Source organism: Notamacropus eugenii, chromosome 5 (genome assembly GCF_028372415.1).
Source record: "Notamacropus eugenii isolate mMacEug1 chromosome 5, mMacEug1.pri_v2, whole genome shotgun sequence".
Taxonomy (NCBI): Eukaryota; Metazoa; Chordata; class Mammalia; order Diprotodontia; family Macropodidae; genus Notamacropus; species Notamacropus eugenii.
In genome coordinates, this window is record NC_092876.1 from 92,325,989 (window position 1) to 92,387,079 (window position 61,091).

A 61,091-nucleotide genomic window follows, 5' to 3' on the forward strand; every position below is an offset into this window, starting at 1 on the left:
GGTGACCATTCACTAAAGAAGAACCCTTCTGAGGCAAGTCAATTCTATTTTAAGACTGCTCTAATTGTTAGAATGATTTGTTTGACATAAAAGTTTAAATCTGCCTCATTTCAACTTCAACCCATTATTCCTAGTTCTGCCTCTTGAGAGATAAGTAAGAGAAAATCAAATCCTTTTGTATATCCATAAGTCTTTTGCATACAGATGTTAAGTAGTATGATCTGAGACATAGGGGCTACTACAAACACAAAACTATAATTAAGAATTTCATTATCTAGGGCTAATATCATGAAAATATTACATGTCCTTTCAAATCATTTATGGATGTGGAGAACTTGACTATGAACCTGTAGGGAGAGATATCCTGGGAACCTACCTGAGTAGAGGGAGAAAAATTTTGGGATATCCCCTCACCACCACCTTCCCCCATATGAGAGGAAACTCTGGGAACTTAGGCTCTCTGCTCAAGAGTCTCTTGATGGGGAAGAAATATGATCAGGGACAAGAGTTCAAAAAGATCACCTACTTTTCAATCCCCTGGTTGCCCCATCCTACTTATGCCTCTCAATGCATTCTTACATACACACACACACACACGCACATATGCACATGCACACAAACATACACTCTTCCTATCTCTGTTTATTCATACAGAGTACTACTGTAGGAATGCCTCTGCTATCTCAGTACTCTACTCTTTCCTCCTTTCTTCATCATGTCCACCAACATCATTTGCATAATAATATTATCCCCATCTACTTCATAATTATTAACACCAGGAATAGTATTATCATCACCATAACTAACTAGCTTCATTTTCTTCAACATAGCATAGGGTTAAAATGTTAGATGATGAATCAAGAAGAACTGAGTTCAAGTTATGCCACTGATACACATTAGTCATTTAATCGTGGGTAAATCACTTAACTCTCTGAGCCTCAGTTTCCCCATCAGTCAAATAGTAAAAATATCTTCCTCATAAAGTCATGGTAAAGACAAAATTATATAAAATACAATGCAAACATTAAAGTGCTATGTAAAGTTTAGTTATTACTCTTATCATGCTCCTTGTCAAGACTATGTGTATGTCAGATCCCTTACCATAGAGGATGAAATTCCAAGGCTATTCAAGAATTCTAGTCTCCCTTTGAAGTCTGTATTTCATAAGAAATAGCTTTCTCAAACAATCTAGAAACAATCAATGCCTGATGTGTCTTGTGACTCTACTAGGCCACATAACCCACATCATATAGAGACATGAATTTTTACCTGTTTCTACTATCTAAACACTTCCCATCTGATAAAGAAGCCCTTTCTCCTTAATGTGATCCTCTTAAATTCTGTATCTTCTTGATCCTTAAAATATATGTTTCATTCTTAATTTTCCCAACAAGGGCCCCTATCATATCCTTTGTGTTACTCTCCAAAACAATTCTTCATTCAGATGTTACTTGTCCCCATCAAAGCCTGCCTTATAGCCCTCTTCCTCCAACAAGCTTCCATGACTACTGTAAGACAATAGTCTATCCCAAAGCAAGGTGATTATGCTGGCACTGACACTTAAATGAAATTTAGCAAACACTGTTGTTCCTTGTATGCCCTCCATTGGTTTCATGTAGTTGGGTTTTCTCTTAACACTTGAACTGTGTGACCTCTTCAAAGGCAGGGACATGACTTCTTCTTTTGCCACTAGAAAAAAACTAGCAAGATCAAATTCATAAGAAGTTCTCAGGATATTTTGCTTAATGAATGACCAAACTTATCCTGTAGGAGAAGAAAATTTTGTATTTTTTTAAATTTTAAAATAATATTTCATGTGGAAATAAAGATGTCTAGGAAAGCAGACTTCTTTTCTCATTCCAGCTGTGTGCATGTGCACGTGTTTACAAGTGTGAGTGTCTAGATAAACGTGAGGAAAAAAAGATTCCCTCCATGACAAAATACTAGATATGACCTAGAAAGACAAGAAAAGGGCTCAGAATCAGTTGGACAAGGACTATTTTACCTGTCTTCCCTTCTGACTATCCCCTTCCTCAGTACTGATCAATCTCCAACAAAAATCTTGGACTCACTGCCAACATCAAGAGAATCCTTCAGTCTTCCTATTGTCCCTGCCCTCTCCTTGCTCTTCTCCATTCAATGCTCCCTGGCTTCAGTCTTAAGCTGCATTTCTTAAGGACTGACAAAACTCACCATGAAATTTGTGCTCCCTCTGATGAAGGGAGCTCAGTTGCAAAATCTCTCTCCAATTGCAAACTCTACTCCTTGGATTGAAAGATTCAGGGCTTAGAGTGCAGAAGCAGAAACAAAGTATTTATGGCCATGTAAAATGAATGTGACAGAAAGGCAACTGTGCTCCAACTACCCAAGGGAGCAATGGTTCTAGGACTTGCTCTTGAGAGTGAAGCATTCACCAGAGGGAAAATTAAAAACAAAACAAAACACCCAAACAAGACAATGCAAGCAGAGCTCGCTCCAGCATCCTTCTAAAACTTCTAACAGCTGTTGTCACCCACATTACCTCATGAATTTGCCATCATCAAGGAATAACAATGGAAACAAAAACAAGTCATGTTTATGTAGTATTTGGGGGTTAATCAAACATTATGGAAAGAGTTATTCCACATGAGTAAACATCTCTTTAATCACCTATCATTTTTATTTTAACAGTGTTGAATGGAAGTCTTCTTCAGTTAAGTTGATTATAGCTTGCCCTCTCACACAGAAGATACTGAATATCCTTTTTTTTCTTTAACTTGTTTTCTCTTGATGAACTAGAGCTCTCTTCATGAGCATTTGGCATTGATTTGTGATTTGGCTATGAGATTGGAGGGGTACAATGAGATCTGTTTTATTTCTTGTGTCTGCTTCTAATCCCAGTATACAAAGATAATCAAGGATAAGAGCAAGCAATCACAGAGATTATCTAGTTCAATGTAATCCTGATTAAGAATTTCTACTGCAAAAACATTAAAAAGTAGCTATTGAGTTAGTGATCAAAACACATAAAAATTGGAGAAAAGAACTATATGTGTGTACATATATATGTATATATGTGTATGTATATGTATACGTGCACATGCATATACACATGAATACATATGCACAGAGATATATGTACATGTATACACATATATAGTGTATGTATATGTATATATGTATATCTTGGCATTAGTGTTGGCACATTTTCTCATGTTACTTAATGTTTCCTTCCATTAATGTTCTTTCACTAGAGTATGTTATTCTCTATGATGTCTGACATATGTGTATATACATGTATATATTAAATCTCTGAAGAAATGAATTTAGAGTTAACATCACTTTTTATGTGATTCTCAATATGCTAAGGATATGCATCTGTATACATATATGCATGTATATGTGTATATATTTATACATTATCTACAGAAAGAAAGGCAGATTTGTGAAGTGAACAACTAGTTTAAAAAGTGGCATTTTAAAATCTGATTTTTATCTTGAGACCTCAACATAGAATGTATATGTATGTGTACATATACACACACACTCACATATTGCAAAAATGGAGTCCTATAGATATTAAATGTTAAAAATAATGTCAAATAGAGAAAATATATTTGTTAGTTTTGCTAAACTGTTTCTCCATGTGATCTGAACTGTACATCTTCTTCTTGGCCATGTTGGTATTCACTGACTTGTGCATGTTTTGGGGATACTGTGGAGGCTCAGTCAGGAGATCAACCTGGATGCCTGTATCTCTCAGACCTTCTTTATTCCCGGTCTATCAATCATGGAGCCCTCTGTGTTTCTCACCATGTCTTTTGACTACTTTGCTGCCAACTCCAAACCACTGAGGTATACAACTATCTTGACCAATTCTAGGATCATCAAAATTGGGCTGGTCATACTGGGAAGGAGTTTCCTGTTTATCACCCCTCCCATTATACACCTGAAGTTCTTTCATTACTGTTACCCCCATTTCCTCTCTCATTCCTTCTGTCTACACCAGGACCTGCTCTGACTAGCCTGCTCTGATGTCCATCGTACCAGTTTCTATGAACTAGCAGTAGTGATCTGTACTATGCTGTTGGACACTGTGATCATTCTCATCTTCTACATACTGATCCTTTGCACAGTCCTGGTCACTGCATCCTAAGAAGAGTGGTTCAAGTCCTTTCAGACCTGTGTATACCACATCTGTGCTGTCCTGGTCTTCTGCATTCCCATCATTGATCTAATAATGGTTCATCACTTTGATAAGCAATTTTCTTCCATGGTACGTGTACTTATGAACAATATCTACATCCTTTTCCCACCTCTGATGATCCCCATCATATACAATATCAAAACCTAACAAATAAGAAGAATCCAAAAGCTCTTATTCTTAAAAAGATTTGGAACTGTTGACAAGCAATGACTCTGAAGATCTTTACTCTTGCTTTTTAAAACAATGAAGGGTTGCAGAATCATAGAATTTTAGGTCTGTAAAAAATCTCAGATAGAGAATTAATTCAGGCGCTACATAAAATCAGGAGAGTAATAGTTGCACAATTTTCTAAACAGTCTTGACACCTAATAGTCCTCTCTGAATAACCTTGTAAAAGTTAATTAATCCTTTAAGAATTAGTTTCCTTATCTATAATATGAAAATACACTATGTGCACTGTGTCTCACAACCTCTTTGTGAGGAAAATGTTATGGGCTATGAGCTGCCACTGACCTATATCTCTACTGTGACCATTCAAAATATATACTGTGATAAGTCACAGATACACTACAAGCTCAGCTTCTTCTTGTCAAATCCAAAGTTTTTGAATTAGCATAGGTTGGAGAGTGACATACCTGGAGCCAAGAAGACCTGGTTTACAACTCACCTCCTGTCTTCTATGGAGCAAGTCACTTCAGGTTCCCATTAGGCATATATGCAATTGCTTTTCAATTTTCAAGTTTTCCATAAGTTTTTTTTTTTCCTGTGCCCATTCTATTGAAAGATATCTCCTTTCTCAGATTATCCATGGAGAAAAGAGGCACAAATGGTGACATAGTAGTGATAATATCGATAGCTAGCATTAACATAGGGCTTTAATCTTGCAAAGTACTTCATATACATCAGTCCACATTTGATATTTTGTTTTGAGTTTCTTTTTTCTTTCTTTCTTCCTTCCTTCCTTCCTTCCTTCCTTCCTTCCTTCCTTCCTTCCTTCCTTCCTTCCTTCCTTCCCTCCTTCCTTCCTTCCTTCCTTCCTTCCTTCCTTCCTTCCTTCCTTCCTTCCTTCCTTCTTTTTTTTCTCTTTCTCTCTTTCTTTCTCTATTTCTTTCTTTCTTTCTTAATTTTTTTCTTTCTTTCTTTTTCTTTTTGGGGGCAATTGATGTTGTGATTTACAGAGGCAACATAGCTAGTAAGTGTCTGAGGCCATATTTGGGCTCAGGTCCTCTTGACTTTAGGTATAGTGCTCTCTCCACTGCATGACCTAGCTGCCCAATCTTCGTTTGGTAGTAACAGCAACCTAAGGAAATAGGTGCTATGTTTATTCTGACAGTAAGTGACTGAAGAAGGATAAGAACTCAATTTTTCCTGATGCTAATTGTAACACTTTATCTACCTAGTAGCTACACCTTTCTGACCTCCCAGTCACAAGCTATAGGATTATCACAGAAAAAAATAGGAACATTTCCCATCTACAATACAGGAGAATAGCTTAGTGCAGCAGTTAACAAACATTTTCTGTAAAAACCCAGAGAATAAATGCTTTAGGTTTTGTTATATAGATACTTATACAACAAAAATAAAAACAATTTTCCACGACTTTTTTTGCTAAAGAAAATAAAAATATATAAAAAATTGAGTCATCCCCAATCCATGTAGCCCAAACCCAACACCATTCCCAATTCTGCTCCCACTCCCATGGGCCACACAGTTCCCAACCCTGCCTCCACCTTCTTGGGCTTCAGGAGAAAAGCAAATTAACAGTCGGATTCCTGCAGTACCAGCTGCATCAGATATCTCCAAGCTCTGCCCCTACCTCAGCACAATACCAGGCAAGCCACCAGGCCTCCACAATGCCTGATACTGAAAGGGTCCCACACTTGTCTCAGAGCAACACCAGGCATACAACCAGATGCCAGCATGAGGTTCCCCCATGGGCCTCAGTGCAACACCAGGTGAACCACCAGACACATCTGGCATGGTGCAACATGAACCACTCCCAAACCCCAGCTCCTTCACTTAGCAGGTGACCCATCAGACTCTTGCATAAAAATAAAAGTAAAAAAAAGTAAAAAAAAATGAGAAAAGATGCACAAAAATTTACTGAAGAAAACAATTCCCTGAAGTGTGGAGTTGGCCAAATGAAAAAGGAGGTTAAAAAAAGAAAACTAACTGAAGAAAATAACTCTTAAAATTGAAAGTAGACAAGTGGAAATCAGTGATTACATGAGACATAAAGAATCAAACAAAATCAAAAGAATATAAAAAGAAGAAATTTTAAAATATCTTATTGGAAAAACTACTGACCTGGAAAATAGATCAAGGAAAGATAATTTAAGAAGCATTGGGCTACCTGAAAGTCATATCAATGAAAAGAATAGGGAAATCATACTTCAAGAAGTTAGTAAAGAAAACTGCCCTGATATCCTGGAATCAGAGTTTAAAATAGACATTGAAAGAATCCACCAGTCACCTCCAGAAAGAGTTCCCAAAATACAAACTCCTAGGAATATTATAGTCAAGTTCTAGACTTTCCAGATCAAGGAGAAACTATTGCAAACAGCTAGAAACAATTGCTCTTAGGTCTAATAGCTTTAAAAATCAAATAAGAGAGATACAAGATTGGGAAAAGAAATGAGAGTGAAGCTGAATTCTAGAGCTCCCAGATAAAGGAGGAAAGTTTGCAAGTAGCCAGAAAGAAACAATTTATATATCCAAAAGTCACAGTAAGTATTACACAGGATTTAGCAGCTTCGATATTAAAAGATTTGAGGGCATGGAATATGATATTATAAAAGGCAAAGGAGCTAGGACTACAACCAAGAATTACCTACCTGGTGAAACAGAGCACAATCCTTCAGCGGATAATAATTCAGTGAAATAGAAGGTGTTTGAGTTTTCCTGAAGAAAAGAACAGAGCTGAACAAAAAAATTGCTTTTACTTTCAAGACTCAACATAAACATAAAAAGGTAAAATGGAAAGAGAAAACATAAATGACTCAATAAGATTAAGTTGTTTAAACCTCTACCTGGAATGACAATACTTATAATTCTTATGAATTGCATCACTATTGGTGCAGTTAGAAAGAATATACATAGTGAAGAGAGTGTGGATATAAGGCAACTTTGAAGAGATGATGTTAAAAAAAGGTATGAAAAAGAGCATTACATTGGGAGCCAAAGGAAGGGACAGGCAGAATAAGTAAAATGATGAGGCATGAAAGATAATACAATGGAGAAGAAGAGGGGTGGGTGGGCTGTGGGCATTGCATGAAACTTACTCTCATTAAAATTGGCTCAAAGGGGGATGATCTACAGAATCACTTGGGTATAGAAATATAATTTCCCTACAGGGAAGTAGGAGGAGAAGGAGGTGAATAAAGGGGGAGGATTGACAAATGGGAAGGAAAATTGGGTGAGATGGTGGTCAGAATCAAAACACTACTGAGAAGGGAAATGGTAAAAGAAGAAAGAGATAAATAGGAGAAAAAAATAGGATGGAAGGAAATACACAATTAGTGGTCATAACTGCGAATGGGATAAAAACTCCTATAAACAGAAGTGGATAACAGAGAGGATAAAAAACCAGGATACTACAATATAGTGCTTACTAGAAATACACTTGAAGCAAAGAGACACACACAGAGCAAAAATAAGGGACTGGAGAAGAATCAAGTATGCTTCAGCTGAAGTAAAAAGAAAAAAACAACAAAAAACCGCAGTAGCAATCATGATATTGGACAAAGCAAAAACAGATCTAATTAAAAGAGATAAGGAAGGAAACGAAATCTTCCTAAAGGGTGCCATAGATAATGAAGTAATATGGGTACTAAACATGTGCACCAAATGATAGAAAACTTTTTCTTTATTTTTCTTGGATTGTCTGCATTTTCTTTCACAGCATGACTTACATGGAAATGTTTTCTGCATGACTACAAGTGTTGTTTGCCTTCTTATTGTAGGATGGGGAATAGGGAAGGAGAAAGAAAGTTGGAATTCAAAATTTGAAAAAAAATACAAAAATTGTTTTTACATGTAATTTGGTAAGAATAAAATATTAAACTAAAATGGGGAAAAGGTTTACAGCAGAGAACAAAAGAAAACTGAGAAGAAAGCACAGAAAAGCAGGGTAGCTACAAAAAAATGATACTTATTATGCATTTTTTAAAATTTATTTATTGAAGTTTTCAACATTCATTTCCACAAAATTTTGGGTTCCAAATTTTCTCCCCATTTCTCCCCTCCCCCCACCCCAAAACACCGAGAATTCTAATTATCCTTATCACCAATCTGCCCTCTCTTCTAACAACCCTCCTTTCCCTTATCCTCATCTTCTCTTTTGTCCTCTAGGGCAAGATAACTTTCTATACCACACTACTTGTATTTCTTATTTCCTTGTTGCAAGAACAATACTCAAAAGTTGTTCCTAAAACTTAGAGTTTCAACTTCTCTTCTTCCCTCCCTCCCCACCTGTTCCCTTTGTGAAGTCAAGCAATTCAATATAGACCATATCTGTGTAGTTTTGCAAATGACTTCCAGAATAGTCGTGTTGTGTAAGACTAACTATATTTTCCTCCATCCTATCCTGCCCCCTATTTCTTCTGCTCTCTCTTTGGACCTTGTCCCTCCCCAAGAGTGTTGACTTATAATTGCTCCCTCCTCCCATTGCCCTTCTTTCCATCATCTCCCCCTGCTTATCCCCTTCTCCCTCACTCTCCTGTACTGTAAGATAGATTTTCATACCAAAATGAGTACTCATTTTATTCCTTCCTTTAGTCGAATGTGATGAGAGTAAGTTTCATGATTTTTCTTTCACTGCCCCACTTTTTCCTCCCCTGAAAAGTCATTTGCTTGCCTCTTTTATGAGAGATATTTTGCCCCATTCCATTTCTCCCTTTCTCTGCCCAATATATTTCTCTCTCACTGCTTGATTTCATTTTTTAAGATATGATCCCATCCTATTCAATTCACCCTGTGCTCTGTGTGTGTGTGTGTGTGTGTGTGTGTGTGTGTGTGTGTGTGTAATCCCACCAACTACCCAGATACTGAAAAAAGTTTTCAAGAGTTACAAATATTGTCTTTCCATACAGGAATGTAAATACTTCAATTTTAGTAAGTCCGTTATGACTTCTCTTTGCTGTTTACCTTTTCATGCCTCTCTTCATTCTTGTGTTTGAAAGTCAAATTTTCTTTTCAGCTCTGGTCTTTTTATCAAGAATGCTTGAAAGTCCTCTATTTCATTGAAAGACCATTTTTTTCCCCTGAAATATTATATTCAGTTTTGCTGGATAGGTGATTCTTGGTTTTAGTCCTAGTTCCATTGATTTCTGGAATATTATATTCCACAACCTTTGATCCTTTAATGTAGAAGCTGCTAGATCTTGTGTTATCCTGATTGTATTTCCACAATACTTGAATTGTTTCTTTCTAGCTGCTTGCAATATTTTCTCCTTGACCAGGGAACTCTGGAATTTGGCCACAATGTTCATAGGAGTTTCTCTTTTTGGATCTCTTTCAGGAGGTAATTGGTGGATTCTTTCAATATTTATTTTGCCCCCTGGTTTTAGAATATCAGGACAGTTTTCCTTGATAATTTCATGAAAGATGATGTCTAGGCTCTTTTTCTGATCATGGCTTTCAGGTAGTCCCACAATTTTTAAATTGTCTCTCCTGGATCTATTTTCTAGGTCAGTTGTTTTTCCAAGGAGATATTTCACATTGTCTTCCATTTTTTCATTCTTTTGGTTTTGTTTTGTGATTTCTTGGTTTCTCATAAAGTCATTAGCCTCCATCTGTTCCATTCTAATTTTGAAAGAACTATTTTCTTCAGTGAGCTTTTGGACCTCCTTTTCTATTTGGTTAATTCTGCTTTTTAAAGCATTCTTCTCCTCATTGGCTTTCTGAACCTCTTTTGCCAATTGAGTTAGCCTATTTTTCAAGGTGTTATTTTCTTCAGCATTTTTTTGGGTCTCCTTTAGCAGGGTGCTGACCTGCTTTTCATGCTTTTCTTGCATCTCTCTCATTTCTCTTCCCAGTTCCTCCACCTCTCTCACTTTGTTTTTCAAAATCCTTTTTGAGCTCTTCCAAGGCCTGAGCCCATTGAATATTTATTTGGGATGTTTGGGATATAGAAGCCTTGACTTCTATGTCTTTATCTGATGGTAAGCATTGTTCTTCCTCATCTGAAAGGATGGGAGGAGATATCTGTTCCTCAAGAAAGTAACCTTCTGTGGTCTTATTTTTTTTTCCCTTTTTTGGGCATTTTCCCAACCAGTTACTTGACTTTTGGGTCCTTTGTCAAGAGTAGGGTATACTCTGGGAATCTGTGAGATCTCAGTTCCTCCAAGGTGGCACAATCAAGTGTATACTGGTCTGGACTCAGAGAGGGATCTTTATGCCCAGAATTTTAGCAGTTACCTCTTCACAGCCACCTGGCCTTCAGTTCCCAAGTCAGCACTGGTGGCTGATTTTCAGATAAGCTGGATGGGCAGGGCCAGCATTCAGTGTCAGACAAAGATCAGCTCTCCCAGGGCCTCCACCCAGAGCTGAGGTAAGACTCAGCTCTTCAATGCCCCCAGGGGTTTTTATGCTCCAACAATGGAGCTTCTGTACAGGCTGCTGTGCATGCTCTGTGGCTGCTGCCTGCTGCTGGAGCTATGGGAAGGACCTTCTCCCTTCCTGACTTGCGGATAAAACTCTGTCACTGACCTTTGGTGCCTGTGGGCCAAGGGATCTGAGGACCCGCTACTGTGACTGGAGATTCCACTCCTGAAGTGTCCTCCCAGAGTCTCATCACGTTGTGCCACTCAGCCAAGGCTGGACTAGGCTCTGCGCTCGTCTCCTCATCCAATACAACCAACGTTTCCTTGGGCCTTTCAGGTCACCGTGGGCTGGAAATCTCCTCCACTCTGTTGTTCTCCACTTTTGCTGCTCCAAAATTTGTTGAGAGGCCCTCTCTGCAGGTATTTTATGGGCTGTGGGGAAGACTCTGCGTAAAAGTGTCTTTCTAATCTGCCATCTTGGCTCCACCCCCAGAGGTAAGTTCATGAAGTTTTGACTTCCGTGTGAATCCTTTCTCACACTCATCACATGACTAGGGTTTCTCTCCAGAGTGGATTATCTGATGTCCATGAAGATTTGACTTGTCTGAATCCTATCCCACAAATATCACATATATAGGACTTCTCCCTAGTATTGAATTTTATGATGTTCATGAACATTTGACTTTTTAATAAATTCTTTCTTACATTCCTTGCATGAGTAGGGCTTCTCTGCAGTGTGGACTTTCAGGTGATAATGAAGCATTAACTTGCTACTGAATGATTTCCCACACATTATATTTATAGGGTTTCTTTCTAGTGTGAATTGTCTGATGAGTGTAAAGTATTGACATTTGGTTGAAACCCTTCTCATGCTCATTGCATTTAAAGGACTTTTCTCTAATGTTAACCTTCTGATGATCATTAAGCTTTGATTTATAAATGAATCCTTTCCCACACTCCTCACATATATAAGGCTTCTCTCTACTATGAAATCTCCCATGTTGAAGATTACCAACTGAATCCTTTCCCACACTCCTCAGATATATAAGGCTTCTCTCTACTATGAAATCTCCCATGATGAAGATTTCCAACTGAATCTTTTCCCACACTTATCACATATATAGGACTTCTCTCCTCTATAGATTATCTGGTGAACATTAAATTTTGACTTCTGAATGAATCCTTTACCATGTTTCTTACATAAACAGGATTTCTTTCCTATATGGAAACTCTGATGAACAGTCAACTGTGTCTTATTACTAAATATTTTCCTGCTGTCATTACATTTCTATGTGCTCTTTCCTCTGTAATATCTGATATTCTTAGAGTTGCAACTTGTGAGAAAAATGTCTCCAACAAGTGGATCTTTTATGCAATCTTTAACACAAAAAATTTCACTGGTGCATATGTCCATACAATGAGCAAATGAAGAGTTGCTTCTCTAGATTTCCTTGGCTTTCTTACTCAGAGTATTTCCCTTTTGACTATCTTGCTTCATTTTCTTACCCTTGTCCCATGGAGTAGCTTGTTGGACAAAATAAGACCAATGTTCTCAGTCAATTCTCTGAAGATTGCAATGATTTTCTTTATTTTAATCTTTGCACCAATTTCTCATGGCTTATGCAATGGTCTTTATTTTCCTATGAGTATTTCTTTGAAGTCCTGAGAGAGTACCTTTTCATAGATCTGCCAAGGTGTAACTTGATGTTTATATTCTCTGTTATTTTGTCTTGGATATTCAGCAAAAAAGTTTTATGTCCTTGAATGTTCTTTGCCATTTGTCCCTAATCATGAAAATATTGAAGTTCTATTTCTGAGAGGTCCCTGTCTTTCTCCCTTGAATAATTTTCATATTTATTCTAAATGCTACAATTTTCCATAGCCTTTTTTTCTATGTATTGCAACTTGTTCCTTGTAGAATCACAATTTTATTTAGATTATCGTATTTGTGAATGTGCTCTCATCTGTCAAGTTTGTAATATGGAATGGCAGTGTTCTTTCTCTATCTTCATTTTTGCCTCCTTGATAAATTGTTCTGGATATTTGGGTCAATTTCTTGAAATTAAGACAAAAAAGTAACGATTTTCTTCAGATTCTTCCAAGAAACCTCTTCTGTGACTCATGACATAGGTACAAGTATAACAAAATAATAAATACTGAACCAATTAGATTCAGTAAAAATTGTTGACTGAAATTGTTTATTACTGAACAATTACTGAATTGTTTATTTAAAAGTTGTTACCAATCTGTGGTCTAATGAGCATTATTTCCTGTATTCTAGGGGAAATCAGAAGATAAATAAGAGGCAGTTTCTGTACTCACAAAACTAATAGATGTTGGGGATTAAAAGATAAATGTTGGAAAAATGTATAATAGAAAAGCAATCAAAAGCTGATAAGAGGTCAAATAATAATTGTGTGTTGGAGAGAGAACATTTTAATGATAGAGGAAATTGGCAAAAAAGGAGGAAGAGACAATTCATATGGCTACATAAGTTTTATTATCATGAAAATATTTATTTCATGCATAATATTTGCTTTCAGCAAGAACAGGAAGCATTTAAAACTAAGGAAATTAATAGGACTGTCACATATGATAAGAAAGTGAGTTATTACATAATACGTTTTTGATCTTGATATTGAATTTTAAGTACCCACCATGCTTCACAAGCATTTGTTGAACCACATTGCAAAAATTTGATGAAGTAGGAGTTATTATAGTTGTGGCATCTCCTTTGGGTTCATTTTCACTACTATCATTCCCATTTGAAGATAAAGTACCAAGAAAATGGATGATGACTTCTCTCCTCAAAGTAGTAGAGGTAGGTTGGGCTTTTTGATATATTTCTTCAAGAACCTTCATTTGCTAAGCTTACCACTAATTATTAACCAGCCAGTATTGATTAACTTTTCAATATGGAGCGTTCACTAAGTATAACAATAATATTTGTTACTAAACATTTGCCCAAATGGGGTCATGTGCTTACCTTGTGCACACAATATCACTGGGTATAGTCAGTTCAAACAGAGCCATCATCTGGAAAAACAGTAAACTTATAGCTTCTGGTTCTTAGAAATACCTCTCTCCCTTATGAGAATTCACATCCATGAGATACACTTAAGTTGTCTTTAGGTGCAACTCATAGATTAACTTCAGTAGTTGATGCCCTTGTAAAGACTTGCTTTTCTGAATTTATCTCATCCTTATTGTGTATCACAGCTGCCAATACTAATGCTACTATCAGCTATTAATGCTCAGGGACAGATACTGAAGCAAATGGGAATCTCATATATTCCAAATTTCAAGGTTCACAAGGTTTTCCCCTGACAAACGGGGAGCACACTTTGGGCAATGCATTTTCTGGGCTTACTACAACACAACACTCCTAAATACTGCTCTCAATTATAGGAGCAAATATATACTTCTTCAAGTATTTCTGAACTGTACAAGCTCCAGAGGCATTGGAAGCTCCTGCTAGAATTCTCTTCCTGAAATTATGATGCTAAAGACCTCCTATAATACAGATAGATTCACAGATGTATCTGATTCTTTAATCAGTTCTAATATATTTTCTGTGTAACTTCATTCGATTTTATCCAATGCTCAGTGTACATTATCCTTTCAGATAAAGGGTTTATTTGTTATTCGTTTAATTGATTCAATAAAAACATTTAAGAGTTAATTACCTCCATAGTTCTATGTAATAGAACTCCCTAGGACTTGTGCATTTCTGTTTTGAAGAGGATAAACCTGAAATAACTAGGGATAAGAATATGTGAACCACTGAGTCTTATTATCTGAACTGTGTTAAAACCTATATGGCCCACAACTGATGGTATTACTTTTCTGTACTCTGGGTCAGCCCCAGCCTGGAGTCACAGACCTCTGCTCACATCTTGTCTTGGGCAAGAAAAATGTCTCACCACAGTCTTTTGAAATCAATGCTACTCCAGAATTCTATCTGACACATTATTTGGAATTTTTGGAGCACAATGTTGGGAGAGTCCAGCTGCTATACTCTCTCTCCAATTCTAGACAAGAGAGAAGTACTTGCAGATGCAAGGGAACAGGGGCCCTGGTGGCAATTCAAGGGTGGAGAAAGGAAAGCTAGCAATTAGACTTGCAAAAGAGCAGAGGCCTTCTCTGGGTAAGGAGTTGAAATAATCAAATTGATTCTTTGATTTTTTTTAAATGTTGCTATTTACAATTAATTGATTTTGTCCTGTAATTACCTAAATCATGATTTTTTTTCTCTGAATTCAGAAATTTAGCTGACTTACAATAAGTTAAATTTAGAAATCCAGTTCTTGATAAGAAAAAATGAGCAAGATGCCTTCAGAAAAATCTTGGAAATATTTACATGAATTGTTGCAAAGCAAAGTGAGCAGAACCAGAATATTGTACGCAGTGACCAACTAGCAATAACTTAGCTATTCTCAGCAGTACAATGATCTAAGAACTTAGGATGAAAAATGCTGTCCACTTCTAGAGAAAGAAAAACTCATGAAGTCTGTATACAGATTGAAGCATACTTTTTTATTTTACTTTAGTTTTCTTGAAATTTTTTTTGCTCTGTGTTTTCTTTCATAACATGATTACTATGGAAATATGTTTTGCATGATTGCACATGTATAGCCTATAAAATCTGTTTGCCTTTTCAAGGAGAGGGAAGAAGAAGAAGGGAGGAAAGGAAAAAAAGGTAGGAACTCAAAATAAAAAATTAAATTAATATTTTGAACATCTTCAGAAATTTGTACCTCAGTTTACCTTTATTAAATCCTATTAAAAGGCAGACCAGAACACCTATCCCTGGATCACACCACCTTGGAAGTACAAATAATTTATAACACTAACTAGTTGACCAACAAAAAGGATATGCACCTTCTATGTTTCATATTGACTAGATCGCCACTGAGGTCCCTTAAAACTCTCAAATTCTGCCATTTTGTAAAATAAGGTTCCATTACTGCCCCACAATTCATTTAAGTTTATCAATATTGTTAGTCATTTAGATTCCTGGTAGGTGTTCATAGATGTTGGCAAATGTTTATTGATGGATTCATTGACTGATATAGAGGAAAGAACTGAAACAATACTATGATATTTTATTCATTGAAATGTATCAAATTATATGTGAAAAATTACTGGGCAAACAACTGGATTGAAATTAATCATTAAACTAAGAAAAAAATTACTAAAAGTAAATAAATCTGCCTTATCTAAATTCAAGAAGCCTGGTAGATTATTGCCAGGTTTCCTCTCACTCACTTCTGAATTCCTAAGATAAAATTGCCACTTTTCCTTTTATCCATCATTTCTCCTTCAATAATCAATTCTTTAATGTTGTTTAAAATCAGATATAAATGAACAGTTGTACTTCTTCTTTTGGTCATCATTTGAGAGACAAAGCTACTGTTAAATTAAAAAAATAATTACTATAAATGTATAGCATATGCACATGCACATGGGGAAGAGAAATTGAGGAGCAGATGGAGATAGAAAAAGAGAAATAGAGACACACGGAGAAAATATATCCCCCTTCACTACTCCATGGCAGATTTTTTATCTGCTTCATGAATTGTTCACCTTTTTCCTCTAGTGTCTATAATATCACTTCCATTTGAGCTGTCTTAGGAAGATCTGAGGATCACCTGGCAGGATAAGGTACCAGACAATGAAGTCCTTGCTCAAGCTGAACTACCAAGTATTCAAACTATGCTTCAGAGAATGCAACTCCAATAGGCTGGCCACATTGTTTGAATGCAAAATGTACGATTGGAAAGAAGATTGTTTTATGGAGAAGTTGCATGGAGCAGGCAATCACATAGTGGTCAGAAGAAGAGATACAAGGAAACTCTCAAGGTCTCTCTCAAGAACTTTGGATTTGACCATGCAATTTGGGAGACACTGGCACAGGACCACTCACCATGGCATGCCCACATCAGAAAGGGTGCTGCGGTCTATGAGCAAAGCAGAATTGAGACAGCACAAAGTAAACGTAGGATGCACAAATTTGGGATATCCACCCCAAATATTCACACAGACTATCTGTGCCCAACCTGTGGTAGAGCATTACAAGCTTGTTTTGGTTTGATCAGCCACAGTTTGACACACTGAAATTTCACTTTATCGTGATGATATCATTTTGGTCCTCTTTGAAGACAAAGGATAACAACCAACCAACCAATAATATATTCTGATAATGTCTATTTCTACCCCTGTTTAACCATACCAAAGTACTCTTTAGTTTTTGTTTAATTATTACATGTTTCTGAAATTCAAGTAAAATCTTCCCCAAATCCTTTGCCCTAGTTGTTAATCAACTTACCCTGGTACTTTTCATATCAATGTTTTATATTTCTCTTATAACCATAACAGATTACATGTTTACTTCTGTTTATTTTTTCATTCTTTTTGTTTCAACTCCACAAGTGCAGGCACTAAGACTTAACTAGATTTTTTTTACCCTTTTTCCACATACTCTTGTGTAAGAATATGACATCTAATGAACATTTGGTGGAAGAATAGTCAGTTACTAAATAATACAAAGTTATTTCAATAAATATGTAGCATCATCATTAAAAAAATACGATCAGAAGGCAAATGACTTATCTTTTAGGCAGGCTTATCATTATGGGTGGCTTCCAGGTTATTAATGACTCCTCTAAAAATTTTATACAATAAGAAAGCAAATATTATCTCTTGTGTCATAATATAGGATCCTAATTAAGGAAGAAATTATATTAAAAGGAAACATTGTGTTAAATATGATGAAATGAGGGGCGGAGCCAAGATGGTGGAGTAGAAAGACGCACATACACATAGCTCCGAACCCACAACCCACAGAACAGCTAGAGGGGAGTAACTTACAGCGAATTCTGCACCCAGAGGCCACGGAATATTGGAGCAAGGGAGATTTCTGTTCCAGAGAGACCTGCAAACCTCTCGCGGGGGGTCCTTCGCACTGCGGACTGGGCGCTGGGACTGGGAGCTGAGTGCAGCCCTGCAGCGGCCGCGACACCGTGAGGAAAAGATTCGAGTGGGCTACGGGGACGGGATCTCCTGCGGCCACGCGGGTCCCTACACCCACAGAGGGAACTGCAAACCTCTCACAAAAGGTCCGTCGCGCTGCAGATGCGGAGCCCAGCCCAGACCTGCGGTGGCCGCGGCTCCGAGAGGTACAGATCCAAGCAGGCTTTAGAGACGGGATCTCCAGTGGCGGCACAAGCCCCTCCACCCACAGGTGAGGACGGTTGGTGAGAGAGTCTCTTTGGCGGGTCGAGAGGAGAGTGGGGTGCCCCCATGGCTCGGGCCCCCCCGGGAGATAGAAGCTGAGAGGCGGCTGCAGACAGGGGCTCCACAAGCGGGCGGGAGCCTGGATCCATTGTGGAAGGTCTGTGCATAAACCCCCTGAGGGAACAGAGCCTGAGAGGCGGCCCTGCCCCTACCTGACCACCTGAACTTGATTCTCACACTGAATAGCAGCCCTGCCCCCACCAAAAGCCCTAAGGCGGGAAGCAGCATTTGAATCTCAGTCCCCAAACGCTGGCTGGGAGTACCAGGAGGCGAGGTGGGTGTGAGGAGAATATTCAGAGGTCAAGCCACTGGCTGGGGAGAATGCCAAGAAAAGGGAAAAGAAATAAAATTATTGAAGGGTACTTTCTCGGAGAAAAGACACTTCCTCCCTTCCTTTCTGACGAGGAAGGACAATGCTTACCATCAGGCAAAGACACAGAAATCAAGGATTCTGTGTCCCAGCCCACCCAATGGGCTCAGGCCATGGAAGAGCTCAAAAAGAATTTTGAAAATCAAGTTAGAGAGGTGGAGGAAAAACTGGGAAGAGAAATGAGAGGGATGAAAGAGAAGCATGAAAAGCAGATCAGCTCCCTGCTAAAGGAGAACCAAAAAAATGTTGAAGAAATTAACACCTTGAAAACTAGCCTAACTCAATTGGCAAAAGAGGTTCAAAAGGCCAATGAGGAGAAGAATGCTTTCAAAAACAGAATTAGCCAAATGGAAAAGGAGATTCAAAAGCTCACTGAAGAAAATAGATCTTTCAAAACTGTAATGGTACAGATGGACGCTAAGGACTTTATGAGAAAGACAGATATCTCAGAACATACCGCGCAGATTCGAAAAATGGAAGATAATGTGAAATATCTTATTGGAAAAACAACTGACCTGGAAAATAGAATCAGGAGAGACAATGTAAAAATTTTGGGACTACCTGAAAACCATGATCAAGAGAAGAGCCTAGACATCATCTTCCATGAAATTATCAAGGAAAACTGCCCTGAGATTCTAGAACCAGAGGGCAAAATAAATATTCAAGGAATCCGCAGAATACCGCATGAAAGAGATCCAAAAAGAGAAACTCCTAGGAACATTGTGGCCAAATTCCAGAATTCTCAGGTGAAAGAGAAAATATTGCAAGCAGCTAGAAAGAAACAATTCAAGTATTGTGGAAATACAATCAGGATAACACAAGATCTAGCACCCTCTACATTAAGGGATCGAAGGGAATGGAATAGGATATTCCAGAAGTCAAAGGGACTAGGACTAAAACCAAGAATCACCTACCCTGCAAAACTGAGTATAATACTTCAGGAGAAAAAATGGTCTTTCAATGAAATAGAGGATTTTCAAATTTTCTTGATGAAAAGACCAGAGCTGGAAAGAAAATTTGACTTTCTAACACAAGATTAAGAGAATCATGAAAAGGTGAACAGCAAAGAGAAGTCATAAGGGACTTAATAGAGCTGAACTGTTTACATTCCTACATAGAAAGACAATATTTGGAACTCTTGAAACATTTCACTATCTGGGTACTGGGTGGGAATACACACACACACACATGCACACACGCACACATACATAGAGACAGAGTGCACAGAGTGAATTGAAGAGGATGGGATCATATCTTAAAAAAAAAAATGAAATCAAGCAGTGAGAGAGAAATACTGGGAGGAGAAAGGGAGAAGTTGAATGGGGCAAATTATCTCTCATAAAAGAGGCAAGCAAAAGACTTATTAGTGGAGGGATAAAGAGGGGAGGCAAGAGAAAAACATGAGGTCTATCCCATCACATTCCACTAAAGGAAAGAATAAAATGCACACTCATTTTGATAGGAAAACCTATCACATAATACAGGAGAGTGGGGGACAGGGGCACAAGCAGGGTAGGGGGGAGGATGGAGGGGAGGGCATGGGGAGGAGAATGCAATCCAAGGTCGACACTCATGGGAAGGGAAAGGATCATAAGAGAATAGAAGTAATGGGGGACAGGATAGGATGGAGGGAAATATAGTTAGTCCTATACAACACAACTAGTATGGAAATCATTTGCAAAACTACACAGATTTGGCCTATATTGAATTGCTTGTCTTCCAAGGGAAGGGGTGGGGAGGGAGGGAGCTAAAGAAGGTGGAACTCAAAGTGTTAGGACCAAATGTAATGTTCTTACCACTGGGAAATAAGAAATACAGGTTAAGGGGTCAAGAAAGCTATCTGGCCCTACAGGACAAAAGAGAAGATGGAGACAAGGGCAGAGAGGGAGGATAGAAGAGAGAGTAGATTGGTCACAGGGGCAATTAGAATGCTTGGGTTTGGGGGGGGAGGGGATAAAAGGGGAGAAAATTTGTAACCCAAAATTTTGTGAAAATAAATGTTAAAAGCTAAATAAAAAAAATAATATGATGAAAGGGATTAATAGTCATTAATACAGAATCATTAATCAGGCATCACTTTGAGTCTGCTCTATAGTTATATGTAGATAACTTGAATAAGGGCCTTGGTTGTCTTCATCTATACCCTCCCTCTATCCTCTCACCTTTTCTATCTCCTTTACTAACAGTCAGTTGCCCACAAGAGTCAAGAGAATTTCTTTTTCTTTCTTTTAAATTCTGTTTTCCAAATTATCTCACATGCACTAAGAAGGCAAGCAATTGATATCAATTATACATGTGAAGTCATACAGGGGATGTTTTTATATTGACCCTATTTCAAAAATAGCAAGAAAAATGAAGTTAGAAAATTATACTTCAGTTTAAACTCAGAGTTCATCAGATCTCTCCTTTGTTTTTCACCATGAGCCCTTTGGAATTGTCTTGGAGCATTTTATTGATCCAAGTAGCCAAGTATACAGTTGATCATCATTACAACATTGCTGGTACTGTCTTTGATGATCTCCCTGTTCATTTAATTTCTCTTTGTATCAGTTTATATAGTACTTATCATGTTTTCCTGAAGCTATCTCCCTCATCATTTCTTATTGCACAATAATACTCTCCAATCGTATGTCACAAGCTATTCCACTTTTCCCAAATTGATGACTATCCTCTCATTTTTCAATTCTCTGCCATCACAAAAAGAGCTGCTATGAATATTTTTGTACATATAGGTCCTTTCACTTCTTCTTCTTTGCTCTCTTTGGAATACAAAACATGTAGTGGTATTGCTGGATCAAAGGGTATGCATAGCTTTACAGCCCTTTGGACATAGTTACAAACTCTTTCCCAGAATGGTGGGACCAGTTCACTATACCAGTAGTAATTTATTAGTGTACCTATTTTTTTCCCTTATACCATCCCACATTTGTCCTTTTTGAGAGGTGGAAAATGGTACCTCAGGCTTGTTTTAAATTGCTTTTCTCTGATCAATAGGGATTTAGAGCAACTTTTTTTACAGCAATAGATAGTTTTAATTCCTTCTGAAAACTGCCTGCTTTTAGGCATTTTATTCTTTGCCCATTTATCAGCAGGAGAATGGCTCTTATTGTATTTTAAATTTGATTCAGTCCTGTACTCAGTAGATATAGAGATCTTTATCAGAGAAAATTGCTGTAAAGTATGCTTCATATTACTTATTTTGTATGATATCTTTTAATAAAATTTAGTTTTTGTGATTACCCCATTTAATTAGATATATTTTTGTTTTTGCTTTATCTGAGAACTACCTCTACTTTTTTTGGTTCAGCTAAAACATATATTCTGCTCTAGTCCTGTAACTCTCTGTGTCTTTGTATTTCAAGTTTGTTTCTTATAAACAGAGTATTTCTGGATTCTGGTTTCTAATCCATTCTGCCATGTGCTTCCATTTTATGAATTAACTCATTCCACTAGTATTCACACTTCTGATTACTGTGTATTTCCCTCCTTCCCATTTTCTTGTGTTTCTTCTTGTCTCATTTTATCCTGTCCCTCTTCAAAAGTCTATTTTGCTTCTACCAATATCCTCCTTTAAATCCACCCTGTCTTTTATGAGCCCCTGCCCCTTTCTTTTGTCCCCTTAATTACTTATTTCTTTATTTGGTATGTTACATTTCTATACCCAGATGAGTGTGTGTGTGTGTATATGTGTGTGTGTGCGTGTGTATGTGTGCATGTAGTCTTCCTTCTTTGACATTTCCCTCCATTGTAAAAGGTCTTTGTTGTGTGTTTATGTGAGGAAATGGTTCTAAGAATTTTATAAGGGCTTGTGCCTGCCATGCTGTACAACATGCTGGTCAACTGTACGCACATGGAGCACTCCTACACTGTGCTCTACCTGTACTATGTGCTGTACAAGCTGGGCCTCAACTGCTGCCTCTACCTGCTCCAGAAGGAGCTGCCTGCGAGAGGCGGAGCGTGACAGCCTGGTGCTCAATGCTTCTGTCCTGTAGGGTCCCCTTGCTGCCTGCATGGTTCGCTGCTGGAGCAGCTGATGTGCTCCAAGTTCAGGTGTGGGACCACATGCTGCAAAGAACATTGGCGCTGCAGGTTTCAGTTCTTTAGCCTACAAAGGACTCTTCTAAAAAGATTTGTGTTGAAAACACTCATCTCAACCAGCATCCAAGAGGTAAGTACATTCGTCTCATTCAGATGGCAATAGCTTTTACTCACTTTAAACATGTGACACATGATCTGTATTCTGGCATCCTTGTTTCATTTTGAGGGGATTTAAGCAGCACGTCCTCCACAGGAATGTACAGTTTTGTCAGCACAGGCAGCATCTCTGAGGACCATGAAGATAGGGCTTCCAATGGCAAAGAGGAGCCCACAGTATGTCTCTCACCTAGCCTTTCAGATCAAATAGCACATGTGGTGAACTTGAGTACACTAATTATGTGGTAGGGTTCCATGGATGTCTAAATTATGTTTTCATTGACTTCACTGCATTAGTGGTGAAACAGGTGATATCAATGCCAAGTCATGCAGAAGTTACCAGCCATCAGGTCTTGGCCAGTGTCTCACACCCCTCTGATCACATAACCCTTATTTGTGATTTTAAGTGGAAATAGATTGGACCTCAGCATGACAGGCAGTTGTTGAGTCAAGACAAGGAATTAAATTATTTAGGATCTAAGTGGGGCCTACATTGTAACCATGACAGGAGGGGAACAGACTGATTATGGGAAAATGTTCACACTCTTACCGTTGGCTCTGTTCTAACAACAACAAATAAAATTGTTCATTTTATGTGACTGGTCATGACATCCACATGACTCCCCTTTCTCTCTTTTTTTCAGGAGAGAGGAAAGAAAGCAAATCAATTTAAAACTGGAACAAAATTGAATGACTATATACCATTTTATGTGATTTTTAAATAGTGATATAAGAGATTATTTTGTCTTTTTAAGAACCTGAGTGATTCTAACAGGATTTGTAGAATAGTGAACCTTTTGAACATTGATGGTGTTTTTATAATTATGGAAAATATGTAGTAATCAGGTGCAAAGTGAGAGTAGCTAGAGGAGGAAAGGAAGGATTACTGTCAGGTCTCACTCCATCTCCTTCTGCATAACCACTTTAGAAAAGAAGAACTTTAAGAAGACTCTAGTTATGCTGTGATCTACAGCCATCCCTTCTTTCTGTCTCACTTCGCTAGTTCTGTAGTCAAAACACAGGATCTAGTAGGGCTTTGATTGTTGATAACTAGCCAGGGGGTCTATTCCTGCAACAATTCTAAGTTTGACCAAACAAATTAGCACCAGTAAAAAGATGGTCCCTGTTAAACCTGTGAGTTAGTAGACTTCATTCCATAGTCAATGACATGCAATAGCTTTACTTTCTCAACAATAAATTCTGTGTGACTAGAATGTTTGAATTTAATTTTATTTGGAATTTGATACTGCAGATCAGTGCTAAGGTAGATCAGATACAAGTTGGGAATCTTATTACCCTGCTGAGGTGGACTCAAGTTTTTAGATAATTTATTTAAGTTTGATGTTAGAAATGCAGTGGATAGGTTTTTTTTTGTTGGAGTATTTTTTAAATGTCATTTTTCATAGATATTTCAAAACTACCTTTTTATTATTAGTATTATTATTATTATTTATTATTATTAGATTTGTTTTCAGTGTTCTACAATTACTTCCAAATATCTTAGATTTTTCCTCTCCCTCCTCTCCTTCCCTACTACCTCCCTACTCCTTCCCTGATATGGCTTACAATTTTATATAAGTTCTACACATACATTCCTATTAAATACATTTTCACCTCAGTCATGTTGCATAGAAGAATTAAAATGAATGGAAGAAATCATAAAACAAACCAAAACATAACACAAAAGAAAGTGATCTGCTTTGTTCTGTGATCGAACTCCATAGTTCTTTTTCTGGATGTGGAAGGCCTTTTTTCTTAAGAAACCATTGGGAATTATTTAAGTCCTTGCATTGCAATGAATTACTAGGTCTACCAGAAAAATTCCTCCCACACTGTGGTTGTTGCTGTGTACAAAGTTCTGGTTCTGCTCCTTTCACTCAGCGTCAGTTCATATAAGTCTTTTAAGGCCTCTCTGAAGTCTTCCTGTTTATATAAGTTTTTCTTAATGTCTACAAATCAGAATAACACTACTAAGCATATTTGGAAATAGTTACCAGGACTAGTTAACAAAACAAAACAACCCTATGAATTATAGGAAAATCCTAGATGGAGAATTCATCTCTTGCCAAAACCTTAACAGTGTAGCCAAAATGCTCTGCTTTTTGTTAGGGACAGCTTTTTGTCTGAGATTGGCTGGTGTGTGTTTGCTGTTGATTGTATTTTTTATAAGGCATTGGCCTAGCCCTTCCCTAACTAGATGTCTGCCTCCAGGATTGCTTTTGCCCAGTTGAGGTGGTCTAGACTGTCACACTAAGGCTTTGTTGTAAAAGCTTCTCACTTCGTTTCATTTTAGTTGTTGTCAAAGGTACTAATTCTCCCAAAGCTAGAAGAGCTTGAATGTTTTCTCTTTGGGGGAAAGTAATGGCTTGAACTCTTAGTTCTAATTTGCCATCGAGCCTGGAATCTTAACAAGGAATTAGTTCTTTTGCTGGTGTTTTGTTCCTTCATCTTCTGCCTGCTGAAGATGCTAATGATTTGGGGTTATAAATTCCCAGAGGATCACGAGTCCCTACCCCCAAACTCCTGCTTTCCTAAGGACTTCTTAGAGACCTGTCATATTGTAATTCAGATTAAAATCAAAATAACCAAACCAAGAGCCAATGTGGCATCTTAGATGATTGAATCTGGAGCCAAAGGATCTGAGTTCAAATCCCACATGAATTCCCTCAGGCAAATCAGGTAGCGTCTTAGTTTCAGTTTCCACATACATAAAATGAGGGCATTGGACTAGATCCTAACTCTTGTGGGTGGACAGAGAGATTTAGGTTTCTGAATTTTTGGCTTCTAAATAAAAATGAGCACAAAAAGAGGCTTAAAATGGAAATTTCCTGTAGTACTAGCCTAGACCACTATAAATATAAATGCAGTGTCTTTGAGCTGTACACTTCCAAAAGCATGGGGAATTGGAACAGAGTAGAGAGGTGAGGTGAAATCTCTCAGGCATTTTCACATTCAGACATGTACATGGGTTACATGGGTAGATGGGGTTCTCCCATCAGGCAGCCTGCTAAACCCAGCTTTGGGTCCAACAACTCCAGCCTAGGCAGTTGTGATGGCGTCTTTGTCTAAGGAGACTTTCCAGGTAAAGCTCTCCAAGTTTATGCTCTTCTGATCCAAATTTCCATATTGTCTTCAACCTGTTTTACTCATTTTCTCCAAATTTTCCTACATGAAAACTCATTAATACATTGTGCTACAGGCAAGAGACACACAGGAAGATAACATGAAATGTCTTAACTAACACCCAGTTTTGTAGCAATAAAAAACCAAGTCCACTGCCATTCAATTTCCTATATTCCAGAGTTTACACAGAAATGAATGAAAGCTCTTTGTAGTAAGTAGGAAGACTGTTACTGGCATATTACAGATGTGCTGAAATTCTTTCTTGCCATTAATGAGTCATAATATTATTTAATAATATTATTTACAAGTTTGCTCAAAATTTATGTTAATTGAAGTCTTAAAAGTTTTATGCCTTTCTCTTACTAAATTTGATTTAATAGCATGTTTTAAATTTGAGGAGTGGAAAATCAAGTGATTACTTACAGGAGAAACTGGGTTTTATAACATCAGAAATTATTGTCATATAGATTAACTAATTAGATTTTAAGAAAACCACAACAGCAACTGTGGGTTGAATTCAAGTGTTTGAAAATGGCAGAAGATGGATTCTGTTCCTGAACCATTACAAGAAAACCAGCAATGAGCTTGGTGACTTTAAGGGAATTTTGGTGGATTATAATTTAGTAGAAAGCATAGAAACACTTAGCATTTTTTAAAATCTCAGAACTCCTATCTGGTGATCTTCAAAAACAAGGTAAAAATCAGTTCTGGGCTAAGCCAGGGTTACATAGTTTGTTCTAGGTCATTGAATTTACCAGTTCTAAGACAATTTAATTTACCAACAATATGCTGTGGATAAGTTCTCTTACCTTGGTAGTTGTGCTTTCCAGGGATGTACACATGGACAATGAGGGTGATGCATGCATTTCCAGAGCTAGCTCGGTGTTTGAGAGGCTTCAAAGAAAAGTCTGGGAAAGAAGAGGTATTAAGCTTATTACTAAACTGAAGGTCTACAGAGCCATTCTGCTGACCTCATTGTTGTATGACTGTGAAACATGGACAGTCTACCACCACTATGCCAGGAAACTGAGTCACTTCCATTTGAACTGCTTTAGGAAGATTCTGGCAGGATAGGGTACCAGACACTGAAGTCCTTGATTGAGTTGAACTACCAAACATTCAAACTATGCTTCAGAGAGTGCAACTCCAATGGGCTGGCCATGTTGCTCAAATGTAAAATGTACATTTACCAAAAAAACTATTTCATGGAGAACTCACATCGTGCAGGTGATCTCATGGTGGTCAGAAGAAGTGATACAAGGATACTCTCGAAGTCTCTCTCAAGAACTTTGGATTTGACTGTTCAACACTGGAGACATTGGCACAGAACTGCTTAGTATGGCATGCCCACATCAGAAAGGGTGCTGTGCCCTATGAGAAAAGCAGAATTGAGACAGCACAAAGGAAACATAAGATGCACAAATTTGGAGTATCCACCCCAAATATTCACACAGAGTATCCGTACCCAACCTGTGGTAGAGCATTCCAAGCTCATATTGGTCTGATCAACCACAGTCAGAAACACTGAAGCTTCACTTTATCATGGTGTTGTCATTTTGGTCCTCTTCAAAAACAAAAGACAACAACCAAATAACTAATTGAAGACATTTTGATTTATCAACAAAATGTACCTGTGGTTTGCCATCTGTAAAGCATGCATGTAATAAATACTTACATCTGTTGTTTTCTGATTTTAACTTTTCTAATAGTTGTAAAGACAAAATAGTGAGGAATCATTTCCTACTGTGTGCCTTATCTAGAAAATAGATGTGGTTTTATGATTTGGTTAATCTTATGGTACCAACTCCCAAGAAACCTACTCAAATTAACTGTTCATAAACTTTATATCCATTAAGGTCTTTTTTAGTCTTTATGTATTCCCAGCACTCAGCACAGTAGGTGCTTAATTAATGTTTATTGATTGACAAAAAAAATTTATGAGGGTTTATTTTATAACCTCAAATGTTACTGAAGTTGGAGGGAGGAGCCAAGATGGCAGAATAGAAAGATATACATATGCTAGGTCCTAACCCACAGCCCATAAAATACCTGTAAAGAAGAACTCCCAACAAATTCTGGAGCAGCAGAAGCTACAGAACATCGAAATAGAGGAGATATCTGTTCCAGAGAGACCTGAAAAATTGACACGAAAGGTCTGTCATGTACCAGACCTGGAGCAGAGCCTAGCCCTGCCTTGGCAGCGTGGCACCAAGAGGAGCAGATCCAAGCAGGCTTCAGGGACAGAATCTCCAGCAGCAGCGCAGGTGCCTCCACCCACAAGCACCAAAGGTCAGTGAGAGAGTCTTTTTGGCTGACGAGAGGGGGGTGGGGTATCCTTATAACTCAGGACCCCTGGGGACACAGCAACAGAGGCAGTGGTGGACAGGGGCTCCCAAAGCAGGCAGGAGCTCAGATCCATTGTTGAAGGTCTCCTTGTAAACCCCCTGAGGGAACTGAGCCCTGTGTGGTGACCCTGCCCCCACCTGAGCCCCTGAACTTGATCTCACACTGAATAGAAGCCCTGCTCCACTGAAAGCCCTGAGGCTGGGAAGCAACATTTAAATCTCAGACCCAAAGCACTGGCTGGGTGGATCTGGAGGCCTGGTGTGTGTGGAGAGGAAGCTGAGAAGTCAAGTAACTGGCTGGGAAAATGTCCAGAAAAGGGAAAAAATATAAGACCATAGGTTACTTTCTTGGTGAATAGATATCTGCTCCCTTCCTTTCTGATGAGGAAGAACAATGCTTACCATCAGGGATAGACATAAAAGTCAAGGCTTCTGTATCCCACACATCCAAAATAAATATTCAATGGGCTCAGGCCTTGGAAGAGCTCAAAAAGGATTTTGAAAATCAAGTGAGAGAGGTGGAGGAAAAACTGGGAAGAGAAATGAGAGAGATGCAAGAAAAGCATGAAAAGCAGGTCAACACCTTGCTAAATGAGACCCCCCCCCCAAAAAAAAAAGCTGAAGAAAATAACACCTTGAAGAAATACGCTAACTCAATTGAGAAAAGAGGTTCAAAAAGCCAATCAAGAGAAGAATGCTTTCAAAAGCAGAACTGGCCAAATGGAAAGGAGTTTCAAAAGCTCACTGAAGAAAATAGTTCTTTAAAAATTAGAATGGAACAGATGGAGGCTAAATGACTTTATGAGAAACCAAGAAATCACAAAACAAAACCAAAAGAATGAAAAAAAAAATGGAAGATAATGTGAAATATCTCATTGGAAAAACAACTGACCTGGAAAATAAATCCAGGAGAGACAATTTAAAAATTATGGGACTACCTGAAATCCATGATCAAATAAAGAGCCTAGACATCATCTTTCATGAAATTATCAAGGAAAACTGTCCTGACATTCTAGAACCAGAGGGTAAAATAAGTATTCAGGGAATCCACTGATTACCACCTGAAAGAGATCCAAAAAGAGAAACTCCTAGGAACATTGTGGCCAAATTTCAGAGTTCCCAAGTCAAGAAGAAAATATTGCAACAGCTAGAAAGAAACAATTCAAATATTGTGGTAATACAATCAGGAAAACAAACGATCTAGCAGCTTCTACATTAAGGGATAGAAGGGCATGGAATATGATATTCCAGAAGGCAAAGGAACTAGGACTAAAACCAAGAATCACCTACCCAGCAAAACTGAGTATAATGCTTCAGGGGAAAAAATGGTCTTTCAATGAAATAGAGGACTTTCAAGCATTCTTGATGAAAAGACCAGAGCTGAAAAGAAAATTTTACTTTCAAACCAAGAATGAAGAGAAATATGAAGTAAACAGCATAGAGAAGTCATAAGGGACTTGTTAAAGTTGAACTGTTTACATTCCTAAATGGAAAGACAATATTTGTAACTCTTGAAACTTTTCAGTATCTGGGTAGTGGGTGGGATTACACACACACACACACACACACACACACACACACACATTCACACAGCACAGAGTGAATTGAATAGGATGGGATCATATCTCAAAAAAATTAAATTAAGTGGTGAGAGAGAAATATATTTGGAGGAGAAAGGGAGAAATGGAATGGGGCAAATTATCTCTCATAAAAGAGGCAAGCAAAAAACTTTTTAGTGGAGGGAAAAAGAGGAGAGGTGAGAGAAAAACATGAAGCTTACTCTCATCAATTCGACTAAAAGAAGGAATAAAATGCACACTCATTTTGGTATGAAAACCTATCTTACAATACAGGAAACTAGGGGAGAAGGGGATAAGCAGGGTGGGGGAAGTAATGGAAGGGAGGGCAGTGGGAGGAGGGAATAATATCAAGTCAACACTTTTGGGGAGGGACAGGATCCAAGGAGAGAACAGAAGCAATTGGGGGGCAGGATAGGATGGAGGGAAATATAGTTAGTCTTCTACAACACAACTATCATGAAAGTCATTTGCAAAACTACACAGATATGGCCTATATTGAATTGCTTGCTTCCCAGAGGGAATGGGTGGGGAGAGAGGGATGAAGAGAAATTGGAAGTCAAAGTTTTAGGAACAACTGTCAAGTATTGTTCTTACTTCTAGGAAATAAGAAATACAAGTAATGGGGTATAGAAAGTTATCTGTCCCTACAGGTCAAAAGAGAAGATAGGGACAAGGGAAGGGAGGGATGTTAGAAGAAAGGGCAGATCGGTGATAGGGGCAGTTAGAATGCTTGGTGTTTTGGGGTGGGGGGAGTGGAGAAATGGGGAGAAAATTTGGAACCCAAAATTTTGTGAAAATGAATGTTAAAAGTTAAATAAATAAATTTTAAAAAATCAAAACTAATCTATTCAGCAAACTGGTATGCCTGTCAAAATGAGTAAATGACAGACTCATGACAGTGTGATTGCCACTTGTAAGGACTGTTAATAGCGCCATAAATGATATACTAAATGCATGTAGGGGAGGGAAAAAACAAGTCCCCTGGCTTCTAGAATTTCTTTGTGTCATAGGAGAATAATGAGTAAGGACAGACAAAGTAAGTATAAGAACATGTTGGTTGAAAAAATCCATTAAAATATTCAATCAACCAACAAGTATTTATTACTATATTTCAGGCACTGTGCTGGGTGTTAGAGATATAGAGACAATGAGAAACAATTCTTACCTTCAAGGAGCTTCATTTTATTAAGAGAGACAATATATTTTTGTGTATACACACAAAATGCAAAATGAATACAGCACGCAACAAGTTCCGTTGGATTTAATCCAACAATAATTCAATTAAATCCAATATCTGGCAACCTATGATGTACCCACATAATAGCTGAAAGGAATGTGTGATGTGTGGATGGGAAAACCCAAGTCAGATGAGGGAAATTATAGCTATTAAAAGTTCATTATATGGATGAAGGATTTCATTTGTTTGCATGTTCTCAGAGGTAAGGAGTAGAGGAAATTTAGGAAGAGTAAACAGGATATAAACAAAATTCAACTACACATAAGTAAACAAAAGTCTAACAGTGAGAGCTATTTAGTACTGGAATGGATTACATTACAACAGACTTCTTCTGGCTTCAGATAGGTTTTTAGTAGCTCACTTTCCAAGTAAAGCTAACTAGAGTCAACTAGATGGTTGCTGTGGGTTATGTGACAAGAGAGAGTGTGCAGTGGATAGTAGGTCATACTTTGTGCAGGTCTGCATTAGAATATAGTGATTCCACCATAACTGCTACTTTTCCAGCCTAAGTCAAATGCTCAGTTATCATTGATGTTGTAGCAAAGAGTCTAGATTACCTATGACTTGGACTATATAGTCAGGGATCTCTGCCAACATAGCAAATGAATGATTTCCAACTTTGCCAGAATTTTTTCCTTTTCAGCTATCAATTCTCCAAGAAGAGGGAATGGATAAAGAAATATTGTGGAACAAGAATCAACAGAAGTTGGAAACCAATTGATTGTGACAGATGAGGAAATGATACTGCTGAGGTTTTCAGCATGGGAAACTGGCAGGATGTTAAGGTCATCAGCAATACAAGGAAGCTGAAAAAATAATAACATTCATATCATTATTTAAAATTTATAAAATGCTTCACAAATACTTCATTTTGTTCTCACAACAATCCTGGGGTATAAGTGTCATTATTATCTCTATTTTACTAATGAGTAAACTTGGGCAAAAATAAAAAAAGTGATTTGCCCAGAGCCACAAACCTAGAAGTATCTGAGACAGGATTTGAATTCAGATCTTCCATACTGCAGGCCCACAGTGCCATCTGACTGCCTCTATAAAGCAGCAAGTGATTTAGGAAGAAAATGAGTTCAGATTTGATTCTGTTGACTTTGTGCATTTAGCAAGATTTTATTCTGATGGTTATGTCTAGGAAGCAATAAGAAATGTAGCACTGGACATTAGGGAAGTTAGACAGAAAAAGATATGGGAGAAGTTTGAATGGGGTGACAATTGAAACCATAAGAATAGATGAGAGAATAAAATCATAGACTAGAAAACAGAAGAGAATTTGAGGACTGTTGAATAAACACCCTCATTTTATAGATAAAGAAATAGTGGTACAGAGAATTTAAATGATACCTAGGCTAACAACAACAACAAAAACAGCATCTCTATAAGGATTTGAACCTATATCTTGTGACTCAAAGACCAGGACCCTCTCCAGTAAATCGCATTGTTTAAGCTATTGGAAAATATTAAGACATAAGAAGGGCAAAAATGAGAAATCAATGCATGGCCATAGTTTAGAGTAATAGGTAGGAAAAATTGAATCAGTTAAGGAAATTATAAAAGGGCGGATATAGGAAAAGGAGTATCATGCAAAATCAGGGAGACAAAATTATTAAGAAGGAGGCAGTGTTCATTCAATAGTGTCAAATTTTTCAGAGAATGGAAAGAATTCAAAATGAAAAATAAAATGAAAAAAATTCAAAAGAATGAGAACTGAGAAAAGACCATTGAATTAAGAGATGTGGAGATTACTGGTGACCTTGGAGAAAACAGTCTCTAGAGGGTAGTGGAGACAGAAGCAAGATTGCAGGATTCTGAGGAATAAACACATAATGAGTAACTGGCAGGTTCAAATATAAACTTTTCTTGCTAATATGGTGGCAAAGGGGGAAAAGAGGGTGATAGTTTGAGGTAGTGATAAGATCAGTAGAAATTGTGAGTTTCTTGCGTGTTTTAGGACAGGGAAATAAACACATTTATAGTCAGGGGAGAGGAAAGAGAAGGGAAGAAGGGGGAAGAATGGGAATGGGAATGAAAGAAAATGAGAATGACTATCTATGACTAATGGACAAAGGTCTTGAGAGGATCAAAAGAGATTAGATGAAGGGACTTCTTTGTTTTGCAAAGGAGCAGTCATCTCAACATAATGATCTTGGGAAGAATTGTATATGTGGGTGAGGCCAGAGGAAAGTAGAGAGGTTTTGAGACATAGGGAAAGACAAGAGAAATTATGGATTCAATGTTGTTAGAAAATAAGAGGTAAGATAGTTTGCTGTTAATAGGGGGACACAAAGTTAGAGCTGGGACTTAAAGAAAGAAGAACTGGAGAAAACTTCTAAGTACACCATGCTGGAGAATCAATCAGAAATGAATAAAATGGTTGCGGTAGACAGCTGAGAACACCAATGCAGCTACGAAATTTAGGGTGAATTATATAAGCATAATTTTATGGCTTTGTCTGGCAATGTTCAGCAGCTCAGGAGTAGTTCAAACCAGAACAGCTTAAGGGTAGGAGTGAACTAGAATTATAGGTTAGCATGTTGGAATAACAGAGAGATAAAATAGCAAGGGATTATAGAATACAGACTATTTTATTTAAATGATTGACTATAGAGCCAAGATTGTAAAGAGACTGAAATAAAGCCATAATGTGGGTGATGCAATATGAGAACAAGGAGAGAAAAATCATTATAGGGAAATGGATGGGAATTCATGAAGATGGTGAAGTACAAATTCAGAAGGAATAAGCCTACAGTAGAGGTATAAAATCGGGATATTATCAAAGTGGAATTTCATACCACAAACATTTCTTGAACCCTTACTATGTACTCAGCACTCTGGGAGATGTGTTGTGTTTTTTTTTTTTTTTTATATGTGTGAATAAAAACCTCAAGGAGCTCATAAACAAGTTGAAGAGATGAGAATAACTTTCATAATATCATAACAAAGGTAAGACCATTAGCTGTTCAACTTTGTGAGAAAGACTAGTAAACAATTCAAGAACCAAGAAATAAAAAGAATAATGTGTGCAACAGTAGTTAGGAAATTGTTAGAGGAGATGAGCATCTCTAGTTCAAGCCTGGTAGCCTGAACCGAATGATAAAATTAGCTCAACACATTAGTATTGCTGGTCTGAGGAGACAGTGCTGGCAAACGTCTCCTCCTTCTCTTGATCCCTCCCTCAATGAAGGAATGTTGTTTTCCTCCAGGGGCCTGCTTATTTCCATTCCACCTCTCCCCCATTGTAATTAAAACCTTTGGGTCCAAAAATAAAATGAGATCAATACATATTTAGGAATTTTAGTTAAACAGTCAATATCCCTACAAACCTGGAGAAGCAAGAGTTAAATGTAATAGTTTCTTCATGAAGAAAGAAACCAAGAAGATCTGACTATGGAACTAGAAGCAAACAAGTTTCTCAGCAGGGAATGAGGGGCTTATTATACTGGACCCTTGGAATGGAATATTTTCATCATTCCTTCACGGATTTGTTTGGTTTTCACTCCATAGACAATGGGGTTAAGCAAAGGTGGAACAAGCAAGTATAGGTTGGAAAGGAGAATGTGGACATAGGGGGCAACATTAAATCCAAATCTATGTATAAATGATGTGAAAAAAGTCAGGATATAGAACTGAAGAAAAACAAAGATATGGGCTGTGCAGGTATTGAATGCCTTGAGCCGGGCTTCCTTTTGGGACAACTTAAAGACAGCCCGGACGATCAGGCTGTAGGATATAAAGATGAAAATTACATCAAAGCCCAGTACTGAGAAAGCCACAAAAAGGCCATTCACTTTATTTGCTTTTGTATCTACAGCTGCCAGCCTGACCACAGCCATGTGCTCACAGTAGGAGTGGGAGATAAATGTGGTCTTGAATATCTTCAGCCTCAACTTGATGAGAACTGGGCACATGATGATGATAATGGCAGCTCTGATGGTAACAGCCATGATGATGTTAATGAGCACTTTCTTGGTGAGGATAGCTGAGTGCCTCAGAGGGTTGCAGATGGCTACATAACGGTCAAATGCCATAGCCAAGAGGATGCCTGATTCCATGCACTGGAAAGTGTGGGTAAAGTACATCTGGACCAAGCAGGAGTTAAAGTGAATCTCTCGCACTTGCAGCCAGAAAATAGCTAACATTTTAGGTGTGATACATAAGGTAAGCCCCAAGTCAGTAGCTGCTAGTACAGCCAAGAAAATATACATAGGCTCATGGAGGCTGCGCTCAGAACGGATAATGATGATAAGGAGGCTATTGCCAATCATTGCTAGGATAAAGGAAATGAAGAATGGGATCCCAATCCAGTGTTGTACTGACTCCAGGCCTGGGACTCCAATTAGGGTGAAGATGGAAGGGTTGAAGAAGGTCCTATTAAGAGACTGCATGATGAGTCAGGACTGGCCACCTTCTCAAAGCTACCTCACTATCCTAGAGAGGGAAAAGATATCAAGAATTACCTATAGAGCAATAGATACCTTACTAGCTTGGCAATTGATAGAAATTACTGTAGGGTGTTTGGTCCAACCAACTGCTTTTAAACAGGGTTGTCTCTAAAGATCTCTGGGAGTTTGTGACTGTGGAGGATTATTTTTAATCCTAAAATCAAAGTATCTATCTATCCATCCATCCATTCATCATTTTTTAGAACTATATATACTAAGCACAGGACATAAATATAAAATTGAAATCAAGAAATATTCACAAATTAATTTTCTTTTGTAATTTGTAATCATTACTGTATACCTTTTCATCTTTGTGTTTGTATTTTTTAATGGAAATTTAATCTCAAAGGCATTTGTTCTTTTCGAAATGGCTATTTCCATAAGCATCTGTCTTTCCTCTAAAACATTGTTGCTTTGATACTCACAACTTCTTATGCTTTTCACTTTCTCTAGTAATTTGTTATTTCTCTGGGAGTTATTCAGTAGTTGAACTTATTATATATTTCTGTCCATTTGGTAATATGTAATTTGTTCTGTTAAAATACTCTGAGATGGCCCATATCCCAAAGTAATGTAGTTCACTTTGAAAATAACAACAACGTGTATATAGTGACTTAGAGTTTGCAAAACATTTTACAGATATTATCATATTCCCACAGCAATCCTGGGAGGTGAGTGCTGTTATGATCCTCATTTTATAGATGAGGAAGGTGAGGCAAACTAAGGTGAAGTTACTTTCCTAGTGTCACACAATTGGTAAGAGCTGGAGGCTTCAAACGAATTCAGGGCTTCTTGCATCACTTTATCCACTGTGACACAGTTGTTCAGGTTTGGCTTGATGACAAGTTAGGTAAACCTATGAGATATTCTTATGATATGTAGAGAGCCAGTTTTGTGAAAGCTTTTTTTTATCAATCTCTCAGCTAGGATTGATAAAGACTAAGAAAGTTGCATTTAAGGCAGACTCTCGAGAAGCCGTGAATGCCTTCCTTCCATGATGTAGTTGCTTTAATAGTGTATTATTGCTTAAATAAACATAAGCATTTGAAAATAAAAGCACCATTCTAGTTATTTTAATATTTCAAAACTGAGTACACAGAAGGCCCATTCTCCATCTTCAAATTCATCATAAATTTGGGGAGATAATAATGATTCTGATTTTTTTTCTCTGTGAGTCTTTACATTTGTTTATCTTTCATGTCCGGGATGCTATTCCTCCTCACACCTGCCTTTTGAAATTCTTGGTTTCCTTTAAAACTCAGATCAAGCACCACATTAGGCAGAGGAGGTATTTAGTGCATTCATCTCCCTACTCAACACTTTCCTCCTTTAAGGTTAACTTGTGTGTATTTTGTATATACTTTTTTATGTGTATGTTGTCTCCCCCACTGTAATTAAAGCACCTTGAAAATAGAAACTGTGTCCCTTTTATCTTTTATCTTTGTCTTCCCTAGCAGTTAGCATACTTCCTCATATATAACAGGCATTTAACGAATGCTTGCTGACTCATTCACAAGAAAGTAGAAGAACACATGGAGCTTTCCTTCAAATGATAAGTAGCATCTATCTAAAACCAACAGTGAGCATGATCTGTAATGGGGATAAGATAAAAACTTTCTGAATGAGGAAATTGATGGAATGGAGAGATAAGGCAGCAAGTGGTTAATTGTGGGAATTGAGTGAACCACACTAACTCAATCCTAGAGTTAGCTCAATTTCCTTCTATTCAATTATGGATTTAATCCCACATGTTTCCTGCTCAATTGTGGGAATAGAGAAAATGTTTCCTTGCATTGCTTGAACCTAGTTCTATGTGGCTGGGAAGGTGGACCACCTCTACCTACTGCCTGGAGACCCTTAATTAAGGACCTACTTTATGCTGACCAGAAACAGATTCAAAGGTTGATGCAAGGAGTTTCTCACAATTGTACATCTCAAGCACTTTATATGTCTTATCTGAATACTGACAACATATTGATCAATCAGGTAAAAATAGTCTCCATGTTCTTTTGATTGTTTGTAGACACCAGGGGGAGTGGGATACATTTTTTTCTGAATTCAGAGAATTACATCTGTTTGCTTTTCTCCTCCCAACTTGGAAAGTCCTTAACTTTCTTTTTCTAATTAAAGTTATATTACCTAATATTATATTGTTCCCTCTTAATTAATTAATTAATTAACTGTTTTTAATGTATAAGTGTCTTTCTTCCTGCATTCAAAATCCAGGCCTAAGCAGAGGAGCCTTGGTCCTGTTTTATTGAGCAATTGGAATATATTACTTAATAAATCAAAATGCTCAGAAGACTGAAACTTTGTTTTCCTCAGATATTTCATCTGGCACCTGCCATAGCAATAAGATCGCAGATGAAGCAATGATGTCCATTATCACCACTATTGCTCTGTATTGTACTAGAAAAACTAGCTGTGTCAATGAGAGATGAAAAAGAACTTGAAGGAATTATAATAGGCAATTAGAAAAGCAAACTTTTTCTTTTTGAAGACAATATGATGATATCCTTAGAGAATCCTAGAGAATCACTTGGAAAGCTAAGTGAAATAAATAACAACCTCAACAAAGTTGCAGAATATGAAATACACTCACATAAATCATCAATATTTCTATATATTACCAACAAATTCCATAAAAAGGAAATAGAAAGAGAAATTTCATTTAAAATAATTGCGGGCAATATAACATACTTGGGAGTCTACTTGCTAAAACAAACTCAGTAGCTATATGAATGCAATTACAAAACAATTTTATAAAAGCTGTCCCTACCTTGAACATTGCTGATCTTCAGCAATTAGTCTTTTAATGTGTTGCTACATTGATATACTTATAATAAAATCCTTTAAATTCTCTTTGTCCTGAGTTTTGCCTCCTTAATCAGAGTGAAAACTCCAACAAAGAATTTTCCTTTCTGCAAGATCACACTCAGATTTCCACAGGCACTAAGGAAAATCACAATCCAACAAGAGCTGGAAGAGACAGTAAAGATCATCTATTTCAACCCATACTTCAGCATATCACAAAGGAACTATCTTCTTGAAGGTGCCCATTTCACTTTTAGATACCTCTAATAATAGGATTTTTTTTATATCCAACTTAAATCTAACTCTCTTAAATGTGTACTTATTATACTGTCTTCTGTGAACAAGAATGTATCTGATAGAATGTAGAATGTATCTAATCTCTTTTATGTAGCATATCTTCCTTCAAAAATAATTGAAATATCTATCAGACCATTTAAAAATTCTATGTAGGGTAAAAAATGAGTTATCTCAGCATGAACAGGATAGTTATATATTCTTTGTTGCTTCATTCTCTACCCTAGGTAGGGAGCAATCACTCATCCACTTGCTTTAATCAACCCTTTTCAAAGTCTTTCTATTGGAGTTCACTTATCATATACAACCAACATAAACATTTTTGGGTAATGAGGGGTGCATTCAATCTAAAGATTCTCCTTTTTATTTACTTTTCTCGGTTGGTTTGTTTTTCATTCCAGTAACAGAATCTCCTTTAATATCCCTCTTTGCTGTAATTTTTACTGGGAGTTTCAATTTCTCCATTCTTCTCAGGGAAAATTCCTTTTTAGGTTATCACTTTGTCTATACCACTCTCAGCGAAAGTATATATGTTGTGAGTAGAGGTGCTGGAATCTCAATGTGAGAAAAAAACGGAGGAAGGGAGAGAATTGGCCAGAAACACTTAAATAATGTACTTCAGTCTTCTAATCTTAGTACCTCAGAATTATGGAGCAACTCCTAAACAACAATCTACTGTTATCTCTCTACATTTTCCTCACAAAAAATGCTTAACATTAAAAGTACCCAAATGTAATTGTTAGAGGAATGCTCTTGGGAAGACCTGGGTTTGAATCTTGCCTCAGATAGAGCAACAAGGAAATAGAGACAAGTCTGCCCCATAGTCTAGTTTTTAGAATTAATTACCTATTCTTTATATATGTCTAAAATGAATTTCATGCCCCTCGGTGATCCACTCACCTAAACCTGAACTGCAGAGAAGAGATAGAGAATGCTGAGCCAGAAGTAGGGGAAAGGGGAGAGGGTAAGCACAGGAAATGTGACTCAGCTAACCTGAGATGAGGAGAAGGATTATAATATCTGAATTGATCCCTTGGGAAAAATCAGGGAACTAGGAAGCATGTTTTCTAATATCCTAGTGATCCCAAAGGTAGACTTCTGCTTGGATGACTTAGCTATCTATTTGCTTTACTTAAGATTTGTTTTTGTTGCTGTTCAGTATATGGGTAACAAATGCAAACAAGCAGTTGTTGAATACCTGCTATGTACCACATACCATTCTGGTCACTGGAGATATAAATATATAAATAAATCAATTTCTCTATATTATCTTTTTTTATTAATTCATAAAAAGTGATATATTACAATAGAGGATAAATAAGGTCATTTCTAGAGTCAGCATTAGTCGAGGTGAGAACTTGCATTTGGAAGACTAGTCAGAGATTAATGACTATTTTGAGTTTCAGTTTTTTAACCTGAAAAATAGAAATAATATGTCCAAATTAACTATTTCTTTTAAAAAGGTTGTTGTGAAGAAAGACCTTGTAAATTGTGAAGAACTATCAAAATGATAACTGACAATCTTACAGACTAGAACAAAAAGATGGGGGAAACTGGTCAGAACAGGACAATAAAGAGTGATAAAAGAAAGAGTGCAGGATTTGTAATCAGAAGCATTGGGTTCATGTTATGACTACATCCGTGCTGTGTGACCTTCAACAAATGACTAAACCTCTCTAGGCCTAAAATTAGCTTCCCTGCTTATAAAAATATATATTTATACACATATGTGCATATACATATATGTGTATACATATGTGAGAACAAAGACCATTTAAAAGAAAAACTGCAATAAATGCTTGTTCCTTTTCTCTTCACCCCCTAATACTGAGCTTACTCACGGCCCAGGTTAATTCTCATTCTTTCTACTTTTGCTCTAGAGTCTTAGAAGGATAACTCAAGCTATTGAACATTAAGTCCAGATGCTATCCCAACTAGACTATTCAACAAGAAAGAAACTCTCTCTGGGGTTGTCCCTACCCCTCTTTGAACCAAAGGTCTGCTAAATTCCTGGACATATATCTATACATATTGTGACATCCCCATCAAAACACCATCTGTATCCACCATTTGCAAGTAAGTTAATCAGAAAACATTTATTTAGTGCTTACCATGCACTAGTCATTTTGTGAAATACTGGACATAGAAATATAAGCAGAAAGAAAAAATGTCCCTGAAATCAAGGAGCTTACATTCTAGTGAAGAAAAACAACACATTAAAGGAAGTTGGAAAAGGGTAGTTGGAGGGGAAGAGAGAAGTACTTGACCAGGGGACATGGTAAAGAAAAGCCTGAGTTCCCCTGGAATAGAATGATTCATTGCCTAGCTCTAATAACTCATTATCATATGATGAAGCTCATCTTTATGGTTACAGATATTTCCACAATTATAGTTAAAATAACATAATTACTTTCTTTACAATAACTGTGAAGTAGGAAAAATTCATATTATTACTCTCACTTTACAGATGGGGAAACTGGGGATCAGAGAAATTAAGTAACACATAGTAACTAGTGGAGCCTATATTCAAATCTAGGAGTTTGAACCATTCTTTCCACTGCACAAGGTGATCTCCCCATAGACATGTATGTGTATGACATTTCTGCAACAGCTTAGAATCTAAGCTTCTTAAGGGCAAGGAGTGGTTCATATTCTGACCCATGAATCATTAGTCTTTCCCACTGAGGAAAAGAGAAGAGTAGTGACACTGGAAGAGAGCTGTGAATGGACAGAAATCAATGGCTACCAGGCAAGGACTATCCTTTGTCATTTAAGTACTCACAAGATGTATAGGCTTATCAGATCCTTGCCTTACAATTGTGTCTTTTCTTTCATCATATTACAAAGCTCAGCATATGGAACTCAAGGGGTTTCTAGTCTATGAGCACAACTCAGAAAAAAGGTATCAGGATATTTGATGTCTTTCTCACATACCCAATTCACCTAGTATTCCACCAGTTACTATAATAAATAATCAGTGTTTCAGAGCTATTACTAACCATGATCTGTGTCTGAGAACATTTGGATCCCATAAGTTTGGGATTAGATTTAACCCACAAATTCTGTACTCTTCAATTCTGCAAAGGATTCTACTGAATTCCCAGTGAATGTGCTGCTTTATGTTTTAAGCAGATTATCTATTTGATAAAATTGCTTCTCTTTAAAGTTCAAGGTATTTAGTCCATAAAGATTTTGAGGAACCTCTCTCGGATCCGTTTGGTTTTGACACCATAAATGATAGGATTCACCATGGGTGGGATAAGAAGGTAGATGTTGGCCACAAAAATATGGATATGGGGAGCAATATGATGACCAAACCTATGTGTGAGGAAGGAGAAGAAGGCAGGAGTGTAAAAAGTCAAAATGACCCACACATGGGAGCCACAGGTGCCCAGGGTCTTCAGTCTAGCTTCCTTGGAGGGTAGGCTAAATACAGTACGGAGAATAAGGATGTAGGAACAGATAATCGGGATGAAGTCGAGTCCTGCAGTAAGGAAAGCAACAGAGAGGCTGTAGGCTCTGTGAATCTTTGTCTGGGCACAGGAAAGTTTAATCAGTGCCATGAATTCACAGTAAGTGTGGGGGATGATGTTGGTCTTACAGTAGGGAAGCCATCGAAGCATAAAGGGATGGGGACTCAGTAAAATTGCTCCCCGAATGACAATGGTCAAACCTAAGTTCCTGATAACTGCGTTGGTCAAAACAGCTGAATGTCTAAGAGGATTACAGATGGCCACATACCGGTCAAATGCCATAGCTAAACAGAAGCCAGACTCCATGGTGGTCAGGGAGTGTATAAGAAATATCTGAGTGAGACAAGCTTCAAGATATATCTCTCTATCATTAAACCAGAAAAGACTGAGGATTTTCGGCAGTGTGGTGGTGGTGATCATCAAGTCTGCCACTGAAAGCATGGAGAGGAACAGGTACATGGGCTCATGCAGGCTAGGGTCATTCTTGATGATGACCAGAAGGATGCAGTTCCCCAGGATGGCCAACATATACACGAGACAGAAAGGGATGGATATCCAGATCTGAATATTTTCCAGTCCTGGAATTCCAAGGAGCAGAAAGGTTTGGGGATGCAAATTGGTAAAGTTGAGTGCTGACATCTCATGGATCTTTTGTCTTCATCATCTATTTGTGATCAAAGGTTATCATTTCTCTAAATAAATTGAAAATTAATCAGTTTTAATTTGTATTGGATAGAAATGATGTACTAATTCAATGATCCAACTCTTCAAGGCTCAATGATGCTCTAACATATGTAAACTCTAACAGATGTAAAAAAAAAATAAAAGGTAATCAGTGTTACTTAATTTGGATGTATATCCTAAAGATTTGTAAAGATAAGGATCTTCTCCTAGTAAGGAATATAGTTTATACTTTAGAGTAGATTTTTGTTTGTTTTATAAAGGAAAACTTTAGCTAATTTGCATTACAGTTAGATCTGGGTTGTGGTGAGGAACTTCACACATCTTTTATTATTTTCTAAAGTATACTAAGTCCAAGGGCTCATTTTGCATATTTAGTAGATAGAGGGAAAAGCTACTGGTCATGACTCTTTATTTAAAGATGTCATAACCTCTCTCTATACCCCATTCCATGTCAATTTCTCAAGCAAACATGTTAGAAAATCCTTTACTCATTCCATGAATTGAAGTGAAGGTAACTTAATTAGGGAAGGACTTTTGCGCTTTAAGACTCCAGGGATGGATAGATTACTTGGATACTATATTTACTATGGTGATCACATACCATTACCAAGCTTAGTAAGCTATCTAGCTTTAATATTTTCTCCACTGTCTCAGTTTCTAACTCTAGCGAGTCCCATTAAATATTTCCTCCCAATTTTTCTGGAAGGTAAGCAAATTTATGTATTCCTGGAGCTCCCACTTCAAAAAACCCCCAAAAACTAAGAAAATGCAATTCTTCTTATGAAACCGGATTAGAACATGGGTGAGAAGTTGGAGGCACGTATGGAATCCTTGACTCTGAAAGAATGGATTTGAATAACAGAGGTTATAGCTCCATAATAAATGGTACACTTCTGTCTGGTATTTGTTGGCCTGCATAAATTTGGTCTCTCTCTGTATTTCTCCATTCATTTTCTACTAGTTTGCTCTTCTTACTGTGTTCCACCAAACATGTTTCTACCTCCACCCTATGAAACCTTAGTCTCCTGGCGTTTTGGCTGGTAGAGTGGAGCTCTCCCCTTTCTCCTTCCCCCACCACAGGTATTCAAACCTGGCTCCTAAGGTGACTTTTTATTGTGTGTACCAGTCTGGGGGGAAAAAAGCTGGCTGGTGAAAATGACTGGGCTCCTTCTGCCAACATTTATACTAATGTCCTGAATTCACTGCCTCAGATTGGAATGAAACACATAGTAGAAAACTATCATTATGTCAAGAGAAAAAATTAAGATCCTTGTGAGTGACCGTGCATCTCCTATCACTGCACCTTTGCATTAGCTGTCTTCTACACCTGGAATTTGGTTCTGCTTCACCTCCAATTCAGAAGCTCTTGTTGCCTTCAAAACTGCTCTACTGATGCAGAGGCTCTTATGCTGTTCTCCTTACTAAGATTTACAAAATCAATTTATTTTGATGAAGTGGATTCTGAGAAGATGGCAGAGTAGGTCAGAAAATACTGGGCTCAACAAATTCCATCCATTACCCCCAACAACAACAGCAAACAGAACATTGCCTCAAAGTGAAAGCAGAGTAGCAGAAATAAATAAAAGTGCAGTAAAGCAGTAGTCCTAAGACAGTTTGAGAGGACTTCAGAAAAGACTCAGCCCTAAAGGGCAGAGTCCTGCCCAACTGAAGAGCAAATACCTGCTGGTAGACTCCACTGAGTCAATAAATAAGTCCTGGAGTTATCTGGATTAGAGATTCAGCCTCAGCAGAAAAAAATTTCACTGTATGGACAGTGTTGGGGGTCAGACAGCTGAACAGAGTAAAACTGAAGGGCTCTTTTCTATCTCATGATACCTGACCAAGCTATGCTAACCAGACATTTCCCAGGCTGCAATTGCAAGTGAAAAGGAATGAGCACAAGCCTGACAAGTGTGGTAGCAGAGGAGTAGGGATCCTGTTAGCTGTGATCACTTGCAGGAGAGCAGAGTCCTTGGCTTTAGTTCCAGAACAGAAAAGGAAGTGGAAATTTGTAGACACAGGGAAGACTATGGAGAACAAGAGCATTTCCAGCACAATGTGACTGGGGGGCTCTAACCATGGCTTAGGGTTGGAGAGAAGTGTCCAAGCTTGACCCTGGCAGAGAAAAAATAATAGTAAGAAAGACCTGAGGCATAAGGCACCACACCCCACACCTCAAAACTCAAACCTGACTATAATCAGCTGCTAGAAAAAAATTAAACAGAAAACAACCTGACCACAGAAAGCTAGTAGGAGGATAGAGAAGATCCGGGTTCATATTCTAAGGAAGAAAGTGAAGCCAAAATAACCACTCCTACTCTAAAGAGAAATGACAAATGGTCACAAAAGCAAAAAGAGTTCTTGGAAGAACTTAAAAAAGGACTTCAAAAATCAAATAAAAGAGACGGAGAAAAAAATAAGACCAAGCCAAGAAAATAAAGAAAATTATGAAAAGAAAGATATCTAATTGGAAAAAGAAATCCAAAAACTTCAGAAACACATATAATTCTTTCAAAGCTAGAATTGAGCAAGTGGAAGATAATGAAGTTATGACACCAACAAATAATAAACAAAATCAAAAGGATGAAAAATATAAGAGAAAGTAAAACATCTCATTAGAAAAACAACTAATCTGGAGAACATATCAAGGAGAAACAATGTAAGAATTGTTGGATTACCTGAAAGTATGATCAAAAATGACAAGAAATGATTAAGGAAAACAACCCTGAAATTCTAAAATGAGAGGGTAAAGTTTTGAAAAGCAAAAAAGCTGAAATTGCAACCCAAAATAACTTAAACAGCAAGCTGAGTATAATCCTGAAAAACAAATGGACATTTAATGACCTGAAAGAATTTCAAGTATTTGTGACAAAAAGAAAATAATTCAATGTATAAGATCCAGGAGAGACATAAGGTATATATAAAAGACCAATTAGAAAGGAATCAATAAGGTCAAGCTATTTACCTGTTATAGGTGAAAATGTTATCAGTCATCATTACATGGATAATTCGAAAGAAAGACTTGGGCTGAGCTGAGTATGATGGGTGGATTCTAAAAAATAAAACTAAGTAGGGATAGGTTTAAAAAGGAGCAATTATCTCATACAAATGAGGTATGAAAAAAATGGATGTAGAGGAAGCAAGTTGGGGTGGAGGACTGGTAGTACTAGAACCTTACATGGAAACTAGGTTAAAGAGAGAATAACACTTCCAAATTTGTAAAGAAATTAGAGATTAAGGGAAGAGGAAACAAGGATTTATGAAGAGTGAGGGGAGAAGGTAAATGATGGACTCTTAGAGGGGTGGGTATATTAAGGAATAGGATGCAAGGTAGTAGTTAGAATTAAACAGGTGAGGAGAAACAGGGTAAATATACTGAGGATAAATAGGAAAAATAGGATAGAGAGAAATGAACTAAGAATTATAACTTTAAGTGTGAGTGAGATGAACTCATTCATAAAATGGAAATGGATAACAGAATGAATTGAAAATCAGAATACAACAATATGTTGTTTGAAAGAAGCACAATTAAAAATTAAAGATATATAAAGAGTTAGAGTAAAGGGGTACAGTAGAACTTATTATGCTTATTTAAAAAAACTGATATTAAAAAAAACAGGGACAACATATGAGCTCAGATGCAGTTAAAGCTATAACAGATTGAATTAAAAAGGATGAACAGGGAGACTATACTATATGTAACCAATGTTATTCAATACTGATTTGGAAATTATAGCAATAGTGATAAGGGATGAAAAGAAACATGAATGAATAAGAATGGAAAATGAGGTAATAAGTTATTTCTTTCTGCTGGTGATATGATTACATATTTGGAAAATTCTAAAGACTCACTTAAAAATTAGTTTAAATAATTAATAATTTTAAAAAAGGAGTAGAATATAAAATAAAACTACATAAATCAGCAGCATTTCTATATATTACCAACCAAATCCTGCCAGTAGTGATGAGAGATGCCACATTAAAAAACATGTACATAGTGTAAAGTATTTGAGAGTATAACTGCTAAAACAAATCCAGAGACTACATGAACATAATTATAAAATAATCTTTATACAAATAAAGTCAGATGCAAATAATTGGAGAAATATTAATTGTTCGTGGGTAAGCAAAGCCAGTGTAATTTTAAATGACAATTTTACATTAACTATTTATCTAATGCCATTCCAACTTAATTACCAAAAAAAAATATTTTATTGAGTTAGAAAAATAATACAATTCATTTGAAAGAATAAAAGGTCAAGAACTTGAAAGAAACTAATTGAAAAATATAAAGGAAGGAGGTTTAGCAATATCAGATCTTAAAGTTAATTATAAGGCAATAATTATTATAAACTATCTGGTACTGGCTAAAAAATTGATCAGTGGAACAGAGTGGATATACAATATACAGTAGTAAATTATTATAGTAATCTTGTGTTTGACAAGGGTAAACACTTAAATTTGGGGAATAAGAATTCATTATTTGGTAAACAGTGTTGGGGAAAGTAGTCTGGAAGAAATTGTGCATAGTTTAGTGTTTTAAATCATTTACCAAGATACGGCCAAAATGAATATATGAATATATGACCTAGATATAAAGGGAAATATCACAAGAAAATTAGAACATATAACATATTACTTGTAAGAGTTACTGAGAGGAGAACAATTTAGGTATAAATAAGAGATAGGGATCACTGGGAAATGCAAACTGATTTTGACTGTGTTAAATTTTTAAAATGTATAAGTGAAACCAATATAGCCAAAATTGAAAAGAAAAGTAGAATATTTAGAAAAAAATACAGACAATGTATCAGATAAAAGTCTCATTTCCCAAATATATAAAGAATTTTGTATAACATATAAGAATACAAGTCATTCCCCAATTGTAAAATGGTCAAATGATATGAACAAGGACTCTTTCAAAAAAAGAAGTCAAAACTAGTTATATGAGAAAATACCCTAAATTATTATTCATTAGAGAAATGGAATTTAAAACAACTTTGAGGTATTATCTACATCTGCCAGAATGGTTAAAATGATAGATGCCTTTCACTTGGGAGAATGGCTAAAGTAGTTCTGGTATATGGTTATGATGGAATACTACTGTGCTATAAGAAATAATGAGGTGATTGAGTTCAGGAGGAAAATGGAAAGACTTCCATTAAATAACAAATTAAATAACAAAAAGTAAAATGAGCAGTACAGATGAATGTTATACATAATAATAGAAATTTTGTCCTAAGACTAACTTTGAATGACTAATTCAGTTTGAGTATCATAAATACTCAAACAAACTGTAAAGGACCTATGAAAGAAGATGCTAACCACTCCCAGAGGAATAACTAGAAATATATATATATATATATATATATATATATATATATATATATATATATATATATATGTATGTATGTATGTATGTATGTATGTATACTATGGTTTTACATATATATGTATGTGTTTAATTGTAGCCTTCTCTAAGGTGGGGTGAGGAGGGAAGGAGGAAAAAAAGCAGAAAGTGCACAACAGAGAACAAAAGAAAGCAAAAGGAAGCACAGAAAAACTGAGTAGCTTAGTATACAATGTATAATACTTATATAGATTTTAAAAAGTGAATAGTTTGAAATGGAAATTCATGGTTATATATTGAATCCTCTCTCTATGTTATACTGCGTGCAGGGGGATGGTTTATTTTTGTCTTTTTGTATTTAAATTTCAAAATTAATTTAAAAAATTGGTAACCATACTTTAGTATAATTAATTTCCTTTGTAATGTTATGCACTTTATTTTGTACATTTTAAAACATTGTTCTTAGAAGGGGTCAATAGGTTTCACCATTCTGCCAAAAAACTCCATGCCAAATAAGTTAATAATGATAATAACAGTAATAATAAAGAATCGTTTCATGAAAGTTTTACCACTAACCCAGCAGCTAGTGTCTTCCTCTTCCATTTGGTAGATTTTGTTTATGTGTGTGTGTGTATGTATACATATACATCTATATACACACATGTATGTATGCATACATGCATATACATGTATGAGTATATGTATATACGTACATATACATACACATATATGTGTGTGTTGTATATGCCCAACTGTTCTTGCCTGCTATAATGTAAGCTGCTTTTCAATAAATAATGCTTTTCCTTCGTCTTTGTACCTCAAATTTCCAGCATAGGTCTTTGCATGTAAATTGATAAATATTTAGTGATTGAATGATTATTTTGACATCTTGCCATCTGTCTTGTCAGTGCCTCTTCTTCCCCACCTTAAATAGCCATACTTTTGACTTGGTACCTGAACTCCAAGGATCGGCATCTTCCTCTTATCAATGAGGTAGAAATTTTACCAAATTTCAGATTTGTGGAATTTTTTAAAGAAAAAATAACTACAAAATTTTACCTGTTTCATGAGTGGGACCGGAAAATTATTACCCTGATTTGTTAAATTCAGCTAACTTTGTCCTTCTTACATTTTAATTTTCATATTATGTGTTGTATCTTTCCCTGCTCTGATAGCCATTAAAATCAAGTATTTAAATAAACTGAGCACAGAATCTGACTATTAAAACACTTCATCATAAAATGCTAAAACTATGATTTCCGAAAGTAATGAAGGGTATTCAATCACATTCAGAAAAGCTTTTTGAAATGTTAAAAAAGATTTAAAATTATTTTAAAACATTATTTTATTCCATTATTTTTAAAATGTTTGCATATATTGTAGAGTGGGCATATATTATATAATATAATGATTCAGTAATATATGCACATAATTTTTAATTAGTGTATATGTGTGTGCTTGAAATTTTTGCTATTTGAGTGCATAATCAAAAAGAATACTTGGAGAGTAATGATATACAACTGAAATTATGCCCTGGAAGGAATTTTCAGTCATCTAGTTCAGGATTCAAAATGTATTGCTGATTCTATCTAGTGTATTTTACTGCCCTGCCATGAAGGAGAATTGATGAACACATTCTTGAAAATATCTATCCACCCAGAAGGGTGCCCTGCCCTGCTCATAGCACTCCACTTTCAGGAAGAAGCCTATACCCCAGTTGCCTACTTTGATCTTAAGTTGTTCCACATTGGTATTCCTGCTTTTCCTATTCAATCTCCACTCACACACATACATGCATGAACTTCAGAGCCTCTTTCATGTCATAACCACTTCATCTTCAACTGGAATATCATCCCTGTCCTAACCATTCCACCACAGGGAACACACTCTCTTGACCATCCTACCCTAAAGCAGAGCCACCATCACCTGTACTTCTGGGCTATTTTAATGGTCTCCTGCTTGATTTATCTGCCTCAAATATCTCTCCACTTCAATCCATCTCTCATACATCTGTCAAAACATTTCTAAAGTTTGGATCTGACCATGTCCCTATCATATTTATTACTTCTAGTGGATTCCTATTACCTCCAGGGAAAAATATAATCTCCCATCTATCTCCCATTCATGCCTAGAATGTCTTCCTCTTTCTCTCTGTTACTTAGATTTCTTTACTTTCTTCAAGACGTGATTCAAACACCTTCCTCAGACACTCCCTAGGATCTCCATTTCCTCATGTATAAAATGAGGATACTAGACTAGATGACCTATCAGGTTGTGTTTTTTTTCTAAAGTTGTTATTTTATGACACTACTATGACCCACTGTTCACTTAGAAGATCAAAAATGAGAGGAGAGGTGACTGTGCCTTGACTGGAGAATCTACTTTAGCTGATGAGCAGTTTGTCTTCTATCAGCCTGAGATCTGAGATCTAGTCCTATTCTCAGAGGTAAATCCATAAACACTTATGCCAATTTCAGAGATGTGATTTTTCAGGGACCCACCTTTTGTATATGAAGATACCTCATATTGTGGCCTCAAACTCAGATTTATAGAGGGTGATACATTTGAATTTTCTATTTGGCAACAAGCACATGAAATCATGACTCCATAGTCTAGAGCAAAAAGTCTTAATGTTTTTTTTTTTTCAATGTCATCTACCTCTGGCAATTTAGTGAAGCCTATATACCCTTTCTTAGAATAATGGTTTCAAATAAGTGAATGAAACTATAAATTTCAATTTGATGCTAATGAAAATAAAGAAGGATTATCCCATCTAAATTCACACTTTTTGTTAAGGGATGCATGGACCCTAAGTTAAGAATCCCTGATCTATAAAGACCACCCCCTAATGATCAACTCATCCTTGCCTGCCTTCACATTCTCATTGTCAACTTCAAAATGAATTCCAAAGTTCTCCAGAAAGTTTATTGAGCCAGCCTTTTTAACCTATTTCTCTTGAACAACTTCCAGTTTTTATCTTTGCCTTAGTCCCAATTGTTGCCTCATGATCTGAGAAGATCAACTCAGAGTTGTAGAATCATTAGTATCAAGAAGCTTTCCTTGTCAAATAGTATCTCTCTTACTGGACCGTTCCATAGGTGATTAAACAAAGCTATTTCTCTCAATGAAGATAATTTTACAGCCTCAGTAAAATCTATCAGTTCTCACAGCAAATGCAGCAATGTCTTGCCAGACTCATCATTCCAGACCTATACATAAACATCTTACCTTTGCACATCTTACCATTGTACCACATCCTTGGCTGCCACTGAAGAGGGTTTTATACTGAAAAGATCCTTTCTTTCTCCCTCTCCTAGGATACTCGATGTTTGTGAGAAAGGTCCCCAAAGATATTAACTCTAAGGGCTATTGGCAGCAGCCATGAAAAAAAAAAATGCACTTCTGGGACACTAAAAGGTCTCAGCACAGCTGGGTGTTCCCCTAAGAGCCCAGCAGAATGTAATCCAATATACTTTCTCCTTGACAATCATAGAGAGAGACCTTTCAGAAGCTGGAATACTGGTGTTTTCATAGTTGGACAAGCACTGAATGAAATACAAAGTTTGTGCATGTGAAGAAAAGATAGATCTTCAATTACCACCATAATTCCTATATTGAAACAGAGCAAGTAATCAGTAATCCCAGCTCAGACACTTACAAGCTGTGTGATTTAGGGCAAGTCACTTAAACACTATGTCCCAGTTTCCTCATCTGTAAAATTAGCATCATATTTCTATTTACCTCAAAGGATTGTTTCAAGGCTCACATGAAATAATATATGACAAGCTTTTCTCAAATATCATAAAATGCCCCCCTCCAAATCTGTTGTATACAAGAAACATAAAAAATAAGGCCACATATATGAAACGAAAATTAGAAGATGGATAAAAATGACCCTATGTATCAAATGATTCCAAAGAAATAGATATTTTAATTTGCAGTTTTCTAATCAATAGTGAATTAGAGCATTTTATATGACTATAGATAGTTTTAATTTCTTCATATGAAACTACCTGTTTATATCCTTTGAAAATTTATCAGTTGAGGAATGAATTGTATTCTTATAAATTTGACTCAGTTCTCTAGACACTACCTATAAAAATTGTTTCCTAGCTCTCTATTTCCCTTCTAATCTTTGTGAATTGGCTTTGTTCAAAACCTTTTTAATTTAATGTAATCAATATTTTTCATTTTGCATTTCATAATATTCTCTATCTCTTATTTGGTCATAAATTCTTCCATTCTTCATAGAGGTGACATGTAAATTATTCTTTGATCTCCTAATTTCTTATATCACACTTTTTATCTTACCTAGGTACTCATTTTGATTTCATCTTGGTATACAATATAATATGACTGCCTATTCCTAGTTACTGCATACTATTTTCCAATTTTCCTCCTAATTTTTGTTATATAGTGAGTTCTTATCCCAGAAGCTGGAGTCTTTGGTTTTATCAAACAGTAGATTACTATTGTCATTGACTGCTATGTCTTGTGTACCTGACCTATTCCACTGATCCACCACTCTATTTCTTAGCCAGTAAGAAATAGTTTTGATGCTTGCTGATTTATAATACAGTTTTAGATCTGGTACAGTATAATGGTAATTTGAATTAGAAAATTTTTTCTATTCATTAACAGGCCCATTAAATCACATGGGAGCCTAAGGCACAGGTGGTAGGAGGAGCTTGCTGAACAAGCAGAACAGGAAGGGTGAAGCAGAACTGAGAGGACAAGAGTGAGCACCATGCAGGCAAAGGGAAGAGGAGGCAGGCAGGCAGGCTTGCAAGACAAGCCTCAGGCTTATGAGTGCTTGCTTGTGAGAAGACCCTGACTGAGGCAGGGAGGCTTAGGAATAGCTGTGCCCCCACAGTGATCATATTTATTAACTTCTTGGTCACCATGATGGATTTTGCTTTCTGTTTCTGGGATTTGGCTTTCTGGTGTCTAAATAAATGTTTTTCTTCTGCATTCTATATGGAGAATCTTTTATATTTTGGAGTTGAGAACTATGTTGGCATATTCATAGTCACCATCAGTGCTGTGAATATTGCCTTGGTGATACATACAGCTAGGCCACTTTCCTTTGAATTTCTTTTCATTAATTCCCTTGATATTCTGGACCTTATGGTCTTCAAGATGAATGATGTTACTATTTTTTCCAGTTCTATAAAATATTTTTTATGGTTTGATTGGCATGGCACTGAATAAGTAAATTAATTAAGGTAGAATCACCATTTTTATTATATTAGCTCAGCCTACCCATGAACAACTGATATTATTCCAGTTATTTATATCTGATTTTGTGTGAAAAGTGTTTTGTAATTGTGTTCCTATAATTATTGGGTTTGTTTTGGTAGGTATTTTTTATTGTCTACAATAATTTTTATTGTATTGTCTAATTATTTTTTATTTTATTGTATTTTATATTGTCTACAGTAACTTTAAATGGAATTTTTTCTTCTATCTCTTGCTTTTGGGCTTTGTTGTAATACATAGAAATATCAGTGACTTGTGCGGATTTATTTGATATTCTGCAACTATGTTGAAGTTGTTTATTATTTCAAGTAGGTGAGTTGATTCTCTAAGTATACTATCATATCATCTGCAAAGAGTGATAGTTTTGTTTCTTCTTTGCCTATTCTAATTCCTTCAATTTCTCTTTTGTCTTTTTTGTGATTTTTAAATTCATTTATTTATTTTTAGTTTACAACAGTTAGTTCCATAAGCTTTTGAGCTCCCAATTTTTCCCCATTTCTCCCTTATCCCTCCCCAAGACAGCATACAATGTGATACAGGCTCTACATATACATTCACATTAAACATATTTTCACATTAGTCAGTCATGTTGCAAAGAAGAATAGTAACAAATGGAATGAACCATGAGGAAGAAGTAACAAAAGAAAAGAGACAGAACAAATATTATGCTTTAGTCTACATTCAGACAACATATTCTTTCTCTGGATATGGATAGCATATTCCATCATGAGCCTTTTTGAACTTGTCTTAGAACCTTGAGTTACTGAGAAGAGCCAAGTCTATCAAAGCTAGTCACTGCACAATAGGACTGTAACTGTCTACAATGTCATATTGGTTCTGCTCCCCTCACTCAACATCATCTCAGATAGGACTATACAGGTTTTTTCTGAAGTCCAGCTACTCATAATTTCTTATAGCACAGTAGTATTCCATTATATTCATATACCACCACATGTTTATCCAGGATACCCTCAATTTCCAGTTCTTGACCGCAAGAAAAAGAGCTGCTATGCATATTTTTGTACATGTGGATTCTTTTCCCATTTTATGATCTCTTTGGGATACAGCCCTAGAAATGGTATTGCAGGGTCAAGGGGCATGTACATTTTCATAGCCCTTTGCCTATTTCTCCAAATGACTGTCTAAAGTAGGTGTATCAATTCACAGATCCACCAACAATGCATTAATGTTCCAATTTTCCCACATCTCCAGAATTTATAATTTTGTTTTTCTGTCATGTTAGCCAATCTGACATGTGCAATGTGGTATGTAAGGATTATTTTGATTTGCATTTCTCTAATCAATAGTGATTTGGAGCATCTTTATATGACTAGAGATACCTTTGATTTCTTCCTCTGAAAAGTGCCTATTCATTTGTGAATTGGAGAATGACTTATATTCTTATAAATTTGACCCATTTCTCTATATATTTGGATTCTATATCATTTGGTACATATATGTTTAATATTTACATCACTTTATTGTCTATGGTTTCTTTTAGCAGAATGTAGTTTCCTTCCTTAGCTATTTTAATCAGATCTACTTTTGATTTTTCTTTGTCTGAGATCAGAATTGCTACCCTGCTTTTTTTTAATTTCAGCAGAAACATAATATATCCTGTTCCAGCCTTTCACCTTTACTCTGTATATATTACTCAGATTCAAATATCTTTCTTGTAAAAGAAAAGAAAAGAAGAACATGTTGTAGGAGTATGGTTTTTAATCCACTCTGCCATCTGCTTCCATTTAATGGGGGAGTTCATCCCATTCACATTCACAGTTATGGTTACTAATTATGTCTTTCTCTCCATCCTATTCTGTCCCTTCTGTTTATACCTTACCTTCACCTTTCTTCCTTTCCCCCCTCACTAGAGTTTTGCTTCCAACCACTGCCTCCCTCAATCTGCCTTCCCTTCTATCAGTCCTCCTCCCTTTTCTTCTTTTCTTTCCACTTGCCCTACTACTTCTTCCCTCCCTTTTGCCATTCCTTCTACTCACCGCCCCTGTCCTTTCCCTTTTTCCCTCCTACTTCCTATAAAGTAAGATGGATTTCTATACCAAATTGAGTGTGTATGTTATTCCCTCTTTCAGCTGAATCCAACGAGAGTAAGATTCAAACAATGCTCACCTCATTCCCCCTTTCCCTCTCCTGTAATAGGTTTTTCCACCATTTCATGTAACATTATTTACCCTTTTCTACTTCCTCCTTTCCTCCTCTCCCATACAATCTTTTATTCACATATTAATTGATTTACTTTATTATCACATCAAAATCAACTTATACTCACACCTTCTATCCATGTATACCCTTGCTAAATGTCATAATAAAGATAGGGTTCTCAAGAGTTACAAATATCTTCCCATGTTGGGAGGCCAACAATTTAACCATAGTGAATAACATGTTTGGTGGATTTTTTCTTCTTTTTGTGTTCACCTTTGTGTCCTTCTCTTGAGTCTCATACTTGAAGATCAGATTTTCTGTTCAGCTCTGGATTGCTCATCAGGAAAATATGGAAATCCCCTATTTCACGGAATGTCCATCTCCTGCCCTGAAAGTTTCGGTTTGTCTGGGCAATTGATTCTTCATTGCAATGCAGGCTCCTTTGCCCTGTGGAATATCATGTTCCAAAACCTTCAATCCCTTAATATGGAATCTGTTTGATCTATGCAATCCTGAATGTAGTTCCATAATATTTCAATTATTTCTCTCTGAATGCATGCAATATTTTCCTGATAATTCTGGAATTTGTCTATAATATTCTTGGACTTTTCATTTTAGGATCTGTTTCAGATGATCAGTGGATTTTTCAATGACTGGTATGCCCTCTGGTTTTAGGATCTCAGGGCAATTTTCCTTGATAATTACTTTTTTTTTAACAGCATTCACTTCCACAAGTATTTGAATTCAAAATTTTCTCCCCATCTCTTCTCACTTCCCACCCCAGGACAGGATACATCCCATCCACCCCTTACTCCAGTCTGCACTTCCTTCTATCACCCACTGTTCTTTCATCATCCCCCTTTCCCTCTATTTTCCTGTAGGGCAAAATAGATTTCTAGACTCTGTTGCTTGTATATCTTAATTTCCAGCTGCATGCTAAAATAATTTTTAACATTCATTCCTAAAGCTTTGAGTTCCATATTCTCTCCCTCCCCCTGCCACGCACCCTCATTGAGAAAATAAGCAGTTCAGTATAGGTTATATGTGTATAACAATGCAAAGCCTTTCTGTAATAGTTATGTTGTAAAAGACTAACCACATTTCCCTCTGCCCCATCCTGCCCTTCATTTATTCCATCCTTTCCCTTGACCTGTCCTCTCACAATAGTGTTTACTTCTGATTATCTCTTTCCCCAATTTGCTGTCCCTTCTATTATTTTCCCTCTTCTATCCCCTTCCTCCTTGCCTTCCTTCAGGATAAAATAGATTTCCATATCCAATGAAGCAAGTACTATTCTCTCCCTAAGCCAAATTCCATGAGAGTACAGTTCAGTTATTTCCTTTCATCTCCCCCTTTTTCCCCCTCCATTGTAAAAGCTCTTTCTTCTCTCTTTTATGTGGGATGACTTTCTACATTCTACTTCTCCCTTTCTCTTACTCCTAGTAAATTATATTCAACAGTAAATTCTATTTTCTAGGTATTCTCCCTTCATATTCAGCTCACGCTGTGGTGTATGTATGTGTGTGTGTATACATGTGTATATGTACACACACACACACCCATATACATATGCATGCCTACACATATATAATGTACGCATATATATACTCATACACATCTATACATACACACACATACACACACACACACACACACACATATCCCCTGTAAATACCCTAATATTGAAAAAGGTCTCAAGAGTTACAAATATCACCTTTCCATGTAGGAATGTAAACAGTTCAACTTTAATGAGTTCCTTAAGGTTTCTCTTTCCTGTTTACCTTTTCATGCTTCTCTTCATTCTTGTATTTGAAAGTCAAATTTTCTATGCAGCTCTGGTCTTTTCAACAGGAATGCTTAAACGTCCTGTCTTTCATTGAATTTTTTGCCCTGAAATATTATACTCAGTTTTGTTGGGTAGGTGATTTTTGGTTTTAATTCTATCTCGTTTGACCTATGGAATATCATATTCCAAGACCTTCAGTCCTTTAGTGTAGAAGCTGCTAAATCCTGTGTTATCCTGATTGTATTTCCACAGTACTTGAATTGTTTCTTTCTGACTGCTTGTAATATTTTCACCTTGACCTGGGACCTCTGGAATTTGACTACAGTATTTTTAGGAGTTTTCCTTTTGGGATCCCTTTCAGGAGCTGATCAGTGAATTATTTCGATTTCTATTTTACCCTCTGGGTGTAGAATATCAAGGCAGTTTTCCTTGATAATTTCTTGGAAGATAATGTCTAGGCTCTTTTTTCGACCATGGCTTTCAAGTAGACCAATAATTGTTAAATTATCTCTCCTGTTTTTATTTTCCAAGTCAGTTGTTTTTCCAATGAAATATTTCACATTGTCTTCTATTTTTTCATTCTTTTGGTTATGTTTTATAATATCTTGGTTTCTCATAAAGTCATTAGCTTCCATCTGCTCCATTCTAAATTTTAAAGAACTATTTTCTTCAGTAAGCTTTTGAACCTTCTTTTGCATTTGACCAGTCCTGCTTTTTAAAGCATTCTTCTCCTCATTGACTTTTTGGGCTTCTTTTGTCATTTGGGTTAGTCGATTTTGAAAGGTGTTATTTTCTTTAGCACTTTTGGGGTCTCATTTAGCAAGCTGTTGACTTGCTTTTCATGATTTTCTTGCATGGCTCTCATTTCTCTTTCCGATTTTTCCTCCACCTCTCTTAACTGATTTTCAAAATCCTTTTCTGAGCTCTTCCATAGCCTGAAACAAATGCATAGGTTTTGGAGGTTTTGGATGTAGAAGCCTTGACTTTTATGTCTTCCTCTGATTGTCTACCTTGTTATTCCTCATCTGAAAGGATGGGAGAAAATACCTTCTCACCAAGAAAATAACCTTCTATAATCTTATTTTTCCTCTTCTTTCAGCATTTTCTCAGCCAGTTACTTGACTCTTGAGTCCTTTGTCAAGTGAAGAGTATACTCTGGGGACCTCCAGAGCTCGAGCATATCTGTCCTTCTACTCCACCATCTTGGTTCTGCCACTCCTCCTTGATAATTTCTTGGGAAATGTTGTTTGGGCTCTTTTTTAATCATGGCTTTCAGGAGGACAAATAATTATTAAATCTTCTCTTCTGGACCTATTTTCCACATCAATTGTTTTCCCAAAAAGGTATTTTATATTTTATTTTTTTCATTCTTTTGATTTTATTTTACTGATTTTTGGTGTCTCATAGAGTCATAAGCCTCCAGCTGCCCAGTTCTAATTTTTAACAAATTATTTTCTTCAGTTAGCATTTGTACTTCCTTTTCCATTTGGCTAATTCCATTTTTAAGTAGTTGTTTTCTTTAGTGAATTTTGTTCTCATTTGGCTAATTACCTTTTTTTTAAAGAAATTGTTTTCTACAGTCAATTTTTGTCCTTCCTTTTCCAAGCTGTTGACTCCCTTTTGCATACCTCTATAGCAAGAATGCTACTAGCAGGTGCTGTGCAGGTGTAAGACCAATAACACCAGCACACAGGAGGGCTGCTAGAATAAGTTCATGATCTGCTTCTCTAATGGAAAGACAGCTACAAAGGGGTTAGTAATCTTACTTTAATTAAGCAATGAGAAAGATATGTAAGTAGAGAAAAGTGAGTATCAAAGAAAAAATATGATAGACAGGACTCCAACTATCAACAAAGTAATAGCTACCTAATCAACAAATGAGGGAGTGTAATGGTAGTTTTAAATGGGGAAATCTTTCTCATTCGTTAATAGGCACATGTGACAATTGCAGTGGGAGGAGTTTGCTGAATGAATAGAACAGGAAGAGTGGTGCAGGAGGAGGCAGAGCTAGAGCAAAACTGAGAGGAAGTTTGTCTTGAGAGCAGTCAGAGCTAGGAAGGACACAGTTTGCTGGATAGTGTGAGTGAGAGAACTTGTTTGTGATTTTGTTTAAGAGAGCCTGTTTGTGATTTGTTTAATAGAGCTGGTTTGTGGGAAACCTAGGAGGGGGAAGGCACAGGGATGGTGTTGTCCTCTGCATTGTTATTGTGTAGATTTTTATTGCTGTGATGGATTTGGCTCTCTGATGTCTGAATAAATGTTTTGGTGCTACATTCCATGTGGAGAGTCTGTGATATTTTGAGATTCAGAATTTTGCTGGGATATTCATGGCCATGGTAGGTGCTGTGAATATCACATTGGCCCTACAGGGAGCACCAATATCTGGGTTCACAAAGCCAGGGAGCCCCTTAACAACAGCTATCCAGATTCTCATCTGACCAAATCATGAAAACCTCAGGTGAACATTCTTCCCATAAGTGAGCCTCTGGGTAAAATACCAACCTTCTAGTACATGTAGTTTGCAGTTAATAGGCAAGGCATCACAAACCATGTGACTCAGTGCCTACTTGGCTCAGTGCCAAAAGGTGTGAAAGCCTGTGTAACTCATCATGGAATGTATCACAGCTGTGAAATGGGCTTGGAGTTTGAAGTAGTGATACATTCATGTTCAAAATACTTGTGTATTTCAGCCCTCTCCTCCATTGCAAGGGAAAAACAGGGAACCCATGTGATCACATAGGCCTATAAATGGACAATGAAGGTCTTACATTACCTTAACTTATCAACAACTCATTTCTTATCTCAACTTTTCTTCTATCTCTCTTATATGACTTTCAAAATTCTTCTTGAGTTCTTCCAAGAAGACTTGGTCTGGCTTGAGACCAATTCATATTCCCCTTTGAGGTTTTGCCCGTAGGTATTTTGATAATGTTGTCTTCTTCCAAGATTGTGTTTTCATCTTCCCTGTCATTTTAAAAATTGCCTATTGTGTTTGTTTTTTCTTATGATGGTTGTCTGATTCCTGGTTTTTTACGTTGTTCCCTGCTTCTTGGGTACAGGAGGCATTGTCCTAAGGTTTCTGTGCTAGAGTCCAGAGGTCTGGGCACAGGCTTTGTGAATTTGTGAACCTGGGGCTCAGGTGCAGACAGCAGGAGGCTGTAGGGGTCTATCAGCTTACCTGGTGCTGAACTGGGATTGTAGTGGTAGTGACTGGTGTGTGTTGAGGGCAGGTGGGATATTTCTGCATTTCCATAGAAATAGACTGAAGCATATGGAGTTCTGGCTGAAGGACACCTACTCACCCAAAGGCTACACTGAAGTATGGATAGGTCCACTAGCTGGAGGAACCCTGCCTGTCCAGGGCTGCACTGGTATAGCCCTGGCTAGCTAAGGCACATGGGGGGTCCTGTTATTGGTGTTTGCCTACTCCATCACCCTGGAGCTCAGGATATCCCACTTGTTTGCTGAACTTGATGCTGGCTTGCTGGAATGTTTCCTATCCTGCGCTCCCCTTTAACTTCAATGAAATGGACCTTTCTTGATGATCCTCCAAGTTTCCCAGGCTAAGAGACTGCTCCATCCCATCTTTCTGCTGACTCCACTGTTCCAGGATTTTTCCTGGTGTGTTACTTTTTAGAGGTCAATATGGGAGGGTGACAGTGAATCACTCCTTATTCTGCCATCTTGGCTCCCATTATTCCATTTTATTGTTGATTAAGGATATTGAGCATTTCTGAGAGACTTTATTTTCCAGATTATACTTATCATCTTTGTTCCCCCTTAATTTATTTTCAGTGGGCAACATGGTTTTAAACCTTTTTTTTTTTATTGTTTCTACAGGCTACATATTGATTCAATATTCTTTGAATTTTTCTTCCCATTGGTCTTTGATAGTTTTTCTCAATCAAATTCTACAATTGGGAATATCTGAAACATATTCTCAT

At 36.9% G+C, this 61,091-nt stretch overlaps 2 protein-coding genes across 2 annotated transcripts; both read right to left on the reverse strand.

The window, feature by feature from the left end:
• Positions 1-34,319: 34,319 nt before the first annotated feature.
• LOC140508766 (olfactory receptor 52A5-like) lies at positions 34,320-35,270 on the reverse strand. Its single transcript, XM_072616640.1, has one exon. The coding sequence runs from the start codon at positions 35,268-35,270 to the stop codon at positions 34,320-34,322; it is 951 nt and encodes a 316-aa protein (XP_072472741.1).
• A 6,341-nt stretch (positions 35,271-41,611) lies between these two features.
• Positions 41,612-42,556, reverse strand: LOC140508767 (olfactory receptor 52K2-like). Its single transcript, XM_072616641.1, has one exon. The coding sequence runs from the start codon at positions 42,545-42,547 to the stop codon at positions 41,612-41,614; it is 936 nt and encodes a 311-aa protein (XP_072472742.1). The 5' UTR covers positions 42,548-42,556.
• Positions 42,557-61,091: the final 18,535 nt, after the last annotated feature.

Coding starts and splice junctions, on each gene's coding strand:
- LOC140508766 (XM_072616640.1), bottom strand. CDS start 35,270: ATGCAGTCTCTTAATAGGACCTTCTTCAACCCTTCCATCTTCACCCTA.
- LOC140508767 (XM_072616641.1), bottom strand. CDS start 42,547: ATGTCAGCACTCAACTTTACCAATTTGCATCCCCAAACCTTTCTGCTC.